The sequence below is a fragment of the Orbicella faveolata genome, unplaced genomic scaffold (assembly GCF_042242905.1).
Source record: "Orbicella faveolata isolate gen_17 unplaced genomic scaffold, um_ofav_v1 contig_46, whole genome shotgun sequence".
Lineage (NCBI taxonomy): Eukaryota > Metazoa > Cnidaria > Anthozoa > Scleractinia > Merulinidae > Orbicella > Orbicella faveolata.
Window position 1 is genome coordinate 25,508,959 of NW_028301576.1, and position 72,089 is coordinate 25,581,047.

Below are 72,089 nucleotides of genomic sequence, written 5' to 3' on the forward strand. Positions count from 1 at the left end.
ACTCAAAATGGTTGCATTTGCCACCCCTGCAAATATTCTTTACCTGAGCATTTTTGTTTTAGTTAGTATTTTAAGTAATTTGGTACCAAATATATAAATTTTAGATAGGTATTGTGTTCCCATGTAGGACTAACATAATTTTTATTTCAAAAACTGCAGGATTACTCCACACAAGTGAAAAAATTGCTGAATTATAACTGCTTCGTTTGAAAAATGCCTGGCGGCAGAACAAAGTTCAACAATGTGTGGCTTTCTGCTATTGATTCCAATGGTCAAAAACTGAGCTCCTGGTGTCGTAAAGGACTTGATGACTTTCATGCATACTGCCAGTTTTGTGATAATGTGTTTCTTTGTGACAACTCTGGAAAATCACAGATATTGCAACATGCCAAGAAAGCAAAGCATGTTCAAGCTGTTAAACCATCCATTGATGAATCTCAAGGAAAGTTGTTTGTACAGAGTCAACCCAGTGCAGGCGTCTCAAGTCGCAGTGACTTACATTTGCCAGAACAGAGTGGAAGTTTTAGAACAGCATGTGTTCACTAACGATTTGTTGTGTTTACCCTTTTCTGCTTGTTTAATTCTGAAGTTATGAAAAGAGAACTTTGTTTCTTAACTGAATGAAGCTGTTACTGTTAACCCATTGACATCCGTTGCGCCCTCATGCGCCCAGAAATATAATCCCTCCAAAATTCCAATGCGCCCTCATGCACCCTGTCAGACATGGCACACTTTGATTGGCTGTAGCTAAGAAACTATACTACCCTGAGAATTGAAATGCGGTGAAACGTGACATGAATAAATTAGCTTTCATTTGAAACCAAACTCGCAAGAATATGTTCTGTTTACGATTTTTCACAAATTTTTTAAAACAACAATTTACTTCTGAACATGGCTTCTGGTGGATCTGATGAATTTCCAGCTTCATCTGATGAAGAAGATTTCTTTGCCGGTTTTACAGTCGATCGCCAAAGACAGCGAGAGCAAGGATCACTTCGCGATGTGGATGAAGAGATTGACGCTCTCATTGACCAACAACCTCAGGAAAGTGCAAGTAATTCCGATGTTGAGGTTTTTGCTGATGATGGCGATGAGGAAAGCGGTGAAAGCAGTGACGAGGAAACTGTTAGTAACGCAGATTCGGAGGACACACCGCCAAATCCACTTTGGTGGTCAAATACATTGAGTGAAGTCAATGTAGAAGAGTTCTCTGTTCGCCATCACCCATCCAGAAATCTTGGGGACAATGTGATGGCCAAAGATTTCTTCAACCTTTTCATCAACGATGAATTCCTTGGCCGTTCAAAGGGCGATGCAACGTTTGTAACCAATCGAGAGGAAATTTCAGCATATCTTGGCCTCAATATTTTGATTGGAATCCACGAACTTCCACAGCTGGCAATGTACTGGGATTGTGATCAATTTATTGGAGTCGAGGGCTTTAAAAAACTACCCCCAAGCAGCGTTTTACAACTCTGGGAAAGTACTTCCATCTTGCCAACCCAAACACCGAGGACCGAGCAGATCTGCTGTGCAAAGTTCGCCTGCTAGTCACTCTGTTAGAACAGAAGTTTTCTGAAGCCTACGCACCCGGCAAAAACATCACCGTGGACGAGGGGCTTGTGAAGTTCAATGGTAGGCTGTCTTTCAAGCAGTATATGCCCATGAAGCCAGATAAATTTGGGATCAAAGTTTGGCTACTCGCAGATGCTGACACGTATTATGTTCCTCGCTTCCAAGTCTACTTGGGCAAGAACCGTACAAACAGTGACTTGTTTAGACGAAAAGGTTTAGGCTATTATGTTGTTTGGACTCTTGGTGAGCCCTATTTAGACAACAACAGACATTTTTTCTTTGATAATTTCTTTACTTCGGCAGATTTGATGCGAGACTTGCAATCGCGAAACACTTATGCTTGTGGTACCGTGCGCCAAAACAGGAAAGACTTCCCTGCAGACTTCAAGCAGATGAAACTCGTTCCAGGCAAAGTAAGAACCCGTCAAAGTGGAAATTTGGTCGCAACAATGTGGAGAGATAAACTTGTTGTCTCTTTACTGTTGACAAATATGCCTCCTGAGCCCGAAATACACGCAGTGCAGCAGGTTGTTCAGGGCCGGAGAAAGTGAGTTGTGCCCGCTGAATCGATGAAAAAACCCAATGTCGTTGTTGTGTACAACTCTGGGATGAATGGGGTCGATGTCAATGACCAATACGGAAGTTATTATCCACCTGGAACAACTTCTCGAAAGTGGTGGAAATACCTGTTCTGGTTCTTTCTCAATTTGTCCATGGTGAATGGTTTTATCCTTGAAAAACTAACTGGCAAAAAGGAGCGACGCCAGTTAGACTTTCATCGCGAACTCGCCAAGCTTCTTATCGCCGGATACAATGGATACAAACGACCCTCAAACTCTGGAAAGCGTGCTGTGTCCACCTTTACAACAGAGTAAAATTTGCGAGGACACTTTCTGGGAAAATTAGAAGGCTGGAAAAGAGCTTGTGCCATGTGTGCGAAGGCTGGGAGAAAGCGCAAGGAAGGCCAAGGCCACACCTTCGAAACATCCTACACATGTGAACAATGTGGTGTTCCTTTGTGTTGCCAAATGCGGGGTGAAAGGTCTTGCTTTGCTGAGTGGCACGGCTAAACTTTGTAGAACTAAAGAGGCAGAACTTTTCCTTTATTGTATATATCCTTGCTATTTTTATCAGTGTAGTCTCTTCGTGAAAATGATTGCATGCTCACTGCGTAGTGCTTCACTTGTTGAGCATTGTTCGTAGATGAACATGACAGATTTACTTCATTGTTCAGTTACATTTATTGCTTATAGTCAAGACAACTGAATGAATTTGCATTGCCGATGTATTCTCAATTCATTGTGGAACTAAAATTGAAGCATTATATCAAGTTTGTTGGTCTTGACTCGCAAATGTTTGTGAAGTTGCGTCTTATGACGTATCGTGATGTCAGCAATGGCGGGCAAATTCAAAATTGAATCGCGCTCAAAAGCTAAAGATTTATTTCTTCTTGGAGAGATGACCTGTTCCAAATTCACCTAGGATTTCATAACAGCCTTTTTTATGCAAAATCCTGATTACATGAGGGTAAAAAGTGTGTTCTTCTATTTTAAATTTCTCCGAAAGCCAATGGGCACTGTACATAACTCTGCAAAGGATGCCATACCCAGGTGATCTGTGACGTCATTGCGGGGGCCTGGGGAAAGGAATTTTAATGCCGCATCCCATAAACAAATGCGTGCACCAATTTAATCTGTTTTCGAATCATGGCGGCTAGTCGGCGTGATGTGAGCTGGATGTTTTAAAAATACTTCGCCATCAACGAGTGAGAAGACTTGTCACTGGGTAGCTTGTACAATGCAGTTATTGCCAAGAAGAGAAACTCTGCGTTGTTGAATGCTTTGACAACTTTTGGCGACGAGCGTTGCAGACAATCCAAACGTAAGCTCAATGTACTCCTGCGTTGTATGAAGTTAGCTTGTTTATTTCTTTGTTATGTACTGGACATTGGCTTTATCAACAGTAAATGTTACTCGTAGTAAAGCTGTTATTGGTTTTTGGGAATGGTGTGTTTGTCTTAATTGTATTTTTTATGTGCTGATTTTAAAGAAGTTTTGATGGAGCCTTCGTTGCTCTCTCGAAGTCAGTTCCATTGTCGCGGGTGGCACAATTCTTGCGGGCATTTTGACGCGGCGACATCCAACATTTAAAGTACTTAAGTATTGTTTCTTTTGCCGGCTAATTGTTTTTATTATGGCTTTTTATTGTTTGTTTGGATGTCTTGTCGAGCTAAGGAAAATGTGCTTAACACCGAGTCAGTAATTCGTCTTCATTGCCCATTGCAAAACTGGTAAATTTTACAAAAACAAAGAGTTTAAACGAACATCTTCGTCTTTATCTGGAGCACAAACCGGGTAGCTTGCCAACCTCCCGGAAACAGGTTTCATTTAGACAATGCGCAGAAAAATTTCTAGACGAGAGTAATCCTTATTCAAGGAAGCACAGGGTCAGCGAGCTGCTGAACTGTCTGAACGATGAAGAACTTGTGGATTTAGTTTTACCAAGGATTGCCAAAATTGTGTCACCCGTCAACTTTGTACAGCATGGAACTGTTGGAACTCGCGATTTTCACAGCAAATTATGCGTTCAGAAATGAACTGTCCCTGCACTACCCAGAACTTCAAGCGCTGTTTTGTCCAGAGCCCTCACCAAGCACTGGTTTCTATAATCAGAGGCCAGTGTTAACTGAAAAAGTTCAAAAGAACAAACCTTATTCTTGTGACTAGCTCCTCGAAATTGACCATGGTTCTTTTTTCAAGGATGTTGTTATGCCTTGTGTTTTTAGGAAACAGCACTCGGCATTTATGGAATTTTCTTGTGGAATTGTGAGGTCACTTACGATTGGACAAAAAGAAACACAAAATGTACTGAGAAACAAGTGGGGGAAAAATTTGGAAGGGCCCATTGGCATCAATCCAATTTTAAGTAAGGATGAGATTTTTGGTCATCTGAATGACACCCGCCAAGAATTACTGAAACAAATTGGTCTTACTAGAATTCAATGAATTTGGAGAAGTGTGTTTAGGTCATGTTAACATTGAAAAGTACATTTCATTGTTTCCTACCCAACCTGGTACTTAGAGTGTAATCAATACAGCCAATAATAATTGTCTGATTCTAATGGATTACACTGATGGCTTTCCTTGGCTAAAATGGTCTCGTCATTGGACAGGAGAAACCAGTGTAAGGGGTGAAACTAACTGAGCCTCACAATTTACTAAGTACAGTTTTAACTGGTGCCCTTTGGTTGGGGAATGATGACTATGAGCCAACGAGAAATGTGGTCAAGCTTTTTACAAACAACTTAAAGAAACCGAAACCACGGTTGTCCACTTGGTTGATCATATATTAGAACACATGGACAAACAACAGTTGACTGGCGCTGCCTTTATTGACTTAAAAAAGGCTTTTGATCTTGTTGACCACAAATGTCTCCTTCACAAGCTAGAGCACTATGGAGTTAGAGGGCACAGTCTCTCACCACCAGCTCGCAGCGAGTTCAATATGGAAAGGAGTTATCATCCAGCCTTCCTCTCGACTTCGGTGTTCCTCAGGGTTCCTTGTTGGGGCCTCTATTATTTGTGATATACATAAACGATTTGCCTCAATGTTTACTGCACTCGTCGATTAGCATGTATGTGGATGACACTGTTATCTATTATTCTGGATCTGAGGTTAGCAACATCAGGGAAAATTTACAAGAAGACCTCAACCGTGTTGAGCAGTGGTTGGTGAACAGTAAGCTAACACTAAACCAGAGCAAAACCAAAGGGTTACTCTTTGGAACAAGACAACTGCTGCAAACCACCTCAGACTTTGTCCTGCAGATTCAAAGCAAGGACATAGAGAGAGTGACAAAGTTCACTTACCTTGGGACTATGCTCGATGAACAGCTTCACTGGAAAGAGCATATAGACACTACTTGTAAAAAAGTTAATAAGCGTCTAGGACTTCTAGCACGCATACGATCTTGCCTCACTCTTAAAGCAGCGAAGTGTGTCTACAATACCCTTATTGAGCCAATCTTAAGTTATACTGACACTGCTTGGGGTGAACTATCTGTTGGCTCCAGCAAAAGTCTGCAGTGGTTGCAAAACCGTGCTGCCCGTATCATTCTCAAGCGTGACTCTTCTAGAGATACTTTTAATGTTTTAGGGTGGACTGACTTAGAAACGAACCGTAAAATCCACAAATGTGTTTTAGTTTTTAAATGTTTGCATAACTTAGTTCCTCAGTATTTAAGTAACTATTTCATTAGGAACTACAATGTACATGGTTACAACACTCGAAGGAAGGCTGACCTCCATCTACCCAAACCCAAACTTAGCCTTGGCAAATGTACTTTTAGATTTTCTGGCACAGCCCTTTTTAATTCACTACCTTGTAAAATCCAACAAGCTGTATCACTCTCCTCTTTTAAAAATCTTGTCAAAGCCCATTTTATTTATAGCACCTAATTTATGATATCTATTTTTTTCCCTACCAGTTCATGCTTGTAACTCGTTTCAATTTTTTAAACTCTTTTTATATAACTATTTCAACTACTAGATGTTAGTTTTTTTTTAACTCTATTTTTATAACTATTTTATACTATTAGACGTTTTATATTTTTAGAAATTGTATTTAGCAGAGCCCCTTTGGATACCAGCCACTGTGCTGAATGGGCCACCCTGCATAAATAAAGTTAAAAAAAAAAAAAAAAAAGAGCTAAAAACAATTTAACACCCACTGACTGGGCAAGAAATTAAAAATTATTAGATGAACATGTGGGGGATGGTAAGGAGAGGAGATTATCTACTGGCAGTTCATCCGCCAAATCCACTTATCCAATCCCAGAAGCCCCAGAGCACCACATCTAACTGGGCAACATGAAGGTCATCTGTCCAGAACCATTTTGGACAGTTTCAAATGCAGAGAGTTGCCAGAAAAAAAATCGAGACTGAACTGTGTGGAAAAGCCCCCACCAAAGAAAAGCACAGAGAGTTTGCCAAACAAAATCTTGGGAACACTGGGCATAAAAATTTGAATGGTACACCCCTTTCTGAGTACTACCCTGGTACTGCTCACCTTGGCGTTCTATCAGCTGAAACGCTATGTTTGTGAATTGCAAAAATTGCAGCAGGTAAAATGTGCTTTTTCAAACTAGTTTACACTGACAGTGATTGTATCGTACAGGAAAAAACCCATCAAGGCACCAAAATTTTTTCTCTAGCTTTGCTTTCCTTGAAACAGTGGAGGTAGGGATCTGTAGGGTGGTTATGGATTTTTCCTAGAATTACACAATATGAATAACAAAAACCAAAGCATAAAGTGCCATTTTCAAAAATCGTCAAAGTACTTTTAAAATTAGGAAATAATGTGCACGTCTTTCACAAGTTTGCACCCTTTTTAGGATATTTAGAAATAAAAAGAGGGCTACCGGTACACTAAAACTCCTGCATAGTTATGAAAGCCTCTGACGTTTTTGGTTTGGAAATTACTGAAGATTCCATAGTTCTAGATGTCAAGTCACAAAAAAAGATGGAGAGGAAGATTCGCAGGCACTTGGCTACGCAGAGTTCTATCATTGAAGCAGACGTCAACCAGAAATCGAGTGGTAAATGAACAGAGCAATGTATCCTGGCTAATGACAAACCACCATACCGGATTATGGTAGGACTGATGCGTCAAAGAGAGTCAAAATTCAGCCAGTTGAAAGAGCTGCTACTAAAAATTCCACTCTTAAAGCGAGCAGCCGATGGAGGCCCACAGGCAACTTACCCACCAAGTTTGCACGTCCATGGAAATCCCGAGGAAAGATATCCAATCCTGAAAGGTCCGACTCTCCTCAGAGCCGGACAGCTAGCTTGTTTAGATCTGTTAACAACACTTCCACCGCAGAATAAAACTGAGTACGTCGTCAAAATGTACTCACTGATTCAATGTACGTGTAAATGCAACACTCTCCCACGGGAAAGAATCGAGCGCTGACAAAATCCGAAAGAATTATACGAGGATTTGACTCACAGAAGACATCCTAGTAAGTAAGCTTTTGACCTTTCACTTTCAGTCTCATTTAGAATAAATATCTCTCTTCCATGGAACGATTTCTATGTCGCAAACCTTTGCGCATGGTGGCCGACCAACCGCCATGATTCGAAAACAGATTGAATTGGTGCATGCATTGGTTTATGGGATACGGCATTAAAATTTCTTTCCCCAGGCTCCCACAATGACGTCACAGATCACCTGGACAGAATGGATTTGCCAATTTTCATATTTTTTTTCAGAAAGCATCTTGCACATCTGTAAGATAAAAGTTGATTTAGTAAATTTTTATTATATAAATAGTATTTCTGTGAAGTTTTACAGCAGAAGGACAAAGGGAAGTCATTAAAATCTTGAAATATTTTAACACTGGTGTGTGAGCTCACTCGAGTGGCCATTTTGTCTATATTTTGAGGGGGTGGTCTGGGCTCAGGGTCTTGGATGCCAGTAGGTTAAGACTAGGAAATTCAATTGATGGTTTACAGAATCACAAGTGTTCTTCATGTTTCTATGAAAACATACAACTCTGTAAAGGAGTCGCTTGCCCTTTAATTTCTGTACCATCAAATAATCTGATATTAAAAAAACTGATTTGTTTATGTTTAGACCAGTATGAGAGACACATTTAATATTGAAATACTCCTTTTGTTGCATTTCATATGTTCATCATTGTTGTGGACTAAAGTGGTGGATTGGGATAGCTGATGGGGTGAAGGGAGGCTATCTTTGTCCATCACAGTACTATTGATTCTCCTATTTTTCTCCTATTTTTTAGACAAAGTTTCCTATTTTTTCCTATCTTTTCAATCCTGAAATTCCTATTTTCCTATTTTTTGAGCAACTTTGTCACTGGACACCCTGTACAAGTAATTGGAAGAGAAAATATTATGCTTAAAGAGAAACAAATGTAGATCCTAAGGATTGTTATTGTGGAGAAAAAGGATGCGCTGGCTGTGCTGCCAACCGGTTTTGGTAAGTCATTAGTTTGCCAACTTATGGTACCCTTCACAGATTTTATGGATTCTGGCTTCAGACCAACAGAAACTAACTCGATTGTATTGGTTGTATCACCTCTAAATGCTCTAATAAGGGACCAGGTGACTAAGCTAAGAGAATGTGGTTTGAAAGTGTGTATTCTTAAAGGTGATCATGTGGCTCTAGATGGGGAAGACAACAACAGGGAACAAGTTTGCATATCTGAGCCACTGGAAAACCTGAAGAACTTTCAACTAATCTATGCTCACCCGGAAGCCCTAGTAGAGAACAAAGCAGTTATGAAGCTCCTAAAATCAACAGAGTTTCAAAGGCGTCTGCGTGCTGTTGTTGTGGACGAAGCACATCTTGTTGTGACTGGTATGTGAATTTTATTATCAGGTTTTATTCATGGGAGGTCCCTAATATTGCACTGCGAAGCTTTTGGACACCTCCATCTCATCTGTTTTGTAAATGTGGAGTAAATGTAACAAATAAAAAAATAAATAAAATAACTTTAATGCAGACAAATGGTGATTTACTTGCAGATAAAAAAAACCATACTTGGGACATAGAAGTTGAAACTGTTTCTCATTTTGCCCCATGTTTGTCCTTGGGGAGCATTCATAAGGATACCATAATCTTCACACAATGGAGGGATAGTTTTCTCTTCACACTTCGTTGCTCGGGGTAAGGCCACGGTCACAAGAAAATCTAAAACTTCGGGTGCTCACTCATGCAATTCCATCATAATGTGTTCCCAAGTGAACTCCTTGAGCTCCTACTGGACAAGAACATCAAAATGTAATGTGGCCTTAACATAATGTAAATAAAGATCAGTACTAGTGGTATATGAATTCACAGACTGTGTGGCTATTTTTCTACTGATTCCATTGGCTTATCGTGGATCAAGAAAAACTGAATAACCTAGCTTGTGTAAAACAACAAACTCAACCGACATATGGTATTGACTCTTGAACTTGAACCCAGGCCACATTGGTGGGAGACAAGTGCTCTCACCACTGTATCATTCCTGCCACCCTTCGATAAAAAATTTGCTACAACAGCTGTATGCATTCATGTGGTGGTATATTGTGCTTATTTCATTACAATTTCAAGCCTGCTTCCCATATTTATTCCATATAGCCAAAAATATGGCCAGTCCCTCTTAAGATCAGTTTTTTACAAAGGATGAGTGTGTCTGTCAAAAAAACCCCACCAGATCCATGAAAAACAAAAGCAATCAAAAGAGAGCAAAAATTTAATTGAAGTAAATTAGTTATGCTTGACCCATGATCAGTTTTCAGCTGTAAAATGGTGCATGTTTTCTAACTGGAGAGTTTTATCCAGTACTAAAGTGAACACAACTTAATCTTTTTGAGCCTCTATTGAAAACAGCTATCATGTATTTAACTTTATGCTTGGATCTTGGAATCCTTAATACTGAAAAATTTTACTGGGAATGAGAACATAGCTTTTGGCACTGGTCATCCAGGTCTTTAAGTATGACAGCACATCTCAGATCTGGACATTTCGTGGTCATCTCAGCCAAGAGATCAGGAGCTGAGGTAATCTCTAACATATCCACCATTTTGTAAGTGGTCTCACGCATGTTTAATCCAACAACATCATTCTCTGCAAACTATGAAAAATTAAAAAGGATCCCTTTTCAACAAAATATTTACACGTAACCTGAAGTTAATGGCATGGCATTAAGATATTAGCTTTTTTAAATTAATATGTTAGCTTGCATTTCATATTGTATAAGGAAATGTTAAGTAATTTATATTAGAAGTAGATTAAAGAAACAAAATTAGATGTTAGTACTTAAATTTGTCAATTAACAATAGGTGGAGATCGAACTTTGAGAACTCCAATAATACCTGTCAAGACTTAAACAGCAAAAACACAATGTGCAGTGTGATCTCAGTCATAAGCTGAAGATTAGCATTTCATGTTCTCTGAAACTAAAGCAAAGGGTTTGTTAGTGAAAGGCAATCCAAACCCCAATTCATAAAACAAAAGAATACAAACTGTTAGTATGATTTTAGTTAAAAGCCCTTAATACTGCCCCACTCATAAGTACCCCTCATCACTCCCTCCTGGGTAAATAGGGCCATCAGCCCAGAAACAGAAAGCTATTTAGCCTACAAACCCATCCAGATGTAGCCTGCTGGGTTAAGATATAACCCTCTAATTTCAGATTTTTGCACTTTTCTTTGCTCAGGACTTATAATAAGTTGTACTTTGGAGTTTGGGTTTCAGTTATGTATGGAATCTTATGTGCCAAACATTTTCCCTAGCTTGAAAAGCACCACAGGAATGTGTCTTTGGGAAAGTGCAAAAAATGGGGTAAAGTGCATACTGACCCCTCCTCCCCTCACCTTCAAATTATAACCCTCAACATTTTTACCTTTGGATTCCACAGAAATGATTGTAAAAACTAAACAATGTTAGATGTGGGAAATCCTAACATCGAGCTTAACAGTAAAAGGTGAAGTGGAATCAAAGGAGACCTATGGCCAAACTCGTGGATTAGGTAATCTAGAGATGAAACATATTGGTGAACTTGCAATTACTGATGTATTATTAAATGCTGTTAAAACAAGCCGGGTTTGTACCATGCAAGGTCGCACTTAACTCACAAAGTGCAGGTTTTTTTCGTTAGCTTTTTTTTGCACACATATCACAAAGACATACGTCCAGAATAGCTAGGGGGGCAAAATTGCAGCATAACATGGAGTGGTAAAGGCTAAAGGTTCTTGGGTCACAGAGGACACTCCTGTCCAACAAATCATAGAGTACTCTCCCCACTCCCCCCCCCTTCCCTCAGACCCAGATCTTGATGTTGATCTGCCTGCTGGAAAAAATTGCATGTATTCAAGTCGTACGAGCTCACAAACGTTTTTCATTGCATTTCATTCAAGGTTATAGGTAAGGTTTCTTATGAGACAGCACTTCTTTTCCTATGTGGAACCGCTTGTCTCTATATATATTGCACGTAAAATACATCAAAATAAGCAGACTCTTTTGCAAGCATTTTCAGTGTTGATCCGACAAATCTGTCGACCATAAATATGTGTTCCAACAGTAATAATAACAGCTTTATTGAAGTGTCAATGTATTTAGTATTAACTAATAATTGGGGACAAGCTCACAGGGGGTTTCTTTCCCTTTGTTATCTTTTCAATCAGGAGGCAAAAGTGTAAACAAAAGACAGGGTAAAAATCATTTAAGCTTATCAAAATCAAGTATTTGGGAGTTTCTTTCCAAGTTTATGTGCATTTCACATCCCACTTAGAGTTCAGATCAATGTACTAAAACAAACAAGACAAGTATAGAGACCACAACTTTAATCTAAACTTAACTCGATGCTGGTTTAACATGGACATCTCAACATGAAAAACTTAAGTGTTTAGACTGTAAAGCGGTGAACGAAGGTCCTGCTTGATTGAACATTGGATCTCACAGCAGATCTAATCAGCCAAACTTGAAAAGTAAAATGATAATACGTCACCACTGCAAGGTTGAAACAACGTCGTAGAGTTAAAACAATATTTCGGCTGGCCTCAGGTTTAGATGTTACTAAATTATAAAAATGAAATTACAATATTATACAATGGTGCCGATGTTTGTCTTATATTCAGTAGCTGTTTCGTTCATTAAAAGTTGTTCGTTTCACTCATATAAGCTCATTAAGGTCGAGGAATAAGACACATTCTCATCAAAGCTTACCACATTAGCTTTTCAGGTCACTTTCCAGCAAACAAATGCATATCTCCTGGTCATTTTGAGCGCCTGGATGACTCAAATGCTCCTGAAATTCAGCCTTCAATTTGGCCATAGTACTAATTCGAACATTCGAAGTCAACTCCACTTCAATTTAGCGAAACACCTAATATTAATGGTCGTGTAAAAGCTACAAAATCATCAATATTCGGGCTGGCACAATGCACGCATTGAGTAGTAGGCTCGCACTGACTGCACGGTCACTATTCCAATATGGCGTCGGGCTCGGTTACTATTCCAACATGGCGTCGGACTCGGGCGCTCTCATTCGGGCCAACTAATTACGAGCAGTGTCTACACCTGAGTGAGTGAGTGAGTGAGTGAGTGACACATTTGCATATCAGAGTCCCCGCAACAAACACGTTTCTACGCTTCGCGTATCCACAAGTTTAAAAATGGTCCATTTGCTCAATATATAAATCTTATATAAATATAAAGGGCTCACACCGAAGGATTGTGGAGACCAGATTGGGACAGAATCTCCACACATTTGGATTTGGGTTTCGGCAGTTGTGGAAATAGTCCTAGTGGTAGCACTCTTCGTTTGTGTTCGTTCTCCTAGCCTTTGGCGGTTCTGACACAGAAACTGATGGAGCTGGTAATATCACTTCGGCTTGTATAAAGAACATGACTTGTGATTCAAAGCACTGGTATCTGATTCGGCAACCTTCTTTATTGCTAGCCTGGATACATAATAAATACATGAATTAACCACTATTTTCTCCCAGAATTACAGAGGAACAAATTTTGGCTAATATCGCCAAGAAATAAAAAAACTATGCCAAATCTAGAACAAAAGATATAACAACAAAAAATAAATAAATGAATGGATACTTATAAACTAGTATAAAATGGGATTACCTGGACTGCCAGATACAGGTTTATGGTATCATTTGTGCCCTCAAGCGTTATTTGGAGGAGAAAAATGGATCCAAAGTTTTGAATCCTCAGGATGCTAGTGACAAAAGGTAATTGACAACTTTTAGACTGCAGTGTTCAGAATTTTAAAATGCACTGTTTTGTGTCTAAGAAAGAATAACATCTTGCCGTATTGTTGTTGTAAGTAATGATTGAAGTGGCAAATATACTGTATTTAGTATTAACACTAATTAAAATTCAAGTTTCTTGATTACTGTCTTGATCAGGTTTTGAACTAATTGAATGTGTCTTGATCGGTATGTTCATTGGGTGTCAAAATACACGCACCTGACCCAATTGATGCAAGGTGCTTGGGTCATCAGCACACGAATAATTAATGAATTTGAGAAGTTTCCATGCATTTGTGATCGTTTTGTCGTAAATTTTACCACAGCTTGTGAGTTAATTTTACAAAACAAACTTTAAGCTTAAATGTATAAAGTTTGTGCCTAAAATCCACACTGCAACATGGCGGCCAATTTGGGTGAAAGGGTTTTACACAAATAATGGGCCTTTTTATAACAGCCAGTGCATGGTTTGCTTTGCAAAAGTTGTATCGTACAAAAAATCATGAAACACCTCTGACCAGTATTCTTAATTAAGATACAAACACGCACCTTGTACTGATTCCCAGACTGATTGTAGAAACAAAATTTATGGATTCAGACTGCAAGGAATTTTGCAACTGCCAGTGTCTATACTCCACTGATGTTGTGAAAGGGTTTCCACTACAGGAACTGCAAGGACAATGAACATGGGTGTACGGAAGTTTGTTGCACTGACAATGAACAACTTCACTTCGATTCCATCTTCTCTTCCTTCCTGCCATTACAACAGAACAGCTGTCGAGACCCTGGGTTGAGTGTGCACATCAAAGTGAGGGACATTACCCTGTATGCTGTAATTTGTGCCAAAACTTGAAGATGAAAGTGTTGGGTTCGATAAAGGCTGCGGCGTGAAATTTTCTTCTAGCAAAAAAGTTGGAGGAAACACAAATGGCCACAGCCAACAGCTGCAGTGGAACAAAAAAGACTGAAGATATGTCTGTAGAGGAAGTTTGTGATTGGATAAAAACTAACTTTGACAATGTAGCCGCCAAAATTGCATGGAAAGTAGAACTTTGCCAGAAATGCATGTCATTTATTTCAAAACTTTTCTCCTTTAAACAAAACAAACAATTAATGGAAAAGGCCTCGTTTTGCTAGCAACTAAAGGCACTAAAGACCAGCTTGAAGCCTGTGGATTACCACTCGTTGGAGACCAAATGAAATTATTAGAGGTTTCTCAAAATGGAGTCGGAGTTTGCAGATAGTGCCACTTACAGCACAAACAAAGCCAGAAAGATTAAACCATCAACCAAAAGGTTGTCCATGTAGGCATGTAGTACTTCCAAGAACACTGGAATACCCAAAAAACCAGGAACACCACCTAAAAGCCAGAACACCAATTGAGAGCGGGTTGCTCAGAGTGTAAAAAGACCTTAAACATTATAAATACTGTGGATGAACTGACCCAGGAGCTGTGGTCAATCCTTTACATTCAGTGCGGTGAATGCTCACAGCTTAAAGCTATAAAGACCGCGTAAACTCACCGCAGTTCTACAAAAAAAAAGAGCGCAGGAAGACCAGTATGGGACTTAAATACAGAGGCAGCAACAGCTTCATGAAATTTATTATCATTTCCCTTTTCCTCATCCTTATTTATTTCTTTACAACTTACAGTAGTCCTTGAAACCTTTCACGGGTGAACCCATTTCAATGCAATGTTATTGTGAAAACACAGCCAGTGTTACGTGACTGAGGATGCCGCCTGATCAATTTCTCATTCTGCCAAGATCTTTTGAGTAGTATTTCTCACTATGTAAAAATGTTATTACGACTATGTATTTTGTTCATTTACAACTTCCCAAACCGTGAACTTTTTCTCATGTGCAAATTTATTTTGATGTAAATTGTTACGTTACCGCCCACACTGGTAGTCCAATTTGTCATCTCCTGTCGCTACAATTTGAAACTATCTTTGGTTGTTTTTCGCTTTGTCAAAGGATCGATAAATGCTGGAATACGAGCGACTGACATGAATGTGCTCCTAACTTTGCTTAACATTCCATGGCTCTCGAAAAGAGCGTACAAATTTTGGGAGGAGGAGGCAATTGGGGAGATTTTGCACGTCACTAAAAAGACCTGCACAGGAGTCATAAGAAAGGAAGTGGAGGCTTTTGTGTGGTCAAACCCTTCTAAGACCACAACGTAAAAATACAGTCTTAGTTTTGAAATTAAAACAAGGTTTTATTTAATGGAATTATGTGTAGGTAGCTGAAGTAAGAATGAGAGAAAAACTCAAATGCCTTCAAAAGGAAGAAAATCTCAGAACAAATATGTTTACAAAGCTTCTTCTGAGCAGTTTAAAAAATTTAAAAGATAGTGGTTTTGTCGCTAAAAATACTTTCTGGGTCCCTGGACAAAGAATTAACCGATTTTTACCAAATCTTCTTTACCTTGCTACAGAAACAAAGCAGAAATAAACGTTAACTTTGATGCCGGCTGGCAAAAGCAAGGATCTGGCAGAGCATACAATAGTTTGTCAGGTATTGTATTGAGTCATGTGGGGACTTTTTTGTTTTGCAATTTCACTTCACAAACCTCCATAAGATACAATAAGATATATTCTGATGTTTTGTTGAAATCATCAATCACTGACATTATACTTCCCAAATTTCATTTAGATGTCGCTAAAAAGTCTTTTTATTATCATGGTGCATGCACATTTAATAGCCTTCCAACGAACATAAAGATTTTGCCACCTAAGGAACGTTTCAAGGCTATCTCCGATTTTTTTTCTTAGGTTATTTTTTAGAAGATTTTCAATTCGATATCCAATTTTTATGAGAACGCTATTACCTTTTTAAGCTTTTTAATTTTTTAAACATTTTAGCGTATCTTTTAAAGTAGTTAGTTTTTTTATAGATATATATTATTTATACATGCTCTTTTTATTTTACGTTATACAGGACCCCCGTTGATACCAGTCCTGTGACTGAAGGGGTCACCCTGTTTAAATATCGATTATTATTATTATTATTATTATTATTATTATTATTATTATTATTATTATTATTATTATTATTATTATTATTATCGTCCTCACGTAAAGTTTGCTTAGAGTCCTTAGGGCCGAGACCAAACCATGGTCCTGGGGCACTAGGGGATAGCCAGTTTTTAGCTTGATAGCACCCTCCTCAAAATGTGTGCTGTACCCTAGCAAGGTTATCTTTTGTAGTTCACTGATGCTTAATTGGCCGGGAATTCTTCCAAGATAAGTTCCTAGTCCCTTTTTGATAGCTCCAAGTGCCCCAATGATAACTGGTATCGTTTCCGTTCTCATGCCCCACATTCGGCTTGTTTCGATTTCCAAGTCCTTATATTTGGATAGTTTTTCACTGACTTTCACGGATGTGTTTCTGTCTGATGGTACTGCCATGTCAATAAATTTACAGGTTTTCGTTTTGTGGTCTTTAATCACTATATCGGTTCTGTTGGCTGTTATTTTCCTGTCTGTGTGTATTGGCATGTCCCATAGTATCGTGACATCCTCGTTTTCTGTAACTGTTTGCGGCTCATGGTCATACCACTTTTCTGATGTCTTTATATTATAGTTGTGACAGATTTTCCAATGTATATACGCGGCTGCTTTATCGTGTCTGTGGGTATATTCTGTTTTCGCAAGTTCAGGACACCCAGACACGATATAGTCAATTGTTTCGTCGTATTTGTTACACATCCTGCATAGGGGGCTAGTACCGTCTTTGATAATGCTGGCGTGGTATGATCTGGTAGCTAGGCTTTGGTCTTGGGCTGCGATTATGAATCCTTCCGTTTCTGCCTTCAATCCACTGCTTTTGAGCCACTGGTTGGTTTTGTGGTGGTCAACATCTGCCTCCTTTATTCTCTTTCGGTATCTTCCATGTAGGGCTTTGTTCTCCCACTGCTTTGTTAATTTTTCTTGGGTCTTATTTCGTGCCATTTGTTTGGTTCTCTTTGCATATTTGGTGGTTGTTTCTTCTGCTTGTTTATCTGGTATTGTTAGGTCTAGTTCTTGTTTGAATTGTTCTGCTTGCCTTTGTATAGAGTACAATTTCTTTCTGCCATCATGTTCTTGCACTAGTTCGATTAGGGCATCATCAGTGTTCTTTAGGTATGTATCGAGCCCTATCGTGGTTGTTTTGTAGGAGGCTTCTAATTGGATAAGACCCCTACCACCAGCATTTCTTGGGAGGTAGAGTCTGTCTACATCTGCTTTTGTGTGATGCATTTTTGATAGGGTGAGTAGTTTTCTTGTTTTTGTGTCTAACCTCTTGATTTCACTCATCTTCCAGTCGATTATGTTAAAACTGTAGGTCACCACTGGGATAGCTAAGGTGTTGATTGCCTCAAATCTATTGGCAGCATTGAGCTCCGTTTTTAGGACCATCCTTACTCTGCAGTAGTATTCCTTCCTCACTCTTTCTTTCATCTTGGCATGCTGTATACCATCACCTTCATCCACGCCAAGGTATTTATATGTGTTCTCTTGGTCTAGTTCCTTGATACAGGTGTCAATGTCAAGTTGTAAATCGGAAGTTTCTGTCAGCTTTCCTCTTTTGAATGTGGCTTTAGCGCATTTGTCCAGTCCGAATTCCATCTTGATATCATTGCTGAATGTCTTTACAATATTGAGTAGGCCGGTTTGCTGGCTGTCACTTTTTGCATATGTTTTTAGGTCGTCCATATAAAAGAGGTGGCTGATTGTTCTACCCTGGGCTTCATACCCATAAGTGGTTGCCTTTAGTAATGAGCTCAGTGGAGCAAGGGCAAGACAAAACAGGAGTGGAGAGAGAGTCTCCTTGAAAGATTCCACTTTTGATATTGATAGGCCTTGATGATGTTATTGACCCTTCAGCGTGGTTGAGGTGTAACGTTGTCTTCCAACATTTCATGCTTTCTGCGATAAAGTTGACAGTCACAGGGCAGATCTTATAGATTTCCATGCACTTTATTATCCACGTGTGAGGTACACTATCAAATGCTTTCTTATAGTCTATCCAGGCTGTGGATAGGTTCTTTTTCTTGGTCTTACAGTCCTCCAGAATCATCTTGTTTATCAGGAGTTGGTCTTTGCATCCGTAGCTCCCTCTCTTACAGCCTTTCTGCTCTGATGGTAGGAGCTGGTGTTCATTCAAGAAAGTGTATGTTCGTTCTGCTATGATGGATGTCAGAATCTTATACATCGTAGGAAGACAAGTAATCGGTTATTATTATTATTATTATTATTATTATTATTATAGTGTATTCTCCCTGGTTTTGCATCAAATTCAAGCCATTCAAAATCAAAATGAGGCTAGAGCCTTCACCCCATGTAAAAAATTCCTTCACTCTCAAAAATGACACTGTTTGTCACTTGTTCGTAAATTTGCTAAAGGTTTCAAGTTATTTCAACCCATTTTTGCAGCTGCATGGCCAACTTATCAAAAAATTTCCCTCCTGAGGAAGGGGAAGTTGTTATCGACACCCCAAAGGAGAGTGCTGTTGACAAAGAGGACAAACAAACACCTAGATCTACAAACAATTGGAGGCATCAGAGATCAACCTCCAGTTCATCAAAACCCCACTCAGATGACAAGAGTTTGGGTAGCAAAAGTGACTCTAGCCCGTCAAGTGAAGCTAGTGTTAATGTAAAGTGCCAGAGTCACAAAAAGAGCCATCCTTCCTTTGTCTAAACATGAAGATAATGTTGAGTACATGAGATTTGACACTCGCTCAAAAGCCCGCCAAAAACCCTGAGAGCTAAATAAATGCTATGCATGCCAACAGCAAGTCTGTTCGTTTTGTGTTATGGGTTTTTTGTGCCCAAATTCAGCACAGAATGATCAAGGTGCAGAGAACTAATTCAAAGTTTCTCTTGGAAATAATCAAGGTAATTCTCGATTAAGGTATTATTTAGCATGCTGCTGGATGTGTCACAAAATCCCCAATATAGTCTAAACCGGCAGTTTAGACTATCTATCTGTTTAAGACTATCATCAATGACATCTGTCAGATGTTCCATGGTGATCATAGATCGCAAGAAGTTGAGAGTGGGGAGCAATTGGGTGGAAACTTTCGTTGCTGTGGTTGCACTTTGTCATCAACACAGTACTCTGACCACATAGCATCACTAAGAGCCCCACAAATCACCCTAGAAGAGCGAAGGAAGAAAGTTATTGCAGGCCCAGCTGGCAAAGAAAGGAGGAATGGAGGTGTGCAACCTCTCCAACAAATGAGTAAGGATGACATGATTAGAGAGTGCAAGGGCCAAAATCTCCCAACAGATGGTTTGCTAAAACCACCCTTGCAGAGCCAGTTTAGGGAGGAGTTAAAAGGTATTCAGTGAGTCCCTGCACTGTGTTTTCCTGATCAAAGTGCTTCAATGAAAGACCTTAACTTGACCCAATATGAAGTTGTGCCGGTGGAACCCCTCCATGATCTCTAGGAGCACATAAATAACATTTAAAGGAACTGCCCAAGCACCTAACTAATGAAGGAAAGCCACTGTTTGAGGGGGCAATAGAAGCAGTGCTCTCCACAAAAGAAAAGTTAAGAGGAGCAGATTACCGTCTTTGTTGTATTGTTCTTGCCCTCCACTTTGGAAGCAACTGCTGCCTATCAGAAGGTTACTGTGTAGTCTTGCAGAACTCTGTGAATTGCTGTAAGCTCCTTCAGACAAGCACACCCCCGGTTTATTTTACGCTTACATAATGTGACATTCTGCCACGTGGTTGCCGTTCAAAAAGTATTTAACACCACAGAAGTCCTGACACGGAGAAAACTCTATGGTATATATTATCATAGCATCACCTCCCATGCCCCCTTCACATCATGTCTAATTTCACTTAGTTCTGTAGACACAGAGGAGGAGGAAAGAGAATTCAGCACCATAAATGCCATTAGCAAGACAACCTCCAATGGCCATCCAGAGCAGATAATTCCCAACTGCATAGTTCATGCTCAAGCGGAAAGAAATTTTAAAGGAGCTCAGTCACGGTATTTTGAGTTATTTTGGCCACATACAAAATTACCTTTAAATGGTAGGAAACCTGAGAATTACAGTTTAATAAGACGGAGAAACACCAAAGAGATAATGATAAAACATAAAGAAACAAGGATGGCTAAGGATGGAGAAGATTGACACGGATTACAAATGACGAATTTGAAAAATTGAGGCTAAACTTTTCAATATGTGCAAACCGTGACTGAGCTCCTTTAAATCAATCAAAAGTAGCTTTCTCAAACAGCAGTCAAGGATTGGAAAGTTAGCCAGTAACCTTCTAAAGTTCCCTGACACAGTAATTCCCTATGAACTTCTTGACAATGAACTTTATCAGGCTCATTTAGAAACCATCAGTGATTTTCTTGTGTGGAAAAGGAGTGTGGTGGCACATTAATGAAGATGGCAACGGAATTGTATTCTGTGTTGGAAAGGATGGCCAGAGCAAGGCCCCCCTCTGCACCACTTTTGCTCTTCTTCCTCTGAGAGTGAAGGCAGCTATCTTAGGGAAAGGTGGGAAGAGTGCTTGAACCAAGGTAACCTCCACTTACCTATAAGGAAAATGAAAGTCTACAACACTGATGGGTACCTAGCATATACTGAGTATTACAGTGTTCAGAGATGAGGAATGGCCAGAGCCAGGAGATCATAACACCAAAGAAAACCAAACTGATGCAGACAACCAGATTGATCTTTCTTTGTGTGGTGATGAAGACATCACAAGCCAGAGGTAACCGGAAGCTCAAAACTTCACCAGGTCTGGTTGCTACGGGGTGACGTCATTTATCTCTTATGTTGCTGTCACTGCAAGAATTTTGTGGTTTTATTGTGGTTTTGCGATAATTGCTTTCAATGAGAGAAATTAATTCTCTACAAAAGTAACCTGGTTATTTTCAGATATGATCTGGCCAGACAATTGATGTTATCATAAATTTTCACAACACGGGAATATTGCACAGTCATACATACTAAGGACTTCGACTTCAAATGAACCCATCATTGGTTGTTGAAAACGGACGCAAACGAGATTTGCCTCTGAGTTAGAAGATATGGCATTTCTGCTGACGCATTTGCATGAAATTGAGCCAGTTTCCAATCGAATTTGCCTCACGGAGTTACAGAAGATGCGCGGGTTTTCTTTTCATGGGAAGGGCAACAAAGATGCTGCCCTGCCTGTACATTTGGATTGGTTGTCGCTTAAACTAAAAGTTGTTGAAACCCAAACGAAACCGCCAACCACGATTGATTTATACATGAATTCATTCACCCAAGAACAACAGGGAGAACTGAGAAAGTGTCTTCAGCTAGCGCTGCCCATGACATGACCAACCTCCTAGAGCATCGAATCAAGACAACAGCTTCAAAACTCAACAAGCTGAACACACCAAGTTAGGTCATCTGATTAGTCCTTTATTTATATCACAACTTATATGTTTTGTTGTGCTTAGATTGCATGGGGACTACACAGCTACTAAAATGTTAAATCACTATTTTTATTCGTGGGTTAGACCCTAGACTGAAGTCCCTGGTACACTAGTTTTCTAAAAGACAAATATCACCATATAGCCACATATTATCCTCGCAGTATTTCTACAGTGCTGAGCGCTACAGGATATTTTACAAAAGCCACACAATTTTTCAGTAATGTGTGTTATTATAGGAACATGTTACATATCCTTTCCTGGTTCATTCAGGCTGAAGTCGATGCAGTACAGTTGCTGAGTGCCTCGGGATATGTAACAAAATCACCATAGTTATTTTTCCGTCGTGCGTGACATTATAGGAACATGTTACATATCCTTTCTGGTTCATCCAGGCTCAAGTCAATGCAATACAGTTGCCGAGTGCTTCGGCATATGTAAGAAAATCGTCATAGTTATTTTTCCATTGTGCGCGACATTATAGGAACATGTTACATATCCTTTCCGGTTCACCCAGGCTGAAGTCCATGTCGCTGAGCAACAAACATGTATACAGAGAATACCCTAAACAGGTTTGAATTAGGCTTTCCGTGGAAAATCTAAGAACATTTCTGATTCTCAGGCATTTCTGGGCTGCCGAGCATAACCACTTCACTTACTGAATAGCAGTGATAACTGAGATTAGCGAAACTGTTTCAGCTATACATGCTCCATAGCTTTACAAGGGTAAGAAATGTATCAAAGCGTCTAAGTTTTAAACTGGCGGTTGGCCCCAGCCTAGAAAACATATTGTTTCTACATTATTTTTTCTTTTAATCCAAATTCTTCAAGTCAGTCGATTTCCTATTTTCTGTTTTCTATCTTTCTGACATGATGGAATTTTGTTACAGTAACTATACTTTCACACTTTAGGATTATGACACGTTTTGTGGAACATAAATGATCACCGACAGGGATATGATTACACTGGAATGTAACAAGCCACCGCATATCCCTTGAAGGTATAGGACTAAAAGTTCTACATCTCCACAGGATCCCACGTCTGTATTTTGGTTGCTAAGAACGTCTGGCTCATTATGGATTTAGAAGAACAAGAAGAATTGGATACACTGACTACAAGTTTGGTTTACACTTCTGTAAATGATGATGCTGCTAAGTTGAGTGAGGATGACTGTGATGTTGTTGATGATGACCATAGGAGTGGAAAAGAAGGCAGTCTAGATCAAACAACAGCAAATTGTCATATCAACTCACCAGGTGTTTCTCCTACCACAAATCTCCATGATGCAAGTAACTCAGCAGATAATGATTTCCATCAGCAAGCAGAAAAGGTTCCTAAGTTAACAGAAATGGAGAAAAATCAGTGAGAAGGTAACATCCTCCAAATACAACTTGCCATGTCTGTTGCCAAGGTGTTAGGCACAACATCTCTAGTAAAAACACTTAACAAAGTAGGAAAAGCCCTGCATGAAAAACGAAACAGAAACAACACGTACTGCCATGACAAGTACAAAGATACTTCGGCCTGTGTTCGGACACAAGTGCTTGCTACTCACAAGAGTTTATCACAGGAAATAGAGCAATGGGAAAAGGAATTTCTCTAAAGCATGGGTTTGCACCAACAAATGAAAAGAAATTGAGCAAGGAACTACTGAAACACTGGAAAATAACAATGCATATTTATCCATCAAGTTGAACATAAAACCAAAATATTTCGATCACGTGAATTATTGTTCAAAGAATTCCACTTCTAGTTCAAAAAGATTTCGACTCAAGAAATAAACATTTTATTGTGTAGTTATTGCCACTGTATTTGGTATGTTACCAGGTGGCATTTTCTTTGCCAGAGAAAATTGATGCACATTTTGATACAGTTGATAAAGTTAATCACAGTAAAGAATTTAATTTATTTTCATTTACTCAGTGTAAGAAGATTTTGCAAAAATGTTAGCGAAGAAAGGCTTATCGTACCTTTTTTCAGTTACACAAGAGCATCGATTCAAAGATTCGTTGTCAACACACATTCAAAGACTGTAAAGGACTGTGTATACACTCATGTAGTATATATTATTAATCATATTTTCTCTTGCGGTTATGGATTTAAGTGACCCGTCCTGAAACATCAAAGACAAAATAACTATCAAACTGGCCTCATAATATTGTTGTACTATACTTACCCTCTTTAATGGATTATTTTGCATGATTTGCCTTTGGTGCTTCTCAAAGTTGTTGTTTGTTCTGCTCGTTTTATCCTCCCTTACGAATCTCCAATTCTGATGAATAGCAGGTAATTCAAAATTAAAAGAGTATGTTAGTTGATGAGGTATGCTGTCAAAACGAATTGGTAGAAATCACTCCAAGAAAAGGTGGTTGCCACCCAGATATCATTCATTCAGTGATAAGAACTTACAGTATTGGTAGTTTTCCACTCGCTTTGAAGACTTGACTTTTGTTTAAACATAGTCGCAAACTTTTTGACCATTGAGTCCAATTTGGGAACAATTTTTGTGAGGGCTTCAGCCCCTACTATGCTACCATCAGCGGAATTTATTTGTCTGTGTCACGTATCATGAGGTTTTCTGGGAGGAATTGAGTTGGCTTATATGACATGAGCATTCGATACAGCGGCCATTGCTGTTTTGAGTACATGTAATATTTTTGCAGCTTACCGTCGCAAGTTGGTTGCAGTTTTCAAGGTAAGTTTTTTTCATTTCTAAATTGCTTTGCCTCATTTTTGTTATACATTACCTTTCTTCCCGCACTGCCCTCAAGAACTGTTTTCTCTTAGTTATTGCACTTAGATCTTCGTGAGAAAATTTCTTCAGCGATACAAGATTTGTTGTGCTCACGCAAGCCATTAACCTCTCCAGACTCAGCTCGTATTCAGTGTGGATTGCAAGGGAGAAGTATTCGCTTTCGCAAGCACTCACCTTCTTTACCCAAACAAGTGTCAGCTACTGGACTCTACTGTTATCACGTAAATCATATGTACATGAATGTACTTGTACTGTGTTGTCATTTTGAGCAGCTGTGAATGCACTCAAACTGGAGCTGTTTGTAACTACATGACAATATTAACTGCAAGTATGGGGACATCAATTGAGCAATACTAGTCGAGGAAGTGAAGGATGCCTTATTACATGTTGAAAGGGGATGGATACTTGCCATGTCTTAGCTAAGTGTGTTTTACTTGACAACAATGAAACAAATTCTGGACATGCTTAGAAATGATGGGCTACATTTTGTCTACATCCCATTCTTGTAAGGGGAAGTGAATGACTTTTAGAACAATCCAGGCCCTGTAGTATTATTTTAATAACACTAATCCAACAACCACCGTGTCTGCTGACCACAAGTCAAGGAACTGACAGAAGCACATTTTGGTGAACGTTGGTAAACAGTGTGTTGCACATTATGTTCACTTGATTGTTAAAATTTACAATCAAATAGAAGACAATGTACTCAGAATATGCCTATTGGATTGAGCCTATACAGTTCTACAAGATATTAATTCCGTACAAAAAAAATGTGTATTTGGCGTGAACTGTTACAATGAGGTTAACTAATATTCCCGGAATAGTTTTGGTTTTTGCTAGAATGTACATTCAATGCAGTATAATGCAATTTGATACATTGTTCATAATTTTTTACTCTTGACATCAAACAATGCCCAAAATATGTCTTTTTAAAATTCACTCCTGAAGCATTTTGAAATAATTTTCTCAAACACATCAATAATTCCTCAAGTCTAAACAATGTAAATCATAACTGTGATGGTGTTTGGATATCTGATTTTATTTGGCATAGATGTGATTTTGAGTCGCCTTTTTCTCCTTAGTTTTAGTTTCAATTGAGAAGATAGGTGTACTTGTGTACATCATGTGTCAAACACCGAAGACCACATTCCATCACATTTCCAACACCTCAAATTTCATCAAAAATTCTCAGCTGTGTGTTATATTTTAAACTCTTCTCTATATTTGGAAATGTGGTTAAACATGGTCTTTCATGCTTGATCTATTACATCATTGTTACTACAATTGTTGTTTGTTACAGTTCTAAAGATGTCAGAGCACATCTTTGACATTTTTAATTTAACTTCGAGGATTTGCATGGGATATCCCTTTCATTTGTGAGATGCACTTTGGTCAGCATTGAAGAGCTTAAAAACCCATTATATTTGCAACTGTCTTGCTCAGAAACATGGACTGGTCTTTCAAAATGAAAGGTGTACTGCACATGGGTTGATTTGTGGTTGTCAAGCTGATATGCAACAAGTTCAACACAACCAGGAATGTGATTACAGTGAATGCATGTGTGTAACTGGCTTAGATATTGCAGCAACCCTCTTGACAGTACATGTACAAGTTAATAATATAATATCCCTTATAATATACCTTTATCTTTCTAGTGATGGCCTATTCACTTGTAGTACGTTAACTCCTGAATGCTGACGTTTAAAAATTGTAGCACCCCAACTTAATGGAATAAAAGTAAATCCAAGCCCACACAAGTATGCTTAGCAGACCTATTTTTTTATATAGCTACAACATAGAAGCAATCTCATCAGGACATGCCTTACTTATAGTTGAGGGCAAAGCGGGATTTGAAATTGTGAATTTGACTTGATCGTCAGCATACTTAAAGTCATTTTTTTGGATATTATGACGCTAATTTGACCCTAGCCTACAAGCAGTCTCTCTAAGTAAAGTCAGCAAGGATAAACAAGTAGTAAAAGTACTAGCTCAGAGACTCCAGAAGAAGAACCTATTCTTCCGGTTCCCACGCTCCACATATCTCACAGCCTTGCTGCTCGTGTAATGCACGCTTTCAATATTTTCACCTTCTCTGCCCCTGATGTAAGAGCAGAGTGATTGTCCGCAGTCTAATTTGACAAGTAAGTAGGTAAACATTCAGCTTTTCCACTCACTAATGTTTCAGCCTCTGAAGTGCCTGCTATCCTGAAAAAATTTGTCTCAAAAGAACTGACTTCGGAGGCCACCATTTTGAAACTGTCTTGGCAGCCAGGCCATGTTTATGTGCCGTCACTCCATCTGACTCTAAATTGGTGGAAGGAGAAAAACCTGCAACTGACTAGGCATCCTTCACAAGGTTAGCAAAATCTATTTTTTCCAAGCTATTATCCACTTCACTATCTTCACTGCTATCATTTTGGAGTTTCAAACATGTTTGGCTCAAAATAATATGGCTCAAGAGCAGCTATAACCCAGAGTGGTAATTAAAAGGTTCTTTGGAAGCCACTTGGACAAAATCTCTCGGACTGAATGACATCACGAAAGCGCTACCAGGCTGCTGAGTGCTGTTCAAAATGGCAGCAAGGATGTTCAAATTTTAGGCTTCTTTGGAGACGAATTTCCTAAGGAAAACCTGCACGTTAGAGGCTGAAACTTCAGTGAGTGGCTGAACTTACTACAAGGTCTTTATTAGCGTTGCCGAAAAAAAACCTGTTTTGGAGTGACCTTTAGATTACAGCCTTAACTGACCCATTTTCTAAAAATAGGTAGACTTCAAGCAGTGAATGAAAAGAAAAGTACATTTAGAATTCAAAGGTACTTCCCCCAAATTCTCTTATTTTAGAAGGAAAAAGTACTCGTGACAAAGTTGTGTTTGCCAAAGCACATCGTGGAAGTGGGACCCGAAAATCTTTGGAGCATGGGAACATCCTCGAATGTCTTCGGACGACTTCGGATATGATCAGGCCCTGATAAAAATCTCGTGCCTTTGACTCGCAAAATGTTTGCAAGTATAGAAAGTTTACTAATGGAGATTGAATTTTCATTGTTTTTTTTGGAGTAAATTCTTAAACATTGATAGAACGTAAAGTTCTGGCTTTGGAAGAGAAAATAGGGACCGAATTGACTAAGACAACAAAGAAACACACGTATGTTAGTTTAGTTCTGTAGTTCGTTTTGATCACAACAAAATGCTTTCAAAAGCAAAAATCGCTTCTCTTCAAATTACCTCGACATTTTCTTTGTTTGTCAAGCAGAAATTCAAATCTGAGTTTCTGTAATAGGTCTAAAAATTAAGACAATAACTACTTACCAAGCACTCAGAGTTGTAGTCTCTCGATTTCTGTGAAGGTTTTGTCTTTAGGTCTTCCATCTCCTTCCTCGACTGCTTATTTTGGTCGTGAATCTTCGAGGCCTATGCCAGTAGTTTTCACACAAGATCACTATCATTCTTTGAAGCTGGAACAATATCTGTATCTCTCGGTGCAGCTCTTGGGGTTTCAGGATCTAATACTCTGATCTCTTTGTTTTCTGTGTTCAATGAATCAATGACAATCAGTCGCAGCAGGACAAAATTACGGACTGTGGTGTGGATGAGTGGACAACTTTCCTTTCAAAAAAATTTCCCGCCTTCTGGCAAACGACGCTGACTCCTGCTGACTCATCTGTTGCCAATGGTAACAGTCGGTTGACCGCATGTGCAACGCTTATTACTTTGACACTTAACATCTCACTTCAATCAGCCTGCAAGACGACTGTGACATTTCAGCTGTCTGGCTAACAGTGTGCCGACTGCGTGCACTCTTTCTCTGGCAAATGTGGTGCTCAAACGTTCGCACATCTTTTAAGTTTGTTCTATGCACTTTAGTTTTACAACGATGGTTATGGTACCTTTCTTTTCCCCCCTGTCCAATCAAAGCAAACACCCCTGGCTATTGTTTTGTTGCATGCAAGGCAACTGTGACATTTCAGCTGTCTGGCTAACAGTTTGCTGATTGGGTGAGCACTTTTGCCGATGAATTCTGGGCTCAAATGTTTGCACTTCTTTTAAGTAACTTTTGCTGTAACAAGTATGCATTTCACATTATTTTTAAGATAGACTTGACTATCTGTGAATGAAAGATCCTGTCACCACCACAAAATGCAAGGGTCCACTGATTATCATTGCCTCCTTAACTTAAATGAAGCAATTACACAAAGCTCGACCTAACTGAAATCCGGTTATGTGAAGATTTCTCTACAGTGCAGGGTTACTGACTGCCTTGCATATTTCAGGGACAAGGTTTTGGAAGCTTGCTGGCTGCAGAGGTCTCGTTTTGAGGTGGCCAAGGGCAGGAGGTATAGAGCTTACGAGGCTGCAGAAATATTGCTGATCGCCTTGTACACAAATATCCCACCATCTCATGGCTCGGAGATGTGAACCTTAGAAATGTTGCACGCTGAAAACCTGCAGGTTCCATTTTGTGCAAGTGACTATCCCGAACAAAACGTCGCTCGTCTGCAGCATTCTGGAGCAGTCACAATCCACATACAAGACGCGGAAGTTCACTGGGCATGATCAGGTCGAGTTGGAGGTTAGTAGTGTGAACAGCACTGTTTAAGTTGATGGTATGATTCACAGGCCAATGAAAACAACCACAACTCTATTCTACCTAGGTTACAAGCACAAGCCAGGGCAAATTTCACATACAATGACATGAAGCATTGTGTGACAATCGTAGCTTGGTGCTTAAGTTCTTTTTGTGGGAGCTTTCAACATAACTTTGGTTCTGCTTGAGCCTGACACTGTCTATTTTTCTTCAGAGTGATTCTCGAGGAAGCCAATGACTAATGTTGCCTCTGCCCTCTTGCAGATGGACAGAGAACTGTGTTGGCTACTCAAGCAATACGTCAAGGACTTTAGGCCAGACCTCTGCAGCCCTGACAGCAAAAATGACTTCCTTTTTTTGGTGGGTTCAAGTGCAATAAATTTTCTTATCTAATGTGCTACTAACAAGGGCCAACTAGCCACAGCCCTGTAAAAATTAAGGTTTGGCTAGTGGATTTAATGAACATTATTTTCAAGTGTATCACAGGTGCACATTGAATTTCAAATATCGCCCTCGACAAACAAACTGCTTGAATGGAACTTGTGTTTCTGAGACAAGAAGTAAAAAGTCATTGTTATTAATCACAATTACTGTGGTTATTGTCGTCATTGTCTAATATCTACCTCTGTTATTTCAGAATATCAAGGGGGAGCCTTTCTCCAGCGGTGCATTTTCCAGGCATATAGGAGGCTTATTTTTGAAATTAGTGGGCTGCGGAGTTAGTGTGAACGGTCTATGGTCTGCCTTCAGGTCTTGGAAGTATTCCTAAAGGTAGGATGGCTTGTTTACTGGAAATTGACAATCTGACTAGCACAACCAAATGGCACCCTAATCCTAACAAATAAAGCAATATGAAATAAAATTTGGATACATGTATTTGACACAAACCTCCCTGCTAAGCTACAGTCAGTTGCGAATTCTGCACTTGAAAACCTTGGGCAATTGCTTCCTGCCAATATGTTCTCTCTTGATATTGAAGAAAGGTAGCTAGCTCAAAGTTTTCAACTTTTCAAGTTTTTTTTCACATTTTATTTATTTAAAGCAGACACTTAAGTTATTAGTAAGCTGGCTTGCAAATAGCGAAGAACTAATCGCAGCAACCCAGACTGTACACAGAATAATTTCAATAAATGAACATTGGATACAATTTCAACATGTAAACATTACGGTCTGGATAAAATGTAAAGAGGAATACAACAGACTAAACTTCAGTTGGAAATTTAATCATCCATCATGTTTCCATAAGTCTCATGTCATTTTGTTGTATTTTCAGCAATTGTGATGATGCCATGAAGGACAGCTTGGGAGATGCCCTGAGACACTCACGAGAACAGGTGCAAAGTACCTACAGTGTATGACCATAGGACTGCCAATCAAAAAAATGGAAACAAGGTGGAAATGGAACAAGAGGATGATGACGGTGAACAAAACTCCAGGTCTGATGACCAATCAGATGTTTCGGTGGGAGATTTCATCGGGCTAGTAATAGAAGACTTCACTTTAAATGATCCTTGTGTGTTAGTGGGTTGCATGCAGGAACTGTTGCCAGGCAGCCAAGTCTCTCTCCAGTGGTATAAGCACAAGGGTGGTGGACTTTATTTGCTGGAGGTGGAGGGAGGTTGGTGGATTGAAGATTTGAGTGCCCTTTTTCCCATGACCGTCAAGCCTGCTTGCCACCACCCTACGCACCATCCATAAAGCAGTTTTCAACTCCCGTTCATCAACATTTCTGCTTTAACGTTTCTTTCAGAACAACAAAATATTGTTACAAAAATTTGATGAAGTGGGAATTATGTTTCTCTATGAAGCCTTTTTCATCAGGCTAGTAATAGCAGACTCAGCTTTAAATGATCCTGTGTCTAGGAGCTGTTGCCAGGCAACAATTTTTTTCATGAAGTGAGATTTGTTTCTCTTTGAAGCCTTTCTCTTTAATTCTAGACATGTAGCACAAGTGCTTTGTTATTGATGAAGAATACAAGTGAATTAATTTACTGCTGTTGCCTGTAGTTGATCTGTCTAAAGTTCTTCTTGAGTTAAAGATAAGTGGTACTTATATTTTTGTGCGTATCTCTTTGAAAGGTGAACAGATATTGGTACATTTCTATGTAGAAAGAATGCTGTTCATGCACTACTGTTTCTAGCTGGGATCAGTGAAAGGCATTTTAAAAGTTTTCATAAACTATAAACTCAGCTATTACACTACATTTATTTCAAGTGATAATAAGAGAGATGCTGTGGTTCTGTGAAGCTTTGTACTATTATGTTTCTTTTTAATCTCCAACTAGAACCCATGAGCAACAGACCCTCTTTCGGTTTTGTTTCCATGGTTGTGGCTGGAAGTCAAAAGATTCTCTTTGGGACAAGAGTGAAATCATTTGGCTGAAGATTTAATACCCTCTCCTCCAGAGATCTCGATAAGCTTACACGAATCTTATTATAGCATGTGAACAAAGTACAATCTCCACATGTACTACAAAAAAATGGGATAAAAATGCAAAATGCAGTATGAAATACCCTACGCCAGTGACCAAAACTTGGCAAGCTACTAGAACAAGAAAGGGTCCTTACATCCACTGTTTTATCCCATAAGATATCTACAACACATGCTCAAAATAAACATTATAGCCATGAGAAAAAACACAGCATCAAGCTGTGTACAATAGGATCGAAAAAATTGCTGTCTCACATTGCACTTGTGACAAATCAGCCAATAAAAGTTTAGAATTTTCGATCCTCCTATAGAGCATAAAAGCTGAAAAAACCAAGCCATTAACTGAGTGATACCAAGCATTGGCCTCTATCGCTCTCCTTATCAGCAACTGACGAGATCCAGAAGGATCGAAACCGCGGTATTGCCTGAGTTTTTACGGCCATGAGCCTGCTAACATCAGAGGGTCTATTAGCTGACCATGCTCAAACCAGCAATGACTGTTATATGAATGAAAACAACGGAGCATCGAAGATGAATGTGAACCACCAGGCTGACAAAACAAACCAGGTGGAAAAATCTAACAGTGAACCAACTGATGGAGAAGAAATTACCCGCACTGATGAATGCGAAGCCATATGAGAAAATCACTGCCGCAAACATAAACGCGATCAGCCCGACGAACTGGAACAGGAACTTGAACATTCCCAAGCAGGGCTAAAATCCCTGAAGAAACACCTAGAAAGAAAGACTTGCCCAAAGTCGCTACAATACCGAGCCAGAGCCCGCATAAGAGCGGATGATGACTTCAAGAGAGACATTAAACGTCTTCGCTCAAAAGCTGAGCAAGACTATTTACAAGCGCTGATAAGGTTTCACAATCGAAACATCGAAGGCCTCCACACAGCCATACAAGAAAAACAAGTTCAGGCCAACAAAAAACAAAAAAACATTGTAACCAAAAAAACAGCTTTTGCATGCTCGGCGTCCAAAGAAACTGTAAACAAAAACAATGTATCGAAAAGGATCGATGAACTTAGAGCTGAAATCATGTCATTGTCTACATTATTAGATGACAACAATGAACAGAAGAGAGATTATACCTGTCTACTCTCTGACTCTTGTATTATAAAACGGGGACATGAGAAGAAAAAGCCATCCCAAATACAAAACAAAAAACGAAAAGAACGCAGAAAAAAGGATCGAACCGATCATTTACATGCACAGAGGCAAACAAAAAACACATAAAGAACCTCTCGAACATAGATCTCACAAACGACCAAACTAACTTTTTAGCTAAGGGTCTCAAATTTATCCCCACACCAAAAGAAAATGAAACACAAATAATGCACCATCTTTTGAAGGACTTCGACCATTTCGCTAGAAGAATGCGCCTACAATACATTTTCCATAGGGAAGACAACGAACTACATCCTTTCCACGTTAAATCAAACTGGACTCCGCCGGTTCAACAATCAGTGGCTCTTGAAAGCTACTTAGAAGAGGTCAAAGTTCAGCTTGCTGAAGTACAACTTACAAAACCTAAGGATGATCTGCCCAACACAGAACGAAAGGCGTTGAAAATGCTACAAGAAGATCCCAACATTAATCTTAAAAAGGCAGACAAGGGAACGCGAACGGTTGTCCTAAACACTGAAGATAAAATTCTCGAAGGGCAAATCCAGTTAGACAACCGTGAACACTACAAACCCCTTGAACGTCCTATGGTTGTAGAGACATCCCTAAGGGTACAACAATTAGTTAAGGAACTCCACCAGCACAACTATATTGATGACATGACCAAACTATGGTTTTGTCAAACATCTAACCCACCTCGCATACCAGTGTTCTACATGCTTACAAAAATTCACAAACCAACTCCGGTTGGAAGACCCATAATATCTGGGTGTGATGGTCCGACAGAGAGACTGTCTCCATTTGTAGACAAACTCCTTCAACCCATAGCAAAAGAACAGGAGTCATATCTTAAAGACTCGACGAACTTCATCAATTTCATAGAAAAAACGAGAGTACCAGGGAACGCTATCCTTGTTTCAATGGATGTGACAAGCCTATACACAAATATACCTCAAGAGGAGGGGATAGAAACGGTATGCAACGTATACGAATCTTACTATAAAGGAGAATCCCCCATCCCAACACAATATCTTAAAAGAGCGCTTGAACTTATACTTCAAGAAAACTCATTCCAGTTTACTGGAAAAAACTACCTCCAAACACAAACACATGGAACAGCCATGAGTACAGAAATGGCAGTCGCTTTTGCCAACATCTTTATGGGAAAAGTAGAATCACAAATTTCGAATCAAGGCGCTCAAAAACCACTCGCCTGGAAAAGGTATATTAACGATATATTCTCTATCTGGAATATAAACAAAGACGAAGTCACGCAGTTCATTGAACTAGCAAATAGCCACCATCCCACTATCAAGTTCACGGCTGAAGTTTCTGACACGGAAACAACATTCCTCGACACAAAAGTTTACAAAGGCGAAAGATTTGCACAAAAGTCTAGACTAGACATTAAAACTCATTTCAAAGGTACTGAAACATTTCAGTGCACGCATTTCTCGAGTTGCCACCCACCAGGGGTAAAAAAGGGCTTCATCAAGGGCAAAGCATTCAGACTTCTCTGAACCAACTCCTCTGAAACAGCATTCAAAACTGCTATTTCACAATTTAAAACAAATCTCATCGAAAGAGGGTATCCTGAAACTCGTTTCAACAACTCTTGCAGAAATTACATTTGAGGAGAGAAAAGCTGCCCTACAACAGAAACGTAAACAAGACACACGAATCTTGCCTTTTGTTACACAATATCGCCCATCAGTGCCTAACTTAAAGCAAATACTTATGCAGAACTGGCATTTAATTCAACAACAACCATTGCTTAGTAGAATATTCAAAGATCCCCCTATTATCTCGTACAAAAGGGGCAGATCCCTAAAGGATATACTTGTTAGAGCAAAGCTTTAACCGGCTATTACATGTGGATGGGAGTTGTGCAGGCCTGTCACCCCATTGTTATCTCTGCTCAGCAGTTAGGGGTTGGACTCCTTTTTCTGTGAGAAGATTAATAAGGGGGTTCAGGGCCACTGCTATCTCACAAAATTTTCTTTCCCCCTTCTGGTGGGGAAAGAAAAGTTAAGTTTCGTTAAGCTAAAGAAAATTTGTGAGCAAAACGATAATTCACCAGCAAGTACAAGAAATTTCGCAATGCATTGAACGGCAGTTTGGCAGTGTTCACAATTTTCTTTTAGCAACTGATATGAACAAACTGTCGTGTAACTTACAAGCGATAAATGTGTAAACATGTGCCAATAAGCTGTTTGTAAATACGTGCCAGTTTGCAGTCATCGTCACCTATTAAGGGGGTAACATTTTATCTATGACAAGTCTTACTCACCTAAAATTTGCAAAAGGCTTTCAACCAGCCTCACTTGCTCAAGTTCAGCTTGGGCCCAGTTTCATAAGCAGAGAATTAGAATACACTGAACTGCATTATGAAGACTATGAGCTCAGTTCATTCCACAAACAAAACAAAAACATCTCCAGTTCTGTGTACTTATGCCGCGTAAGTAAACAGACAAACAATTCATGAGTGTTTTTCAATCTGAACACTCATGCACACTCGTGAATCCATTCGGCTGTTGTTTGTCTCCATCCCAGTCCCCTCGCGGTTGTTTATTAAAGTTTCTCGAAAGCCCCCAAAATGTTTCGGGCCTGCAAAGCACTTACTGAAGTGCAAGGAAGCAATATGGAGGTGGTGGACCAAGGAGTACCTGTGAGGTCTATGTGAGAGACACCATGCACAGCAAGGGACTGGAGGAGACATGCCTGCTGTTGGTGACGTGGTGATCATCAAAACAGAAGACAAGAACTGAGGGAAGTGGCTGTTGGGAATCATCGAGAATTTGATCGTTGGAAGTGACAGAGTATGTAAGAATATTGCATGTGGTCCTCGTATTTTCCTTTCCATTTGCAGCCAGTGTTGGTGCACTGAATGTCCAGCTTGGCAGTGGTGCCATCAAGCACAATATTTACATTCAGTGCGGTGCCACTTGAAATAAGCTGGTTGCAGAGAAGGCAGTCCAGTAGGGTTGCCGTGGCAACCAGCATTGCTAGGCAGTCCTGGCAACCGGAGTGGACACACGCTACGGTTACCAGCTTCAGCATGGTTGTTAGGCTTTGAAATTAAAGAAAATAATACAATAAATCACCAAAGTCACTACATCACTCACTTCTCCCTCAACTTAATACACTTTCTGATCTGCCTTTCACCAATAACCTTTTCCTTTCTTTTCGTAAAACTTTCGTAGCGGTTCACGTATAATTAGCTTGGTACCTTTGTTACCGCTTTTACCTGCTTCGTCTCTATTGTATTTGCTTCTTGTCTTCGGTTAATAAACGTGTTCTCTTTCAATTGCTCAGAGTTTCAGCTCGACTTATTGACACAAAAGCTTTACACACGTACAACTAGAGTGAGCAGATATTATTCATTCACAGTGCGAAATTTAAGTCTCCTAAAAATCTCACCTTTTCATTAGCTCATGGCATGAAACTACATATAAACACCCTGGTTCGTATTCCCTGCCTTATTCCCTGCCATCGCTGTGGATTTCTGTACTTTTTTAGTCATCCCTGTCTCTCACCTGGACGAAAGATTCTAAGGGCGGAGGAGGGGACGGGCAGTGGACATGACGGATCTTTTTTGCTTTTTATAATCAAAGTGTAATTTTTGTCACATTTCTAGTGTTGACTTACATTTATCATGATAGTGGTGAGTTCACACTGGATAGTTTACAATGTATGGGCCCGTATTTTGATTGTATTGCGAAAAAATCTGTCAGCAGTAGCGGGATATAAGTGGGCCAAGCACCATGATTTTTCTTCCCAAATTTTGATAAGCCTTTTCCAAACTTAAAATTAAAAGGCGCAGACATATTGCTTCAGAGAACGAGAAATATTTTTGTCGGGGGTGGAAAGTCAGCCAGATTTTTCAATTGCATGCCACGTCCTGAAAGAAAATGTCAATCAGGAAATTTTCATGGATCTCTAGGTTTTCTCTGCTTGATGGAAAAATTTTCTTCAGTGTGCCACGATTAGCAAATCGAAAAGGCAATTTTTGTCACGAACCAAACAAAATTTTGTCAGCTAAGTGCGTATGAGCTTTATGAAACACCGGTAATACACCAAAGTCTCAGGAATGAGACATGAATCATCAATGTTCTACAGGTTTTTTCTTGATTTCGCTACTGACGAATTCAAAAATTTATCCACGTTCTCTTTCTTTTCCATCCTTCCATGCCAAGCTTTTCGACTGGATCACGTTTGAAACCAGTCAGTTTGCCATGCTGAATTAGGTCGAGTGCGACTACTCAATATTTGAACCCGTTCTTTATCATACCATTGCCGAGTTCTTTTGACATGTTTTGAGTTCAGCACGGCAGTAGCACGGCCTTAGCTCTGAAGAAAAATGACTTTGCTCCATGCTTTTAAGTGCCAACACTGACAATTTCCAGCTCGTTCTTCACTGGGAGCAATCTATACTCTGGAGGGAGATGAGGGCAAAGTCTGGGCAAGGGAAGTGACTCTTTGGCGAGAAATTCATTTACATAAGCAATCTAATAACCAGACACAGCAGTTCAGTCCAGCATCCGGAGAATTGGAAAACTTAAAATGAAACATTGCAATTTTAATGGCTATATGAAAACCAACTGTTGGAAAAAATTTTCAGCCGCAGACAGATAATGTTTTCTGAATCAAGGTGCAAAGAGTCAGCCCAAATAACCAATTACTGCTCAGCATTCTTTTGTAACACCTAAGTGATTAAAAGTGGCATCAGTTTTCTCATCCCCTGGGTATGCTTTTTCAAACATTACCTACACGCATACGAATTAGAGCCGCATGCCTTTTAGTGTGCTTTCTTAGTGTTATTAAGAGATTGAAGCTCTGCGTTTGCGAAAACAAGTCACAACAATCGTGCATTCCAAAGAACTGTTGTGTTTTTGGAAAAAAGACTTAATGTGGTTCCCACTAAAGCTGAAATGACAAGGCTTTTGAACGCCAGGTGAGTTGCGGAGATCGCATTCACAAAGAACTACACTGCCTCTGAGATGCGCGACATCATGATCCGAGCCTTTCCATCACTGGCTGGAAAAGACCTTAGTGGGTGAGTTTGATGTTTGCTAGATTAAGATTAACTAGCTCTGGATGTGCTATATCTGTTTGAAAGTACTTCACAGTGATTATTAATACGGTACTACACTGTAAGATCGATTCTGTAAAATGACACACTTCACTCCATAGCATATTTCAAACATACAGTTGGGGCCCCGCTATTTCAAACTGTTAGGGGAAATGAAAAATAGTTTGAAACAGTCGATAGTAAATGACTTAAGGGCAAATCCACGGGAAATGGTTTTGATTTTGAATTAATGGGGAATTCGAAAGAATCCAGTTTGATTTTCGTTGCTCCAAATGCAGGTTTGCACAGGCTTTTGTTTTAATAACATTAATATTGAAACTGATTTCAGTTGTAGTATAGTTACTTGGGTTATTATAGAGATGCACTTGCTTTGATTGGTTGAAGACTGCATCCTATCTCACACCTCATATTTTAGAACACTGAAGCACTATACCTTATCTCTAAAATGGCTGGCTAAAAATGTTTTCCAACTAAGTGTCTGAATGGTGATTTGAGAAGATTCACTGTGTCTGGGGCAACTGCATGTAGCTGTTGAACAAAAACTACGCTGGATAAACATTATTATATGGAGAGTTAGTCATGTGGTAAATCCAAGAGCTCTGACTGGTTCTTTCTTTCTAGATTTTGCCAAATGGATTGTTTCCATTCCTGAAAACAGTCATATGCCATGTATTTCTGGTTGTCAAAAGCCAATTAAATTCAAAAATTCAATACCAACTAGCCTTCAGATTGCCAAAAAAGGAACTCACTGTGCTAGATCCATACTGGAAAGGCCTAGCACCAATATTACGTATGAGATATATCATGGGGCAGAATGCATGGACATCATTAAATATTCATTATCAGCGAAGCGGCAAATTTGAATGCAAGAGCGCTCACAATAAGAGAAGAAAGGGCTAAAATTAATATTAAATGCTAGTGAATTTATAAGTTGTTGAATATTTGGAAAGCAGAATGTCTAAATTAAATCAATATTGCAATGTCAAACAGTTTATACCAATTTTACCTCATGTTATCATTTATAAAGATTAGCTCTGGTGTTAACACACAGTTTTACATTCTGGGATAATTTATTTGTTATTGCTATTTTCTATTTCCTGCAGGCACTGTTACAGATGGAGAGTTCTGTTCTCTATGATCAAGAGGTGAAACAAGGGCTCTTCACTTATGGCAGCTAATCCATGATGCCTGGGAAAGTGTACAAAAGTTGAGACAAGACACTTTGCTAGAAATGCTGATTTTGACCAACAGTAAGTTGTTGTACATAAATGCAGTACTGATGAAAATAGTATGGATATGTTTTAACTTTCCTAGATGTATATAGTTTCATTTGTCTTTATTATTGTCTGATGTCAAACAGTTTAAAATAAAAATTTAAAATCCAGTTGCCCAGTGGGCCAGTACATCCCATTTTTCAGTTGCCCCCGGTAAAATATCACTTGCCCAATAGGTGCACAATGTTTATGCCTTATCAACCACTTCATTTACTAGGTACTGCATGTCTATGGATTCAAAATTATTCCAGGCTTTCAACTCATTGTTGTGCTCATCTTGCATATCATTTTTCGATTGAGTCTACTTTTACTTGCCCACTGGACCACCAATCTTCCATTTTCACTTACTCAAGAGCAAAAGTTACTTGCCCTGGGCAATCAGACCTGGGTTTTTTCTTGTCCTGTTTACTAGCAAATTCTTAGTCTGATCAAGCATTGCTCATGGCAGCTTCAAAATAATGCATGCATGGTATTGATCATTGTTTGTGGGGTTTTGTTCATCAACACATTCTATATAGTCCATGATATATTATTTTAAGCTGCAGCAGATGGGAGTCCTATTGTTGCCAGACCCAGCAGTGCCATTCCAGACCATGTGGTCTTGCAACTTGATGAGTTGATCCATAGTGGGCTAAGTGTGAAGGATGCTGTCACATACATAAGAGGAAAGCTTGTCCCTGCAGGATACACTCCCTATCCTTTCCAAAAAAAATACTGAAGAATCCCTTCTTGACAAGCTGAGGTCTTTGGTTGCAACTTACACTTTCAGGAACAGGGTAAGGAAATTCCAAGATGGAGTGGATTTCACTCAACATCTGTACCTTCTAGAGGTTGACCCTGTTACCAGTAGTGTTTGACATGATCGTGCTGATCACAACCATCACCTAAAGACAATTGCTCAACATATCAGAGATGGTAGATATGAGGCCTTTTCGGATGTCTTAGCTGACCCACTCAGTGGTCTTACTCATGCAGCCCTAGTTGCCAACCAATGCCAAAGTGTAAAGGATGCAGAACATCTCCTGTCAGATCGTGTTGATCATGACATCATGATTCGCTTCAGAGGCATAGCAATGTTAAAGAGGCAAGTAAGGATTGTTGCTCAGTGGCACGAGTCTTCTGATGGTCGGGATTTGAGTCAGCTCCAGTGATGCAGGTTCAACTACCAAATGTTGAACTTCATCTTGGAAGAGTGGATGCCTTGGTATGATGAGTGCTAAGACTTTTCAACCATTGACATAAACAGGTATAGCTATTTTTCTAAATGTTGTGTTATCTTCATCTACTTGATATTGGATGTTTAAGCTTTGTGAAATTTTATTTGCATGCTTGGACAGCTGTGTTGTCATGTGCCTAGTACCGGAATTCATTCTGGTTTTTATTAGTACAGGTCTATTTACCATTAAAATCCTAAAATACCAGGGTTGCGCTGCAAGTTTCCTGCTTCCTTTCTTTGTTTAAAGGCAATTTCAGAAGAGGATGTAACAAAGCTAAATACTGTTTTGTTTGCTATTAGGTAAAGAACAAAAGAAGCATTGACCCACAGAAGAAAATTATGTACTGCAATTTGTTTACCAAACATTATTACTCATGATCAAGCAATTTAACTCTTGCTAATTTGTTTAGAAATTTCCTACATCTGCTTTAAATTCTGGTTTGGAAGAAAATTAAGTACTGCAATTTGTTTACCAAACATTATTACTCATGATCAAGCAATTTAACTCTTGCTGATTTGTTTAGAAATTTCCTACATGTGGTTTAAATTCTGGTTTGGAAATTCACTAGCAGTCAACCAAATACATAAATCATTTTATTTTAGCTGTGATACATGTTGTTACAGGTTTTATTGCAAGCATTGTATTTATCATTCTGAAAGATGTACTTTTTTAATTTCTAAAAAGGCCTGTTGGAGGCATATGGGGTTTTTCCCGAGAGACAGTGATTGAAGTAACCACAAACATGGAGAGTCAAAAGCTCCATCGCTTGGCTGCTGAAACAGATGACCTTGAGTCCTACTTCTGTGTTTGTCATTGTTATCTGGGTTCTATCTTTACCTTAAAGCAGTTCAAGCATATTGGCCCAAGAGCATCAGGTAATAAAATCTTGTTACTTACATTAATACAACAAGTAGTGAAACAAAACGATTGTTAGATACAGCATAACATGGAATCCCAGGAATTTTATGTGGATTGCTTTTATTATTCGACCTTTTAAGGTTTAAAGCTTTATGGAGCAACCCTGCATATTAATAAATTCGTGCCACTTTTATCACTAGAGGTATGTACAAGCCACATTTTAGCAGATCTGAAATGATTTCGTGCTAACTTTCATTCATTATTATTTTAATCAGGGAGTTTTCCAAACGAATGGACTCAGATTTACCATTCCATTACTGGACACTGAATGGACAATATTCGGATGAGGCATATCCCCCACTTGATAACAGACCGGATGCTGATGAAGATTGAGATGCATGGAATCACCCTTTGTGTCTACACAGATTGCGAATAAATCAGAGGGAGGATAACTCAATATTTGTTGTGGGAAGAGCTCATCTTCCTGCTTGTCATCAGCAAACCATACACCAGTCATTCCATAGGCCCGAAAATTATCTTCCTCCAGTACCTAGCTAAATAAATATTATGTTGTTAACTCACTCTTCATCAATTGATGCTAAATAATGGTATCAAGCAAATGCCCAATAATCATGGACAAAGTAGTACCTTTCTTTGCATAAGTGTGTTTTTGAGTCATCAATAATACCATCCTATGATAATCTGGTATTTTCTGTCAAGAAATCGGGCACAAGGGTTGTGCATTGGCTTGTTAACATTATGTAGCATATTCATTAGCTTATTTTTAGCATTATAAGCACGTCATGAAAAGTATTTTGAAATCCAGTTGCCCAGTGGGCAATACAGTTGCCCCCACTAAAATATTACTTCCCCAATAGGTGTGCAACGTTCATGCCTCATCAACTACACCTTTTACTAGGTACTGCCTATAACTCTTTACCCCCTTAAGGCAAATGGCAGTTTTTCCCAAATCAGCAAATTAAGACTCTCTGCCTGTGTGCAATATACTATTTATACTTAGAAGATTTCCTGACAAGCTTCGAAGAGGTAGTAGTGGGGGAACTTTTGCCCACCTAATCAGTGAACTCCACAAACTTCAAAAGGATGCCAAGTGTTCTGTACATAGCTTCTACTTTCAGACTAATAGGTGGTCTTCTACGTCAGAAGGACTTCCCACCAGATGGACTTGTTGATTCGCCTCCACTTAAGCGAGTTGTTAACCAGCTCAACTCAATCATGTTGGACTTGGAGCTCCGTGATGCGAAGGACTTCCCCTCTGGCGGTGAAGCCTTGCCATCCCAAACATGCTCTGATCAGCTTGGTACGGAACTGGCAGAGAAAAAGGCAAAAATTGATTTCCTTGTGCTGGAGTTAAAAAGTCTTCAAAAGCAAATTTCCGATCCTCAGTCAAACATGGAAACAACCTTAAGTGATTCATTCTCTTCCAATCCGGGATCCCCTTGCTGTTCCTCGACACCATCATGATCGTCATCATCTTCGTGCAGTTCAATCGAAAGCACAAAGAACAGTCCAAGCTTGGGATCTACAACCAAGAAACGACAAGTACTAAACAAGTGCAGCGATGTATGCAAGAAGTACCAAGAATCAATAGCTTGTGTTCTGGGGAACAGCTTCGTTTTTGGATGCGATGATGAGAAAGAGGAAGTGTGGAATATCATTTCAGAGGTCGTGGACTTAGTAATGGAATTGAAAGGTGCCAAGAAAGGCCTGTCCGAGCTGTTATCTCCAGAAACCCACACTTGCCTGTTTAAAAGCATGAGAGTTCCAGACTGGGTTCTCCTTTAGTTCAAGCTTCAAACAAGGCTGCCTGACTCAGCATGGCAGACAATGCTCAATTTGACTGGACTTGGAAAGGGCTGTGGGGTAAGTTGTGTGCAATATAACTATATAAGTCACGTTTTTTTCTTTATCTTTTACTTAAGATTCTTAGTTTTATTTAAATTTATATTCCATTAGGTGGGCTTTTATGAAACTTATGTTAGCAATAAAATGTAGTAATACTGTAATAATTTTATTTTAATTTCTCAATAAATCAAGCTTAACCAAATTCATAAACAAAGAAAATTAAACACTCAATGGACTAGTCAATTTCAGCTGTGCTGTGCCCCTTCTCCTTGGCTGACCCTTGGGAATTGGGTTTTTTTGAAAATAAAGCGGCAAATGCCCCATGCTGGGACAAAGTGAGGCCCTACCAGGACTCCTGGCATCACTTGTTGGAATGTTAGGATCTCCTGTGCTTCTCAGCTAAGGTTTCACTGTTGGCTTTTTTAAGACAATGGTTGTCGTTTGTCGCTCTTTTATTCGAGTGCTGTCGTGAATTTTTGGCCCATGCCACTTGTCAAAATTTACCTTCACAGGGCCTCTCAAATGCCCCTGGGTATTGCTTCAAAACTGCATTAAATCATGTTTTTCTTTCTTTATTTTCACTAAAATCTGAGCAAATCCAGGCCAAATGAAGGTGCCGTGTTATAATGCCCATGCTTGACCTTGATTGACACTGGACAGCTTTTAACCAATAGGAATCATACGACTTAGTACCACAGACTGTGTGGGATGAAAGACAAACATTTATTATTCAAATGTCTCTGGAAACCTCATTGTCCTGCCTTTGACCCTTTGTATGGAACAAGCTGCTTCATATATCTTCCCCTGAGGGCATCAAATTTCTTTGCTAAAATTCATATGCTGTGAAAACCCTCAACAAATGACAAATAATTTCTTGACTAACATTTCTATAACTGGGAAAGGTTTTTCTAACTGTGAAAACCGGGTTGTCGGATCAAAAATCAAATTGTCGCACACACGCAGAAGAGGGTAACAGGCTCTTTAAGTCCTAACTCGGTTTTTTTATCTGGTAATTGTGAAAAATAGATCATGCTGCAGACTTAGCATCCATTTACATTTATGTCCTATCTTCACATATTCAGTGAGATGCTCACAGTATTTGCCGGCCACAAAGCCACAATGCTGTAAAGTGAAAAAGGACCATAGTCAAATGCCCTGAGATAATTGGTGGAAGGTTAATGCTTAACCCTCAGGATGGACAGTGCAAGAGAATGTCCCACTATTGCTCTGGGGGGAGGGGATGGGTGCAGCTGGAATTGACCAAAGGAATATATCTTCAGCAAAATTAACCATATGCAAAGCATTGGTTAATTAAAAACAGAATTTCTTTTGACTCAACCTTTACTCTTCATTTTTCTTCAGCATTCTGATGATACACCTGTGCTTCTATCAAAGAATGAGATGAAAGCAGTGAAGAAACTAGTCTTCACCATTGTTAGAAAAACCTTGAAAACTGGTAAAGTTACTGATGCAGATTTTGATGCATGCCAAGTGGACCTCAGTTCTGTTCTTGCGTGGGCAATAAGGGAGTAACATCTTCATTCATGTGACACTGAAGACATGGAGTTTAAAATTAAGCTTGATGGACGTCCTTTGGACGTGTGAATGTGGCTAATACATGTATATTAATCTTCAATTCATAGCTATGACTGAATTCATAATTATGAAACAGGGAAATTGACTAAGAGGGAAATCTATCACAAAAAAGAAAACTGTTCCACTCAAAATGTAACTGTTAGTAAAATAAACTGTCTTTCAGATCACCTTTGGGATATTACTTAAAGTGCTACTATGATCAAATTTTTACCCCTTGATTTTTTTAGGTTAATCACATAGAATTCTAAGAAAGATAAGACGCCATTTACTGTTTACAAATATCTGCATTGGTTCTGGAGATATTTAAGTTTGCAAAATGAGTAAAATATACAAATGAGATGACTGATGACGTCATACACTCAACCAAATATTACGTCAACTATATAAATAGCGCTATCTTGGTCACTTTGCAGCAGAAACCATTGAAACTTGGTAGGCTAATAGTTCTAAATGCAACATACCTACAGCTATAATAATTTCTGTTACCATGGCAACCCTCTCTTTTCCAGTCCCCGCTAGCCTGATTTCAATATTTTAGTGATTTTAAGCTTCGAAAACATTAAACAAGGCCATGAACTCAACCTAATGTATTGCTATGCTTGCTGGATTATGCAGATGAGGCACCATTGGTAAATATCAATATAGAACACTAAAGGTGGTCAGAAAAGCCTTTAATATCGTGCAGGTTTGGAACCCAGTATGTTGCCATGGTAACAAAAATTGTTAAGCCCATATTGCAGAGCACTTCTAGAAGAATCTTACTGTAAAAAAATCAAACATTTCTGATACAATTTGACTGAGATATCCTTGGTTATCATATTTGATCAAAATTCACTCGAGTGTATGACGTCATCACTTGGCTAATTTGCATATTTTAAAAACTTGAATATCTCTGGAACGAAAAGAGATATTTGAAAAGAGTAAACAGCATTTTTATTCCTGTACAGACTACTTGTTTATGTCTTAAAATGGCTCCGATTTGAAGGATGTGATTTTCGTCATAGTGGCACTTAAAAGATGGAAAAACTGTTTATAAATGATTGTAATCTGCATCTGATTCTAATTTGTATTTTTCAGACCAGTGATGCTTTATTTCACTTTGACTCATATAGTCGTTGTCATAAATCCAACTGATGGTATTACAAATTTAAACCAGGAAATTTGAAACCTTGTAATATATTTGCTACTTGCCTGACAGGCAGTGGGTTAAACCTCCTGGTCATGCAGCAAAGGCCCTGGAACCATAGTAGCTACAGTCTTCAAGGAGCTTTCCTTGCAACCACTGTATATAAGACCCCTTCAGAATTATCACTCAAACTCAGTATTTAAAAACTCTTCGGCTATGTACCTTTGTGAATTACCAATGATGATCTTTTCCTTTAGTTTTAAGGTTACTTCCCACCTTCAAGAGTGAAAAAAATCATATTTTCTTTCATTTGCCTAAATTGAAGTTTATCATTTTATCTAACATTTGCAGAAAAAAAACTTAAAAATCTCAAAAATCGCCGACATTATTTAACAAAATTGGTTTTCCAATAAAAGTTAATAAATGATGAAGGTGTCATAATCTCATAAGTAGGTGACGTCTCTTATTTCATGTGATTTGCATATTTTCTTTGTGCATTGCACGTTTGAGTTTCATGGAGAAATCTAAAACAGAAAGAAGTCCTTGGGTAAAATCAACGAAAAAACCAGGGCCAAAGAAGAGAAAAAGGAAAGGTTTTGGGGAAGAAAGGAAAAAGCCTTGCAGAAAGCGACTAAGGCTCTTGGTTTGGCCAAGCGCCCTTGTCAACATCGACCGATGAACACGAGCGGACTAATTCAGCCGGTTCACTTGGTTCTTCCGTTGGAGCAAGTCGCTTAAAAATCAAAGCTTTTGATAATGCAACTTACCACGGAGGCTCATCGTCAGAATCAGACGAAACTGATGACGGAGAATTCGAACCGAGCGACACAAAATACCAGAGTATTGTCAATCTGGACGAGCTCAATCGACAGCTTGCTGGCCGAGTCACTTGCAGTTTTTGTGGAAGTGAAGGAATAAACTTTGAAGAAGTTACCAGGACTGGACTAGGAGCCGAGTGGATTTGCCGTTGTTAAAACCCTGAGTGTTCCTTGCATGAACTGGTGTCACCATTTCACACAACGCCGAAGACCAACAGGTTTTACGATATAAACAGGAGCTGGTTCTTGGACTTCGACTAACAGGCTGTGGCCACTCTGCTGCAAAAAGAGTTCTGAGCGTTCTAAACCTTCCTCCCCCTGTAAATAAGGATTCATGGTCAAATCATACTAAGGCCTTAGAACAGATCGCAAATGAACTCCTCGAAAAGGAACTGAAAAATGCGGCCCTTGATGTAAAGAGATTCCTGCGGGACTCAATGCAGGACGAGACCGGAAACATGGCTGGGATGAATGATGAACAGTTGGCTGACTTGGTTCTTGACGCCGGAATTTCTATAGATGGATCATGGAATAAGCGGGGTTGGTCCGCTCGTGACGGTGTAGTTGCAGTCATTTCAACCGACACCGGAAAAGTATTGGATGTTGTTTTCTTGTCCAACTCGTGCATGACTTGCGAGCAAATGAAAAGGAAACAAAAGGATGGGGCCATTTCCAGAATTGACTACCTGAGTTGGGTAGTCAGTCACAATGAAAATTGTTTCCATAATCATGAAGGAAGTTCACAGGTTTGTTTATTTGTTCCTATTCAACTCTTACATTTGGAATTTGAATATACACTGGCTGATATTACAGATATTGCTTGCAGTGTACAGCAAATTAGGAGACTGTATTTACAGTAAACAACATAATGTAAGACAGTGTTCGACAACTGTGAGACAGCATCTATTATACCATAATTAACTGAATGCGTGCGCTCTGATTGGTCAATCAGCTATGGTTTATTGTGCCGATAAACCCATGGAAATTTCACGTGTCTCCTGAATTATAATATAAAAGCAACAGACCACAAGTTTTTATGGTTTATAGGCTGATAAACCACTTGGGATGTTGGAAGAACACTCAAAGAATTCGCAAATCACTCGCCTGCGGCTCATGATTTACGAATTCTTCTCGTGTTCTTTCAACATCCCACGTGGCTTATCAGCCTATAAACCATAGAAACTTGTGGTCTATTGCATAATTAATCTTCAATTCCACTCTTGTCAGCTGGACAGGTGTCTATTAAACGGAAGTCTTGATTAGCCACACCCAGTCAACACTGACTTACAAATATCTAGCAAAGTGTGATTATAATTTATTGTGACAGGTAAATTTATATTTTTTTATTGTAAATTATATTTTTTTATATATAAATGTTACGAAAAATTAATTTATAGGCAATGGAAGCACAGTGGGCATGCTGCCTATATGGAAGGTCACTCGAGAAACACAAATTGCGTTACATCCCTTTTGTGGGCGATGGGGACAGTAAGAGTTACACTGAGGTGTGCAAAATGGCTCCTTATGGTCCAGCAGTTTTCATTCCCAAAGAAGACTGTATTGGTCATGTCACGAAGCGAATGGGGACGGCATTAAGAAAACTTACAACTACACACAAAGGTGAGCAAATAGGTTCTTTCTAGGTTTCTTTTAGTTTGATGTAATTAGAAGAGACTTGCGGACTCGACCTATGAACACATGATCTCCCCTTCTTGCTCAGGCTCCTGTATGTTTCTTGTCAAATAAACACAAATTTATCCTTCTTGATGATAATCTTTACTCTTACAGCTAACAGGTCAGTTGCTATGTCACCCCATGTTCAAATTTCTCTGGTTATAGGAAAAAGGCTAGAGGATGGCGGTACTATAAGTGGAACTGGACGACTGACTGTATCAAGAATAGACACCATCCAGAGTTTCTAAGGGCAGGCCATAAGAGAAAATAAAGGAAATAGCAAAGCAATGTCGCGGGCAACGCATGCAATTCTGAAACCATGAAGACTGCCCCATGGGGAAGGACTCATGGTGCAGTTACAACAGGGATGCAGCAACTGGAGAAAAGACCCATGTACCAATCAAAAATCCCCTTCCAGAATGTGTGGTCAATTTGATGCAGCCAATTTTTGATCGCCTTGGCTCTGAGGAGTTCCTTGTTGGGTGTGAGAGATGTCTAGATCAAAATAGGAATGAATGCCTACACCATGTTATTTGGGGTATGGCCCCAAAAGAACAATACACCTCTCAGCAAGAAGCAAGTCTGGCAGTGGCACTTGGTGTTCTAGTTTTCAACAGTGGTCTTAAGGACACTGTAGTTAAATTACTGTCAGCGATGGATCTCCCTTTAAACTCTGACATGCTTAGAGATCTGGAGATGATTGACAGAAAGCGCATGCAAGAATCTGACTACAAGGCAAACTTGGAAACAAAGAAACGGAGAAAGAAGCTTAAGAGGGAGAAGTGTAAAAAACAGGATGCTTTTCAACACCAGGAAGGTGTCATGTAGAGTTCCCAGAGTTTCTATACAAGTTAACCCTTTCATTCAGAGACATCTTTTGAACTTTCAGGGAAAAATGATGGTTAAACATTATGTGACCTTGATTTCAGGTCCTGTTTTAGAACAAAATTCTATTTTGTTTCGACCAGGGAGTTGAAATTATTAAATCTCGTGAACATGGTTAAGGTTTTTTGAATAGGCCAGTTTATTCTTCTGGCTCAGCTAGAAGGTCACATCGCCTGTGGACGTAAAGGAGATTTTTTTTCTCTCAAGCCAAAAATATCAAACACAATACATATTTTTCCTTGCATTTTCACTGATTGAAATTCTCACAAAAAAGTACAGTATATGTACACACAGAAATAAACTGTTGTTGTTTCCTTGTCAATATTATAGCAAGTGTTAAAACCTCACGGTGAGGCCAATTTTATATGTGAAACTTGCACATAAGCTAAGGAGTTGTGTTAGATTGATAAAACTTGACAAAAAGGTGAGGGTTAGGTATAACGGTACCCGATGCAATAGACCCATTAATATTTAAGGTGGAAGAACTGCTCACTCTCAATTCAAACAGATGTCTTCCAAGCAATGTGATTTTGTTGTTTTATTATGAATTGATGCATTGAGAAATAGAACTTGTCTATTTTTACACGCAGGTACATTAAGTACTCATGAATTACATTTTTAAAAGGAATTAAAGTTCTCAGGGGACCATCCATGAACAAGTGACAGGGTAGCTTGTAGCTGTTGGGGTTTGAAATGTGTTTTTTAGCTTTTAGGGTTAACAGATGCCAATTTTCAATCATGATTATCATGGTACCATTTACCCTTGTTAAATGTGGAATGTAAAGACCAATCTCTTTCCCACCTTTTCCTCTTTCCTGATCGGATTTGCAAAAACCCTTACATTTTGCTGTTATAATTATGTGTAAAGCACTGCCCGAAATTTCATACTCAAGTGCTGCACCTCTTAGTGTTATTTCCAAATTAAATTCTCCTACAAGCATCCCTGTCCATTTTTTGCGGATTCCCCCTGGGAAAGCAAATATTTCTAGCAAAGACCTAGAAAGGTTTGCACAAGTTGCTTTTCGAAAACACGAAATGTAGTACCATGGTGAACTTTAGCTAGTCAGTGTTGGATGGAAGGTCAAGTGCTGAACAAAATTCCTGGAGGGTAACTTTGAAAGCATCCTGTGTAATCAATAATAGCACGAAGTTCACCATTACTATTGACAGATCAAATTCAACAAAGGAGTGTTGTTGTTTATCAGAAATAAAGGTGTTTGATGAATTAAAAGTGACCGACAAACCTCTCGTATCTCTCCCTTCACATCCCCTGGAACACTTTTTCTTATGTATGATAAAACGACCCCTGGGAACGCATATTCGGCATCTTCAGGGCCAACTTCTTTTCTCTAAAGGAAAATTAACGAAGCGATAGCTTAAAATATGGCACATGCTCTTGCAAGGCGAACATCGGTAACCTAAAGCTAAACAACAATAAGTTCTCAGTTCTCACCAAAAGTGCACGTGCCCATGTGCAATATTGTATGTAGCGTGTTCTGCGGGGTCCCTTTCCTCTCTTTGTACTCCGCTCCATGCTCGCGTCCAGCCCGAATGTTCTCGCTCGATTCGATTGATTCTCCTTCGGTTGACGCGTTTCGTTTCTTGACGCGGGATTTCCCCTGCCTTTGGTAACTTTACCCATTGCCAGGATTGCTTTTCTTTCATCTTGCCGGTCAAAAGATCGAAAACGTGACTGTAATGCAACACCTTTCCTGGGAAATTCTAACCCATTGTAGTTGATGACAGGAGGTCCTGTTACGCCATTGGCTTGCGGTTTCAAGAGGCGACATAATCTCCTGGGGCGGTGCAAGTTGTTTACAAACAGTTTTGAGCGAAAATCTCGCGTTTGATTTCTCGTAGAATGTGTTGACTTTGAGCAAATTAATAGGGTATGTATATTTCACGGATTTTTGTAAAATTTGGCCAAAACATTCCACAGATAATAACAAACAAAACGGTGTCAGGAAATTATCATATTTGAAATATTTTTCCCGTGGCGACCATTTATGCAACGCATCTCTTATATTTTTAGCTTCTTCAACTTTGGACTAGGATATCTTGGCAACCAATCAGAATATCGAAAAAGCCTGACACCGTTTTGCTGATTGATGCCTGTTGAATAAGACTGTGCAGCCATTTTACTCGTGCCACGGCATTCGATACCCGATTAATTCACAAGAACAACTCTCGGTCGTTTCACGGTTTACCAGCCGCTGACACTTCCCAAAAGAAACAGTCACTTCAATTATATTTTTTTCAAAAACTACATTTATTAAGCTTTCTACTGATATATAGTTTGTTTAGGTTTTATTGAAACTGGCGCACATACAAAGTTTTTCCTGAAGGGCACCCGCGAAGGTGGGAAGTAACCTTAAGATCTCAAAAGGCACCACTCAAAGATTATTATTTTGTATTTTGTGAATTTCTATTGTGCACAATATATGCCTAGTAATGTTTGTTGAGAAGGAACTGGATATAAAGTTCAAGATGATTTATGGCTGGAGGCTGAGATGAAAAACATCATATGCCAGAAGCTCCAGCCTCTATTGTTTCTGATGAAGTTTTGGTTGCTACCAAGAACCCTTCATGAATTATTATCAACCACTTTTAGTGAAACGAGTGCTTTTTGAAAACTTTGATTTTTTAACAGTCTAATCACCTTAACAGTGTGTAAACATACAGATCCGTTTTGGTTTCTCACTTTTGTGTTATTTTCATGTACTTCTAGGTAAAGATCAAGTGGCTGTGGGTCTGGCACCTATTGGTTTTGCCAACAAGAGTAGTGAGAATGCCTTGTCAATTTACCCCGCTTCTATAGGGAATTGTAAAGAGAAAAGGTCAGTAAGTGACTTAATATAGAGGTCACCATTACCATTAATTAATCTATGCCAAATATCCCCTACTGTATGTATCGGAAACAGTAATGAGTGCAAGGTATAAAATGGGATAAGGTTTTGGGAAATGAAATTTCAAATAGCTCAGGTGATCTTCTGAGAAGATATATGAATTCCAATGATAGCTATGAAAAAATATTATTTTAAATTTAGCCTCCATTTAACTGTAAACGATTAAAATGCTTTAGTATTGATTTGTTTGTCCTCAATGTATTTTGAGTTAGCTTTTAATTTATTTTTATTGACTCTTTTTCTTTTTCATTAGGGCAAATCTAAAACAGTTACTCAAGAATCTTAACTGTCAAAAAAATGTCATTAAAACACATGGTATTGTTGTGGATGGCAAAAAGTACAACATTTCTTTCACAGGTATAACATTGTAATTGGGAAAATAAAGAAAATATTGAAGAGTAGGTCTGATTAATATTACCAGTAAACTGAACATATGGTTCAAGGTTGACTGCAATAATATACTAAGGCATTTTTGTTTTAAGTACATGTACACCGAGAAATGCTGTGTTCTTTACATCTACAGCGACTCTAGATTACAAAGCTCTGCTATTTCTCCTTAACAAAACAGATGATGAAGATTTCCTCCCTGGTGGAAAAGGTTATGGAGTGAAATTCTGTGCATTTTGTGATGCAACAAGGGTGAGTTAGTAGACTCTATGATACATATAAATGTCGGCTTTAAAGTAAAAGTTGTAGTTTAAACTGATTTCAGGTCATTATGATTTCAAACTAGTTTGATTTGTATATTTCTGTTTTAGGATTATGGTAATAAATGTGGAACAAAGGAAGATAAAAATCAAACTAGTTTAAAACCATTTTGACCTGAAATTCATTTTAACTACAACATAAATAAATACTAGTAAGAGATCTTTGGAGACACCATGTTCTTGCAGGTTGGGGGAGGGATTATATACTGCTCTGTCACTATTTCATGGTACAGCTGTTGTGCTTTTTTAATTTATAGCCATCTGGCTTGGTGAATATTTTGGTCTCTCTAGTTTCTGATCTTGAAGTAATGCAAAGTTTACTTTAAGGCTTGTACATGTCATGGAGTTAATGCAGATGAAACATGTTTGGACTGGCTAAGATCAAAGGTGAGCATTGCAAGGCGAGGGTTTCATATTTAAGACCTATTATTATGATAGTCTCAAATATTTTTAAACACATGTAAGACGTGTCAGTGAATCTCTATCTTTGTCCTTTACTCAGGTGCTCAGGGCTTTGGGATGATTTAAATTTCCTTCTAGAAGAAGACTTAAGCAGCATCTATCTCTGTTCTCTACATTGTGAAATGAGAAATTGCAAACAACTTCTGGGCTTGCTTGGGTTGTTTGCCCACTGTGTGGGAACCCTAGACAAGTTAAATGAGGCTTTGTCAGATTATGGGCCTGAAAACTGTAGAGGGTATCCAAGAGCCACTATTAAAGAACAAAAAGGACGGCAAACAGCAATAGAGAGACATAACATCCATGTTGCCTCATTTTCAGGTATTGATCCTCAAGTTTGGCATATGTAATAAGAAAGGCTGAAGTAGCTTAAGAGATCTTATTAAGAATGTTCAACATTTCTGCAGGATCTACTGAAAGACAAATTCTTAAGAACTTTGAAGACATTGTGAAAAGATCATTACCACTTGAAAAAGTGACTCATTACTATGAGGAATGCCCTGCAGCAGCAAAAGTGATTTTAAACTACATTACCTTCTTTGAAGACAGATTCTTGGTAAGTTTGGTAAGAATTATGTGACATTAACCATTACAACCCAACTGCAGTTCAGGCAGAATCTTTTGAAAACTGATTAAAATTTGTGATTGATTCTACAATGTAAGTTACATGTAAATGTCCTTCTTTATACCTGCATGTGTGAACACTAGTCATTTATGTCATGGGGAAACCTTTGAAAGAGACTATGGCTCACGACAAGAGATGGTTAACCTTGGTGACACACAAGGTACATGTAAAGGGGGGGATTAATGATTTCCTTTTATTGGCTTTGTATTTAATATGCACCTAGCATTTTCCGTGTAGGTGGTTACCAATCTCTTGGCTACTTAATTTCTATTTCTCAGAGCTGAAAAAGTTTTTGGGTAGCCAGAAAGAGTATTGGGCAAACAAAGAAAAAGAAGTGCAAGAAACATTCTTGGAGCTCGAGGAACAAGTAACATGTGCAGTCCAGAAGCCTGTGCCAAAACAAAAAACGGAAAAGAGGGAAGAAGAAAGAGCCTCAACAACACTTCTCAGATCCCTTTGCAAAATATGCAGCCGAGCTTCAAGTTGAGTTCTTTACTAAAGTAAGCTCACATTCTTGTATATTACCAGAGTACTTGCTAAGCTATAGTCCCCTGCAAAGGTTCAGGAAAAGAATAAAAAATCACTCAATTATAATTTATGTAAACTTACTATAAATACTGTAAAATGCTCTCTGTTTATTAGGTTTGCTGTGATTGGAGAGAAATTGCTTATACTACACGCGAGGGAGTGTTTGAGGAAGACGAGGATCAGTTGATTGACATCTATGATGTAAAGGTAGTTTTGTTTTGGCTTATTTTGTCAAAAACTCTTAACAGAACTCTCATTAAACATTTCATTTTTCCATGCACTGAGTCAAGTAATAGGGAACATTTTTGTCATGTGATAGGTGTCACTTTGAGCAAGAGTAATAATTTTTAAAACTTGGCTGCGGTGTTAAGTAACTCTGTCATTTTTAAAAATTAATATTTAACTGTATTGGGTCCAAAGAAGTTGTTCTTAATTAGTTTGTTGCAATGATTGTGTATTCGGGTTATTAGGACAACCCTATACGTGTGTGCTTCACAATTCAGGTAGTTTCTCTTTTGCAAATATTGGACTACACAGCTGCCCAAATCATTGTCTTAAAATGTGTGACATTGCTTCTTTATGAGAAAAAGAATTGAATGCAGGTGGGAAAAAAGTGTTACATTCTTATATTTGCTTAATCTTTTCTGGTGCAAAGAGTGCACATTTTTGTTGCAGAAACTATTTGGTCCACATCTTAGCACTGGCGATTGTGGTCACCTTGTTGTAGATCACAGTGCTATGCTTCTTCGACACTTTCGCTCATTCTACAAGTATTCAGGTCAAGGATTTGAGTCCTCTCACAAACTCCATCGAGTGTTGTACTCACATGCAACAAACCATGATTCATCTGGACCTGGCCAGTCCCGTAAGTTAAATCAAATCTTAAAAGAACATATATATACTGTATATATGATTACCTGATAAAGGGGCAGACTAGCACTTCTTAATAAAAATTGTTGGCATTTTTATGTGTCCCTCATTTAAGGCAGCCCTTATCCGAGGGCAGTGCTTATTGCAAAGACATCAAACAACTTTTTTGCATGAATTGAATAATGATATACAATAAAAACCAAGACTCAGTTTACAATGTTGAAACTCATGAAGGCGCTGTACAGGGGTGTACCAGTGTAAGCCTCATAGAACAGGGGGGTCGATTTTGAAAATCTGGATTGTTCTTCAGGAACTTGCGCTTATTATCTCAAGGGTAATGCTTAATTGAAGGTGGTGCCTTTTAAGTAAATTCAATATAGTAAGATACAGTTATCTTCATTATTCTTCACTTGCCTGCAAATAATTTCAATGATTAGTTGTGATGCTATTATATAAGCACATGTCCATGCCTATAGAGTTACAATGACGATGCACACTAGATCATTTCAAAACATAAAAATTTCCAAGTTTGAAACTTACGGCGTTTTTTCATTGAATCAAATTCTCACCCATTGGTATGCAACCATGCTGTTGTCCTTGAGGTATGCATTCCGAGAGACAAGAAATTGCATTATTGTAGGTGTGTCTTGGCATAAATTATGATATTTTCACATTGTACCTAATTAGCTGCTAAGGTACTGATATTATGTACTGTATTGACAAAAATGAACACTCCCTGCTTTCATATCATAAGAATTTTAAAATATTTATTTATTGACAGAATTTATTACCTTTATACTGTCAAGCGAACAGATGCCAGGCTTTAAACTGTACATTATAGAGCTCTAAAGACTGGTTTTACATGCACTGTCTTTAAGTCAGTAGCATACACTACCAGAAATGTTCTTTCCTAGGAAAGAAAACATTCATCTACCATGGATGTGGGTGGAAAAGTGTTGATCATGATATGAAATCATGGACAGAGGAAAAGAAAGCCTGGATCGTAGTTGTTGATGATCTGTTTGAGCAGATGTTTGGAAGTGACTTCCTAGCATACTGTTATGATAAAGATCATGACACTAAGGTCAAGGACAAACTAGTGGCTGGTGTTTTAGAACACTGCCATGAGCACTGGGAAAGCCATTACTCCACCAAAGACAGTCTAGAACCACAAGAGGACCCCAAGCATCTTTGTTACCCTAGGATAATGCAGCCTTCTGCATTGGGAACTCTGTTGATGAAGTATTAATTAACTTACATAAGTCAATTGCTGATTTAAACAATTGGGCCAAGGATAACTTCATGACCATTCATCCTGCAAAAACTGACCTAATGTTGCTGTCCAAAAAAACTTTTATTGGACCCTTACCAAACATTTGTTTAGGACCTAATGAGCTGTCCTTTGTCTCCAAAACTACATGTCTGGGAGTTCAATTGGACAACAAGCTATGTTGGTCACCACACGTAAAATCTCTGAGCAAGCATTTCTCGGCAAGACTAAAGAAACTTAAGCGTTTAAATGGTCTCGACAAACACATCTTAGAATCAATTTGTTTTAAAGGTATAATTCCAAGTGTTACTTATTCAATTGCACTGTAGGGATCTACAAAATCACTTCAGTCCCTCAAACAAATTCACAATAGAGCAGCGAGGTTTATCTTTAACATTAAGGAAACCGTTCTAGACACTGAAGTATTAAAAATGGCAAATTGGAAATCGTTAGACCACCTTTACAAGAAAAGAATTGCAAATATTACCTATCAAGCGTTTTACAAGAAAGCTCCAGCTGGCATAAACTCTCTATTTACAAGACACTCTTCACTGAGAAATCATAGAGACAACCTGAAACTCTTAATTCAATGACCCAATACTGACTTTCTCCATTATCCATTTTCACATCATGCATCAATTCTTTGGAATAACCTGCCCCTACACTTAAAAAACAAACCGAATCTAGGCTCTTTTAAATTTGCACTTAAAGAAAATTCTGATTTTTTAGACAAAATTACCCTAAACGGACTATCTGGAACGAATAAAGACACTGTTAATTATGTATACTAAAATTTTATCATAGTTAATTTTTCAGTATAATTACTTTAATTACTTTATTTTCATTCATTCCTCACGTTATTGTAAAGATTTTAGTTTTAGATTTATTGTAAATTGTTATTTAGAATGTAATATGCTAATTGTAGGTCCACATCAGCTTTTAGCTGCCAATTTTATCGACCTACTTATTAAATAAAGTATGTATGTATGTATGACCAAATCAGGCATTGACATGCAACAGCCAGAACCAAAGCAGTATCCAGCACCCAAACATGCAAAATGCGGCCATTCCCTCTCTAAACCAATGACAGAGCATCCACCTCCAAAGCCAAAGCCAGAGGCCACTGTTGTCATTGAAGACGAAGGTGATTTCACAACATCACAGCAAACCAACCTGCAACTTTCAATGGCTAAGGCCTGCACAACAAGAGCTAAGGTAGCTGCTCTTTATAGCTTGATTCCACCATTAACATCAAGATCTCCCCTCACACTAAAACCAGTTTATGGTAAGCCTTCCAGTTCTGACCCCTTCTCTTTAGTGGAGCATCTTTGTGAAAGTGACATTCAGAATGCTCAGAAAATTCTGAATGAAGAGCAGAAAGCTCCTAAGAATCCAACTGGCATTGAGATCCAAGGTGAGGGGCAGTTCTCTGAAAATGCTTTGTCCATTCTGAAGCGTAACTGTACCATAGCTGACACTCATCACAAAGTATCTGCGAAAGCCAGGTGGTTGTTACAAGTGAAGTGCTCTCCCAGAGATATGGTGGAACTGCAAAACACCCTTTGGCATCATCCAGCCAGTAGCCCGATACTGAAGTATGGTAAGAAGGGATTGGATGTCACTTCATTTTCAGATCTTGTCGAGGAGCGATACATTTATAGCTTTGTCATAGACATTTGCATCACTAAGTTTCTAGACAAATCTAATACAAATGGAGTGTCACAGTTTACTTTCCAACTGCGTTTTATGATTGGATGAGCTCAAGTAACAAGAAATTTCAACAGCTGCAGTTAAGAGAAAAAGTGGAGCAGTTGGCAACTGGTGATGACCTACATCAAATACTGGTGCCAGTCTACATGCCCAACTACTGGGGCTTGATCTTTGTGGATCTTGCCAGTCAAGAGATGTATTTTGATGATGGCCTCATGCCAGCTGTTACTCCTATAGCCCTTCCTTGTGTTAAACAGTCATTAGAATTTCTCCTGGAGATGTACCCAAACCATCCAGCTCTCCAAAGCAAGTTTTGGCAAAATTGCTCCAGATTTTAGTGGTTTGGTATGCCATCTCAAACACCAGTTGATTCAAGAATGACTGGCACTGGAAGCTGTGGGATTGGAGTGATAATGGCTGCAAGGGATATGTTCAGCTGCAGCAGAACAGATAATTATTTGTCAACAGCTAGCTCTGTCTCACTTGGGTAGCCAGTCCATTTTGGGCTGTTGTTATCTGAAGGCAGAACAGTTTTTCTTTAATTATTTTTCTATAATTAGTTCTGCCTAACTTGGGTAGTCAGTCCATTTTGGGCTGTTGTTATCTGAAGGCAGAACATAATTTTTCTTTAATTAATATTTTCTGCGACCAGTTTTGTCTCACTTGGGTAGTCAGTCCATTTTGGGCCGTTGTTATCTGAAGGCAAAACATAATTTTTCTTTGACTATTATTTTTCTATAACCAGTTCTGTCTAACTTGGGTAGTCAGTTCATTTTGGGCTGTTGTTATCTGAAGGCAGAACACAATTTTTCCTTAATTATTATTTTTTGGTAATCAGTATGTACTTTCTTAGGAAAGTTGATTTATCTTGAATGTTTTTGCCTGACATCTTTGTTATTTTGCAACTTTAAGTCTGTCTTAAGTGGTCAGTTTAATTTGTTTTAACTGAATTGATGTCTCTTTCAGGTTGTCAATGCAAGTCTTATTGTGGTTATCAGGGAGCAGCAGTTTGATGTAGTAAGAGTGAGTACAATATTTAAAAGGAATTATATAACTGTGCTTTTAAGTTTTATTTTTGAATAACTTTATTGCAACTCTGCACAATATTTTTAATTGCTTGAACATGAACCAGTCATATGTGAAAAAAAACAAGGAATAACGCAAGTTAATCAAATTCTTACTTTGGAAATATAAAATCTTACAATCAGCTTTCCGTGCTTAATGCATGAGAACAGTCCGGGCCACCAGATTACTTCAAACTCTCCAGTCACTCTTCCTTCACCATGCCCAACTACCATTTGGATTTGCAATGTTGGAGATTTATTGGGTGTCCTGCTTCGCGCTCTTTCTTTGGCTGCCTGTAGTGCTTCTCTGGCATTTTGTGGGTCGTTGTTCTCAGCAACCTCTTTGTCCCCCAGGTAAGTTTTCTCTAACTTTAAAGGTACAGCACTTCGTTGGGCCAGGGCAGCAACAATATCATTCAAGTCATGGTCTCTGTAGTACAAGACTTTGGACTTTTCCCTCCATACTGGGGCGTGCGAGTGCCTCTTTTCTCGGGCACTGTTGATAGAGGCATTCGGCATGTCCATCAACATTGTTTGGACATATTCTTCCGGTACAAAATATCTCTCCACACGACACCATTTCCCTAGAAACAAATAACACTCCAGTTGTTTGTTTTCCATCTGATGTTAACAAGAGTATATTCGTCATCGTTTCATTGTTTCCCTTGTTTGCCTTTCCCTGTTTCTCTTTTTTCAATTATATTCCCCTTCTACCGTAAACACAAATTATTCACCTGTTACAATATTAGTTTTCCACCAGTTGTCATAAGTGAGGTAAAAGATCTTTTTGCCCAGAGCAATATTAGCCTAACGCATAAAAAACTGTAAGACAGATTTTGAGCTATTTTTGATTTCACATTTTCTTAGTTTGCGAAAAAATCTGTCTCAGATTTTTATCTTACTTTGCATGAATGTTAAATCAGACCCAATTTCTGATTCCTGAAATTTTGAGGTGGGTTCATACGCGTAGATTTTGAGAAAACATGCTTTAACCTGCTAGTGCCCAGTCTCTCCTTAGATACTTGCTCATTCATTTTGACCATTTGTTGACGTTTAATTGTTCAAGTTTCAGATAGAATGGTAAAGTATGTAAACAGTAAATAGAGAAAGGAAAAACATCTTAGGACATTTTTCAAAAGAGTTAGAAGTTGGGCTGTTACAATCCTTAACTAAAAGTCCAGGCAAACACACAAAATAGATCATGCATTTTTGCTGTCACTGACTGATTTCATGAGTACAAAGAGCACTTTAAAGATCTTTTAAGCCACATTTTTGATTGTGCAAAGATACATACAGAGGGAAATTGCAAATGTTGCAAACACTTACAGCGGCTTTTGGATGTAGGCAGGAATTAATACTGTCCACAATGCTGCTTAACCATTACTTATAATTTACAGACCTGACCATGTACACGGTGTTGGTGTACAGTCCCTAATAATGACAAATGTCTGATTTTTACTCAAATATTTTTTGTCATGGACTGAATGTGGACAAAAACAATCGCAGTCATAGATTCCATTCTTTCAGCTTGTGGTGTTGCTGTTGGAATCTTTTCTCTTTTGTCAGCTTAGCGAGTAACAAGGACAACAATTTACAAGACTCAAGAAAATTCTCATAGGTGACGTTACATTTTCAATCTCAAACGCTGCGGAGTTTCCAGCGTTTGCAGCGTTTACAATGTGTCTAACGTTCATTTGTTTTGCCAGAGTTAAATCGTGTCAAACCTTCTGTTTCTAACGTTTTTATCGTTCATTTTCTTTCTATCATTCGTTTCCTTTTGAACGTTTATTTTCCATCATTCATTTCATTTCGAACGTTTCATTCATTCGTACCATGTATGCATTTGGTCTACTAGGTAAATTCTTAATCTAAAACATCAAGCCGAATCATTTTACCATATGACATGTGCCAAACTGTATTTAGCGCTCAAAATATACTTAAGAAAGCTATTTGAACTTGATCTCAAGTCATCCTGATCTGAAGGTCAATGCACAAGAAGAGTGCGGGAACTTTGGTTTGAAAGGTAAATAATTTTTTTAATATATATATTTTTATCATTTACAGCATTCAAGAATTTATCCAGTGATTATTTATAAACTTGGTTACAGGTGGCCACCAAATCAATTAGTCCAAAGCTGGATAACCCCCAACCAGAAGTCAATTAGCCCCCATTCACGCAGAACGAGAAATATCAGTCACAGTGTTTTCGACTTCATGTTGGGGGCTAAAGGGTTAGGGGCTAATTGACTTGGGGACTAAACGACCGAATACCACATGCTAACCTCTCCCCAAAGTTTGTTCGCCCAAAGTCAGTTTGGCCCAACCAAAAGTAAGATCCCTCTTTGTAAGAATTAGAAGTGACTTCAAAGTGACTTCAAAGTGACTTCGCTCAAGTCACTTCTGTATGGAGCCAAGTCACTTTTCATTTGCCCAGTAATTTATTACTTCTCCCTAAAGTCTGTTTGCCCCAAGTCAGATTGGCCCGACCAAAAGATAGATCCAGCTTAACACGAGAAGTGACCTCACTCAGTACAGAAGTGACTTCACTCAAGTCACTTCTGTGAGCAAATTCACTTTTGTATGTGAGCAAAGTCACTTCTTGTTAACTTTAAGCTTAAGTTGGGGCGAGCTGCCTATGGGGCGAAGTGACCATAATTGAAATCTAGTAGTATTCCGATCAACATAAAAGCCACATTGTGGCCGGTCTCAATCACAAGCTTGTTCTATCACACCGTAATAACAATAAATAATAATAATAATAATAACAAATATTTATACAGGATAGCCCTTCAATGCAAGAGTACTGGTATCAAAGGGGTCCTGTCTATATAACATAAAATAAAGAATAAAAACTAAAATAAGATAAGAATGACTTCGTAACTTATTAACTATACTATACAAACAATTGATCTAAAGACTTCCTAAATAGTACCCTACTGCTAATTTGCTTGATTTTACAGGTAAAGAATTAAAAAGTAAAAACTTTTGCGAGCAAAGTCAAGTTTCACTTTTGGCAGAGCAATGGTGGTCCCACTGTTCCTTGTACTAAAATCGTGGGTTAGAAAATGAAAATAATTTTTAAAAGGACTACAAACATTGCCTTTTAGGCAATCAAAAACAAATAAACAAGCCTTTTTCTTTAAAAAATTTTCAATTGTGGATAGGCCGAGTTCACAGTTTAGACAACTGGAGTTTTGCAGAATAATCCTGTGACTTCCTTGTCACCTACACGTCTCTGACCAACCAAGCGTAATTTGGCCGCAGTAAGTGAAGATGGGCATCATCATTGCTCTATAGATTCGTTCAGTCCTTAAGGTGTCAGTGTTAGAACGGATTCATCATAATAAATTCTCTTCCTGCAGCTTTCTTGTATGATTTGTAAAAGTGCATATCAAGATTCAATATAGGGTCCAGATGGACACCTTGTAATTTGTAGTCATGTCAATATGAGATCCATGTACTGAGAGGTTTAGTTCTTTGCAATCGAAACCGCTTAATCTTTTTGCTGGTTATGATTGCTCTGAACCTTGAAATCGCTGGGATCCTTACAAGTGCCGGTTTCTACACGATCTAAAATGATCGTAATGATTGTTTGCAATCATTCGAGATCATGTAGAAACCGGCACTGGTAAGGATACGATTGTCCAGACAGAACTAAAGTCGTTGATGCACCAATCGCTACGATCGTCGGAGATTGTTTTCCGTGATTGCAATGATCGCTGAACTTATTCTTGTGGATGGATCGTAGGGATCACAGTGGTCAACTGGTTTCCATACGAATGCCGCAAAAAAAGTTTAGCCATGCTGCGATTGTGACAATTTCCAGTAATCACACTGAATCATAGCAATCGATATGCCAACAATTGCTCAGATAGACTTAAGTTCTATCATGACGATCATAGCAGACCTGGCAATCATAGAGAAAGCCGGCAGTCGTAAGGATCGCAGCAATCACAGTTTTGTCCTTTCACACGATTTATTTTTGGTTGCTCTGCGTTCATGAATTTTATAGTTAGACTCGGAACAGATTTGAAGTCTATTAAAAACAAGAAGTATAAATGTTGAATTTTTTTATTTGAACTCTTGAACAGTTGTTGTGATCTCACTAGGGATACTAAACTCACTGATTAACTAACGCTTGGCAAATGCCTGCATGCACAACAGCCTCTGAAGACAACAACCGAGCACATGGCATTAATTCATTCATTCTCATTGGCTCGAAATCAGGTGATGTAGGAGCGAAGGCATGACACATACAATGTCACATTGCACAGCTCAAACTCTCAAATATGGGAACCTGGTGAAATTTTGTTGGTATTTCCTTGTAATTCTAAATATTTATTTTCACCTTTGTTTGCACTTCAAACGATAACGGTTTCCAAGCCTTTGTCTCTGCCACGCCACGATACAAGTTTACCCTAAAAACTATCTTAACCCTGTACATAGAACATTTTTCCGGAATGGATTCATTTTGCAGTTTACACAGATGAGCAAATCCAAAATAACAATGTCTCGGTTTGATCACCTTTCTGGAGATTTTGAATCCAAAATCTAACGCGAGGTTTTAGTATTGAAATTCCAATGTTTTGTACTGTAAACAGTTGTTCAATAAATAAGGATATTCATTCGCCTGTGAAAATGCGAGTTGTGACTTTTCTCCTCCTTGTCTGCAAAATCTTATTCTGAAATCTTCATACTTGCTACTCATGGCTGTGTAAAATATTTCTTTTCAGATATGCCCACCTCACGCCTGAGAGACAAGGTCTATAAATACTCTCTTTTTTATTTTCCCGTCGGCAGAAATGTTGGCACTGCGCCAACTGTGGCGATCTGCGAAGGGTACAGAAATAAAATTAGGGAAAACCAATATGTGATTTTGAACTGGGAAGGTAGTCAGGTGTAGGGTTACATTCTCAAGTTACGTGGTAAGTGATGCTTTATACTTTATATCTGTACATACAACCATGTTGCATTATTATTTAAGACGAACAAGAATTCAACATTAGTGGAAGAAAAGCTATCACTTACATTTAAGTAGCCTACGGTCTTGATACAAAACAATAATTATGCACTTCAGTCTAAAAACAAAAGGCCTTTGGATCTGAATTTTACTGAACAACCAAATCCATATGGGAGAGAACTGTAAAGAGAACGGCAAGACAATCTTGGAGCAAACTAGTTCAAAACTACGTAAGTGAACTCTAAAATATATATAATCATCATTAAACAAACTCTTTCAACTGTAGGCGTTTAAGATCACCACTCTGAGGAGGTAATTATTAAGTACGAGAGATTTAACTTCAGCAGTGGTTTCTTTCTTTTTTCTACCCTTCCCTTTCCACCCCCTTTGAGGATATTGCAAAGGAGGACTTGATTAAAAAAACACTTTCCAATATTTTGATTAACACTAAACAACTCTAACATTTGAATCATGTTTGTAATACCTGCTGTTGGCTAACCTCTGATCTATAGATGAGCCTCAAGAGTGCTGGACTGCAGAGAGAAATCTTTCCATCATAACACTCCAGAACAATACTCCACCTTATTATTTGATATAAATGTCACAATATTCCACCTTCTCCACGAATATCTGAAGAAACAACACCCTCAGCATCACAACCATCATCTGAAACTGATCTAATACCAACACCCTCAGATCACAACCGTCATCTGAAACTAATCTAATACCAACACCATCAGCATCACAACCATCATCTGAAAGAAAATCAGCAACACCAGAAAGAATACCATCATCATCCCCAGAAGTTACACCACCCATACAACAGCCATTACCTTTTACACCTTCTTCACCTCTGCCAGCACATCCTACCATAATTTCACCAGCACTTGTTCAACATCTGTATCAACAGGCATTTTTTACAAACCAGGCTTTAATCAGTATTTTAAGAAATCAAGAAATCAAAGGCTCCTTCAAGCGACCTCATGGTATGCGGTAATTATTCTATGAAGTGCTGTCCTTTGCCTCTTTTGGAACTAAGAAGTGTTGCATTTGTAAAGTGTTAAGTTGAAAAGTACATCATGTTAATAAGCAGCCATTAGTTGAGCATGTTTATAAAAAAGGTCTTCATCTAATACATATAACATTTTGACAGGAAACACTGGTAATCCTTTTGGTGTCTTCTTCTCTGTCTGGATTATGAACATCAGCAGTGCAAATATTGTTTTGACAATTTGTGAAGATTTCATTAATTTGCACATCAGCACTGGATGTGTTTGGGTTTTGAACAAACTCACCCCACTCTTCATGGGTTGTGAAGTTATGCCATTTACATGTACCCATGCATTTTGTACTTTTATGCCTTCAGTTTTAAATAATTCACTAGTGTCTACAAGATATTTGGCTGCATCTAGTACTTTCTTAGGTCTGACAATCTGAAACTGATAGTGATGCTTGTAATCAAGTCGCCTTTTAAGTTTTATCGGAATGGTCTGTGATTTGCTTCTTGGCCTTGGGAGACAAGGAACAGTCGAATTTACATCACTTGGCACATTGACAATGTTCCCATGAATAGACAATTGACCACTCTTCGACAGTTCACGGATTTGCATAAAAGGTATACGAGGTGATATTAGTTGCTCCTCTAGTGATGTGAAATTCAATACATTAGGCTTATAAGGAAAACCCATCTTATTGGCTTTAGAACAGATGTGTAACCTGCCTTGTTTTAGACCTTTTGTATTGCAAGTTAGACAATTGCTTTTTCAGACTTTTTTTAGACTATTTTTTTTATTGCAAGTCATGCAGATCCATTCAGTGTCATTGACACTTTTAAAACCAGTACGACAGGGCTCAACAATGTCTAGTAAACATGCCCTATATTTGTTTGGATCACATTTCACTACAGAGCACTTGAACCACAATTGGTCACAACAAGTGCATACATATTCTGGGCCACATGCAGTGTTTTTGTAAAACAAATTTATCATAGAAATTGCATTGTACTTGTTTTCTTGTGGCTGCAACTCATGACTGCTACATGTTAGTAGCAATACACCTGCCAGAACCTCAGCCTTTTGTCTTTTTCTTACCAACTGTTTGGTTATTTGCCTCATGTACGGCAGGTTGTCTCATTTTCGTTTTCTGAAGGAGCACTGCTCAATTTCTCTGACATGTTCTGGGTTCAATTTTGTTCTTTTAGCAGCCTGGTGTTTCTTGTTCCTCGATGTTTTGCTATTAATGTTGCAGCCTTGTACTTGTTTTTGATTCTCATTTATTCTAAAGTTATCATCAGCTCTTCTGTCTTTCATGTATTCTCTCATGTATTTTCTTCTGTAAGCTTTACGTTTTTCACTGTTATCAACTGGTTTGTTTTCATTTGCATTTTTTGTTTGTTTGTTGTCTCTTATCTCCATTGTTCTGTTTTCTACCATGGAAACATAATGAAATTCATCTAGGTGTCCAATGTAAATGTTTAGGGTATTTGTAACATTCACTGGTTCAACAACAGTAACAGGAGAAAAAGTTGGATTTGATTCAGCAATATGAATTGATACATTAAGACAATTGGTAACAGCTTGAATTATGATAGCATCAGCCCATGTTCCTTGATATGACATTCTTTCCAAATAACCTTGCCAAGAATGCTCAGTTTTACTCTCTATAAAATTGTTCAGGGTGATTCACTAAATACTGAATGCCAACACTGCGCACATAGAAATGACTATTAGGATTTCCATAGAGTTGATGTGATACAGCCCTCAAAAAGCAATCACCACCTCCTTCAACATCAAGTGCAGTTCTGCCTAACTGAGACAATCTGAATTCTAATAAACAGACAGAATTTGTGGGTGATATAAAAGGTACTGATTTGCAATACTCATTTGCAGGACCAGGATTTGACTCCATATCTCCACTCAATGACATGATTCTGCTCAAAAAATGATACGTTTTCACTTGGAGCTGCCTTAATTTTCTGAAAATATTACCTTCAGCTATCATACAAAACAAAGGCAAGTGTTTATGCTTTGGAGTCCTTGTTCGAAAAATACGCAAACTTAAACTTTGTCAATGTTGAAGTCAATGTTGTTGTTTATGCAATAAAAAAAATATGTTATTGCAATACTACACCTTAGTGTAAATTCAAATGATCCTACAAAACATCACTTTTGTCCACCAGGAGAACACTGATGGTGCAGGTGGCAGCAAGACCAGGCAACTGATACAAAAACATACAAACAGGATGACTGTTTGCCAGAAATATTTCTGGAAGTTTTAAAACCAACTTTCATTACCCTGAGTGAGTCCAAGCTTCTGGAAAGATCTATAAGAGAAACAACCCAAAATCCAAATGAGTGCATCAACTCATTGGTTTGGGTTAGGTGCCCTAAACACAAGCACCATGGGGCTAAGGTGGTACGTTGTGCAGCTGCATCTGCCATTTGCCATTTTCACAAAGGAGCAGAAATCAGAAAGAAAATCATGGAAAGACTCTCTGTTTCACATGGCTCCCATACAAGTAGCTCAATTGACATCAGGGACAGAAAGAGAGTAAGTAAAGCATATAGCCAAGTAACAGCAAAGGAGAAAAAGCGTCGCCAGGGCCTACAGCTTGTTTGTACAAGGCGGGAAAAAGCTCTTCGGGAGTTAGAGGGTGCCAGTTATGAACCTGGGGGCTTTTAATTTGCTTCCCAAAACATAAGGAATTGTAATAACTGATGTTTGGCAAGTTTGAGTCACACTGAATGAAACAGCTAATTCTTTCTGTTCTCAGTTTTTAAAGCCACTTTTCTAGATATGTTGGTTTTCAGCCTTTGAGTAAAGAAATCTCAAGAAAGATTTAAGCTATAGAGCTGAAATCTTCAAGGTAATTCTCTATGTGCTGATGGAGATAAGGGAGGTATTTTGCTCTAGGACTCCTAATGAAGAAATTATTTGGTTTGACAAATTCAAATTTTGCATAATTTTCGTCTTGTAACTTCATGCTGCCACTGCTTTCTGCAAATTTAACTTTTGGGAAATTCCATCACTTATTACCATCAACAGTCCATATTCATGACAACAAAATCAAAAATAAAATACATGGTTATCTGTAGCCAAAACAGAGATATCTTTACTCAAGTACATGTGAGTCTTGCACAGCAGGTGGCTGCTTGACTGGCCTGTATCACGTGACACATATAAGAGACATCAATAAATTCATATCTAACATGTTTACTTCTAGACGCAAAGCCATATGCAAATGAGCAAACATTCAAAGAATGACGTCAGCATGAATCCCCCTATTTACCTTTTTGAAGCTTGATATTACTTTGAAAGAATTCTTTCTACTTGTTTGTGACTCTAGGTGTTTGTTGTTGGATATCTTATACTGCATCACTTTGTTTTATACACCAGTTTGGTAACAAAGTCGGAGAAGGGTGATGTCTATCCATACTGCCTGAAAATAGCCGTGCAGGAAATGGTGGACAAAAACCTTCAAGAATACCCTGATCACAAAGGATTTAGGGTAAGGTGAATACCTTTTTGGGAGTCTTCAATCATTCTTCTCTGTATTTTACAATTCATTGCTGTCTATCATCACCCTGAATCAACAAGTATTTCAACACAGACAGAATGTGAGTCAGGTGAGCCAGATGAAAGTGAAATTTCACCAAAATTTCTGCAACATGCTTTCAGTGTCATAGCATTGCCGAACTTAGATCAGCCAAATGAGGATTCACGACAAAAATGTACCAGTCCGGCTGCGTTTAATTAAGAAGATAACACTACAAGCAAAGTGAAGAGTTTAATTAAAGAGAGAGACCACAAACTTGAAGAACTTACTAAAAAACCACGCATTTGACTCTGGCCACAATCTACGCACCAAATGATGACGACCCAGCCTTTAAGAGTTTCTTTAGCCACTTGCAAGTTTTTCGATGTGACAATATAATTTTGGGTGGCAATTTCAATTTAGTAATTAATCTAGAAAAGGACAAGAAAGGTGGTCTTGCCAAAACCCACATAAAAGCAGTTAATGCAATCAACAAGCACACTACGAAATTCGTCTTGGTTGATGCATGGAGGGTATTTGACCCTGACATCCTGAGATACACGTGGTGTAGAAGGAAACCTGAAATCCATTGTTGATTGGATTTTTTCTTAGTGAGTCAGAGTCTAATGGGTAACGTCACACACATGGACATCTCGGCGGGCTTTGAAAGAGATCATTGGATGGTGACGTTTCAAATTGTACTTCACACGAATCCAAGGAGACCAGGCTTTTGGAAATTAAACACATCGTTATTATCAGAGACAGAATACATAAATCAAATTAGGGCAACCATAGAGGGTGTTAGGGACGAATATCAAAATGATAAATCAGCAAATGCCTCCTTGTTATGGAAAATGGTTAAGTTAAAAGTTAGAGAACAAACTCTGATATAGGTGAAAACAAAAAACGCAAAAATGTTGCAGAAGAAGAATTGGAGAAAAAAGTTGACATATTGCAGAGGCAAATTGATTCAGGGTGTAACAATGCCAACGAAAAGCTAATTTGCCAGCTCAGACAAAGAAACTTGATATGATTGCAAAACCTTTTACAGAAATATCTATAGTTCCAAAACAGACTGCAATGATTCACGAATTAACGACCTATTTTTTGGAAGCATCGCTTCAAAATCATTGAATCTTGAGGAAAAAGAAACATGCAGGGCATGTTAACCAAAGCAGAATGCTTACAAGCTCTAAAGAGTATGAAACCCAGAAAAATGCCAGGCTCGGAAGGTTTGCCCATTGAATTTTATAAAGTTTTCTGAAATGAAATCTTGGACTGCCTTTTAAACACAATTTACTATGCTTATACTGAAGGAAAATTCTCAATAAGTCAAAGACGTGGGATAATTAAACTTTTACCCTAAAAAGATATAGAACCTTACTTTGTTAAAAACTGGCGACCAATTATTCTATTGAACTCCGACTATAAGAAAGCGGCTAAGGCCATTACAAACTCCAAAATGTACTTCCAAAACTAATAAATAGTAACCAAACCAGTTTTCTCAAAGGAAGATTTATTGGTGAAAACATAAGATTAATCAATGGCTTAATAAACCACACTGCTGCTCATAATATTTCCAGACTGTTAATGTTTCTAGATTTCGAAAAAGTATTTGACACAGTTGAGTGGTCTTTTATATGGAAAATGATAGCTTCTTTCAATTTCAGATCGTCGTTAATAAGTTGGATCAAATTGTGCTACCATAACATAGAAAGCTGCATCTTTAATAACGGATGGGCAAGCAACTACTTCAGCCCTGGAAGAGGAGTCAGGCAAGGTTGTCCCCACTTGCCTTATATTTTCATCCTTTGCGCAGAAATATTAGCCAACAAAATACGACAAAACAAAGATAAGGCCTTAGGTGTCTGGATTTCATCCAATCCCACGGTCAGCATGAAAGCAAACTACAATGGAAGATTACTAAAGGTTAGAAATTGCTTAAGCTGCTGGGAATATTGTCGTCTGCACCTGTTGGGGGAAAATCATTGTAGTAAAAAGTTTAATCGCCTCTCAGCTTGTTTACATTCTGTGACCGTTGCCAACAAATCAGACTGAGACGAGATGAACAACATGTTCTACAGCTTTCTCTGGAGTGGAAGAGGGGACAAAATTTAGTGACGTGTAATGATCAGTCATTATAAAAATGGAGGTTTAAGGATGATCAACATTAAATCTTTTAATAAAGCGCTCATATCAACATTGGTCAAAAAATATTTAGACTGATAATCATGGTAAATGGAAATTATTCTTCGATTCTGAATTACACGATTTCGGTGGCATTGTTATCTTTAAGGGTAACCTCAACCAAAATGATCCGGCAAAGTTTAGACATATATCAGATGCCTTTACAACAGAAATTCTAAAAATCTGGTCAGAAATCAGTTATGACAATAACATAACTTCCACTGAAAATTTGCTCTCTTTGGGGCTGTTCGCACTACGCGAAATTTTGTTCGATTTGCCAAAAAATCTGTCAACACGCAGCCATTTCTAGTGCGAACGATTATTTGAACCCACCAAAATTTTTGCAAGCACAACGAAACTTCAAAGATTCCGTCAACTAGCTTTGGAGGCTGTAAAAATTTTGTCAGGCGAGAAAATCCTTTGTTCCTTGACATCCATCCGTCATTTGGTCATCAAATTTTGCAACATATGGATTACGAAGCGAATGTGACCGTATGACTTCCCGCCATTTTAATTGAGCTAGATGAATCCGCACAGAAGCAACATCGATCCATGGTACTTCAATTATTATGGCTTGCAATGCTACCAAGATCAAGATCAAGGTAATCAAAGTTATTACGATTCCCAAATCGCTACGCAACAGCAGTACTTCTTACAGTTTTCCATCGCAAACCCGAGCAGATTCACAATGCATCCACATCCGCTGAACACAGCATCCACATCCGTAACATCCACTAAAGATCAGACGACTGCTGCAACTACTGGAAGCACAGAAAACACGAAAAAGGAAACAAAGAGAAAAAATGCCAAGAATGAAACCTTCCCCTTTAAGACATGTCACGACATCTTGAGGGTAAATTGATCAAATTACTAACAAACATCCGTCACTAAAAAAATTTTGCATCTTCATGTGCGAACAGGATTACAAAAACAAAAAATTGGTGATTACAAAATTTTCAATTTTTTTGCAAACACTTAACTCAAATTTTCGACTTAGTGCGAACAGGGCCTTTACCTCTTTGGTAAAATTCACTTGTGACAATTGGAAATAAACCTATCTACTACAAATCATGGTCTTCCAAAGGAATACAAAAACGTCAGGCATTTAATGAAAGACACAGATAACTTGCTATCTTTCAATGAATTCAAGGAGCGCTTCAACGTCAAAACAAATTTTCTTGTTTATAACGGT

General features: G+C 38.6%; 1 protein-coding gene, 1 long non-coding RNA gene and 3 pseudogenes across 2 annotated transcripts; 3 read left to right on the top strand and 2 right to left on the bottom strand.

Annotated features, from left to right (window-relative positions):
• Positions 1–10,027: 10,027 nt before the first annotated feature.
• LOC149099151 (uncharacterized) lies at positions 10,028–18,164 on the bottom strand. The gene is made up of 3 exons (XM_089276772.1): positions 16,910–18,164; positions 15,779–15,782; positions 10,028–10,216 (listed from the first exon to the last, which is right to left on the bottom strand). Exons 1-3 carry the CDS (start codon positions 18,046–18,048, stop codon positions 10,028–10,030), a joined length of 1,332 nt encoding a protein of 443 aa, XP_089132898.1. The 5' UTR covers positions 18,049–18,164.
• An 11,125-nt stretch (positions 18,165–29,289) lies between these two features.
• Positions 29,290–30,804, top strand: LOC149099152 (uncharacterized; annotated as a pseudogene).
• Positions 30,805–33,256: 2,452 nt separating this feature from the next.
• LOC149099153 (uncharacterized) lies at positions 33,257–34,531 on the top strand (annotated as a pseudogene).
• Positions 34,532–57,432: 22,901 nt separating this feature from the next.
• Positions 57,433–58,894, top strand: LOC149099154 (uncharacterized; annotated as a pseudogene).
• Positions 58,895–63,191: 4,297 nt separating this feature from the next.
• On the bottom strand, positions 63,192–65,377 carry LOC149099155 (uncharacterized). Its single transcript, XR_016203798.1, has 2 exons — positions 64,792–65,377; positions 63,192–64,757 (listed from the first exon to the last, which is right to left on the bottom strand). It is a non-coding gene; the product is annotated as an uncharacterized LOC149099155 (long non-coding RNA).
• Between the last annotated feature and the right edge of the window lie 6,712 nt (positions 65,378–72,089).

Coding starts and splice junctions, on each gene's coding strand:
- LOC149099151 (XM_089276772.1), bottom strand. CDS start 18,048: ATGGACGACCTAAAAACATATGCAAAAAGTGACAGCCAGCAAACCGGC.